Source organism: Phalaenopsis equestris, unplaced genomic scaffold (assembly GCF_001263595.1).
Source record: "Phalaenopsis equestris unplaced genomic scaffold, ASM126359v1 Scaffold000218, whole genome shotgun sequence".
Classification (NCBI taxonomy): domain Eukaryota; kingdom Viridiplantae; phylum Streptophyta; class Magnoliopsida; order Asparagales; family Orchidaceae; genus Phalaenopsis; species Phalaenopsis equestris.
Window position 1 is genome coordinate 214,290 of NW_018164660.1, and position 72,089 is coordinate 286,378.

At 33.3% G+C, this 72,089-nt stretch overlaps 2 protein-coding genes across 2 annotated transcripts; one reads left to right on the top strand and one right to left on the bottom strand.

The window, feature by feature from the left end:
• Positions 1-29,914: 29,914 nt before the first annotated feature.
• LOC110023147 (cullin-3B-like) lies at positions 29,915-59,708 on the top strand. The gene is made up of 2 exons (XM_020722413.1): positions 29,915-30,606; positions 57,482-59,708. The coding sequence occupies exons 1-2, from the start codon at positions 30,446-30,448 to the stop codon at positions 59,523-59,525; spliced, it is 2,205 nt and encodes a 734-aa protein (XP_020578072.1). The 5' UTR covers positions 29,915-30,445; the 3' UTR covers positions 59,526-59,708.
• An 11,261-nt stretch (positions 59,709-70,969) lies between these two features.
• Positions 70,970-71,266, bottom strand: LOC110023146 (small ubiquitin-related modifier 2-like). The gene has a single exon (XM_020722412.1). It carries the CDS (start codon positions 71,264-71,266, stop codon positions 70,970-70,972), a length of 297 nt encoding a protein of 98 aa, XP_020578071.1.
• Between the last annotated feature and the right edge of the window lie 823 nt (positions 71,267-72,089).

Below are 72,089 nucleotides of genomic sequence, written 5' to 3' on the forward strand. Positions count from 1 at the left end.
GGGGAACTCAAGGTCAATCTCCCATAGGATGGTTAGACCTTAGGACTAACTCTGGTTGGTCTAGTTTTGGTTGAGATGTCTTGCACACTAAACTTTCTTACATACCCCAAACCCTAAGACCCCTTGATTTGGTCTCATGATTCCTTTTGGAAAGCTCATATGAATGAACCTATACCCCTATTATTTGGCTAAGAGGGTTAGGAATAGCATATTGAACATCCAAAATGAGTCCTCAAATGACTCCTATTGGTTTGGCATGGTTTCATGGCTTACTTGCCCATTCTAGCCCAAAATCACCAAATTACTAAAATACCCATACAACCCTAATTTTTGCAAAAAATCCCAAAATTCCCAAATTTGCCCAAAAATCATCTCAAACCACTCACCACTACCTAAATTGACCAAAATTCACCAAATTCTCAAAATACCCCCAAAATTGCCAAAAATTACTAAAATGCCCTTCATGACCCAAAAATTTCAAAAATTCAAAAAATTCCCAAAAATTACAAAATCATCCCAAATATTCCCAATTTCAATTTTTAACCATCACACTGACCCAATTTGACCAATTTTATCCAATTTGGCCAAAAGCATCAAATTTTCCCTTAAGGGCTCAATTTCCCCAAATTAGCCTCAATCTTGACCCAATTGACCCCAATCTTGCCCAATTTCAATTCCAAACCAAAATTCAGTATCCTTAATCCTAATATAAACAAATTTTAAGTCTAATTTACCCAATTGCAAGCCCAAATTTACCCAAATCAAAAAGCCCCCATTTTTTACCATATGACTAAATCCACCGAATTGCCCTTCAAATTCAATTCCAATCATTTGCAATCACTTCAAAACTCTTCATGACACATTCCTATACCAAATTCAACATTCAATTCACCCAAAATTTAGCCCAAATTCAATCTCAATTTTTAAAACCCAAGCCCAATATATCTAAGTTTAAAAGCCCAAATCCAAAGCCCACATGACATTTTTTTTTCTCTTCATCATCCATTTGATTAAAATCATTCTCTATGTTTTAAATTCATGATCAAATCATTCCAAATCAATAATCATGCCAAAATTCACCAAAAATACCAAATAAATTCAAAATCCTTTCTCATGCAAAAGAGCCAAGCCAAAGGGAAGCAAGCCATGAAGCCACTCCCAATCCATATGTGAGCCATAAGAGCCTTGCCACCTCATCAAGCTATTAATGGCAAGAGGCCAAGCCACTCTCAAATATCCTTACGAACCTGTTTAACCCACATCATGAAACATCCTAACCTCATGCTTATGGAAAATTACTTGGATAGAGACCTCACCATGATGATTAAGCAGAATCATCTGATTTCCCTCAGCATCCAAACCATCCTTGGTGAGTGAACCCAGCCCCAAACCATGACTTGACCCAATTTGACCCAAAATGGCCCTTCCCCGTTCCTCTTTAATCCAAGACCTTTACACATGGCCAACCCTAATTGACTTCACCAAACCCAAGCCCTGACCTCTCCGAGTCAGAGAGTGACCTGAGCCTGACAGGCCGGCCACCCTGACCGCGAAAAAGTCCAAATCCAAAAGCCCCCCTTGGCTAAAACCCAAAATTAAACCCATCCAAGCTGCCCCATCCCAATTGAATTTTTGCACATTTCTTCCCTCCACATAAGCAACTAGAGCCACCCAATGGCTGGCCCAATTGCAACCTCCAAGCCCCTCTATTTAAACTCACCCTCCACTGCCGAGAGGAGAGAGATTGAAATTCCTTAGGGAGACTACAAAATGGATCCCAGAGCTTCTTCAAGACCCACTAGGTTCAATCCAACCATCCTCAAGCCCTCAAACCCATTGCCCGAGCTCAACTTTGGAGTTCAAAATCAATCCCAAAACTTAACTTCCCTCTAGACTCCACCAAATCCAAATTAATTGCACCCACACCATCCCCTGAGTGAGAGAGGAAGATTCACCACAAAAGCCCCATCACCAGACCACCCTAGGGTGGAATTTGATTGATCCCCTAAATTGGCCTTGGTCGAAATCATACATAGGCATTTCACCACAGCTCAAGGCTTCATTTAGGAGCTCTTTAGACTCAAGGCATGCTTTTGGAAGAACCAAATCAAGGCCGCACCTCTTGAGCAAAGGTATTGAAACTTAACCCTAAATTGAGCTTCATTTGATTCTCCATACTAATAGAATTGATTTAAGGCTTGATTAACAGTATAAATATGTTCTTCTGGTCTAGATGAGTTTATAGGAACAAACCACACTTGATTTGGTTGAGTATCGAGCGAGATATTAGGTTTAGAAGTTAGACGACTCATGGGTTTGATCTATTGGGGACGATGACGGAGCGTCGTTGGATCAAGCATCTATCATATGGATGGCCAGGATTGTATTGGACAAGAGCAGGGTTCATAAAGCTTAGGCTAACTCGGATGGCGGCGTCCAATCCCGTGGCGATGCGTGGTCTTTCAACGCATACAAGGATGAGTTGGTTAAAAAGAAAAATAGGATTTTTCTTATTTACTTAAATGACCAGATCTTAGAAAATTCATATCTTTGTGTAGAAAAATCACAAAAATAAAATAAAATACTTCTTGCTCAGTGAACAAAGGAAAACAATGTGGAAATGGTTTCATATTTTTGATGCACATGTTATTTTTAATTAATTAAAAAGTATTTTTCTTATTTGAATTCTCTATTTTCCTAAACTTTTCACAGTGGCATGGGACCATGGGGCTTTTAATGTATCTATTGTTAGGTATCTCCCGTAATTTTTCCAAGGTAGGGGGGAATCTCTAACCAAAGATATCTAATTTTCAAGTTAATGGTCCCTGTTTTGATAAAATAATTATAAAAATTAAAATACTCATCATAAAAATACAAAATTTGTTTTGGTAGGTTCACTGTAGCCATGGGACCCTAGAAAAAATATAAACTTGGTTTAACTCATTAAAAATAATCCTAATTGTTACAAACCCTAAGAAATGAAATAAAATTAATTTGGAGTAATTATAAATGTAAATGACATAAAAAATCACTCTCCAGTATAATTCAATGTCAGAGGAGCTCGTCATAAAAATTTCAAGTCAATTGAAGTTAATTTGTTCATTCAAATGGATTAATCAAGTGAAATTTCATTTTCAACATTAAAATAATTATAATAATTAAAATACTACTTTAAAAATTACCAAAATTGGTTTTGGGAGCTCCTTATGACCAGATGAACCTATGAAAAAAAAATTAGAATTAAAATAAATACTTCATTTTTGAGCTATTTTTGGGCAATTAATAATTAAAAATTAATATTAATTAAAAATCATAAAAATCACAAAATTGTAAAAACACACCAAAATGTCACCTTTAGCTTCCTGATCACTTGGAATCAATTAAAATATTTTTCCTTATTTTCTAAGTCAAGGTATTAATTTTAAAGGCTTAAAAATTAATTTTCTTTAATTTTTCACTAAAATAATTCCAATAATTAAAATATAAATCACAAAATTATGAAATTTGTTTCTTTGGGTTTTCTGCACTCAGAGAAATCTAATAAAAATATAAAACTTAATTTAATACTTAAATAATATTTTATATTTAATTAATGCTCAAAATAAATAAATAATTCTAACAATTAAATTAAACCTCTAAAATCCAAGTGGTCCTCTGACCTAGATAAACTTCCAATAATTTTCTTAAGGACAAAAGTTTTGTTTTGGTGGAATTATTAAATCTTTATTGAAAATCCTTGCTTTTGCATTAAAAATAATTATAAAATTAAGTACATTCAGAAAAATCTCATTTTCTCCTCTAATGTTCTAATTAACCCATGAGTAGGGTAACATAAAATTTTCAAGACATTTGAGTCCAATTTAATGAATTATAGGGTGTTAAGGCCTTAGAGGCAAATGGGTAATTTTGGACATTAAGACTTAATTAATATTTAGGGTTAACCAAAGGGCTAAATGGGCAACAAATAATCTTAATTGATATGTTTTGATGATTTGAATATGAAAGGGATAAATGGTAGTAACGAAGCTCACTTTAATCTTGTAAAGGATAAATTTGTAATTTTCTTAAAATTGATGAAATTTAAAAGAATATTTAAATAAAAAAAATATATATTAAAGTGAGGGGTTTGATTTTTGGAAGATCATAACTCACTGATTTCAAGCCCCAATTAATGGTTTTGAAATAATTTATGATTCATGATAAGGATTAAAGGTGTAAACATTTAATTTTTAAAAAAATTACAAATCTAGCCATTAAATTTTACAGGCTTATTAGTGAACTAGGTTTAATTAAAATTTTGTTTAATGAGATCTAGAAAATAATCTATAACTAATTTAAAACTTTTTTAAAAAAACTACAAGCCCATCTTTAAAATCAAAGTGCTAAGTATCTTAATTAGACCAAATTGCCCTTAAGGGTCTTTACCTATATAATTTATAAATAAAACGTCAAGTGATAATTACCCCATCCTTAGGTTTGGCTAGAACATCAGTTCATTGAGCATAAGGGTATGATAGGGATGAACTATTAAGCAACATAATTAGTTTGAACAAACTCGGGACTTTTCAAGAGATTGTGAGATGCCTTGGGTCTGATCCCTGGACCTTTCTCATACTCTTTTGGATACCTTGAAGTATGATTAAACTCATTATGTCTTGCTTGAGAAATCATCTATACATTTACATAAATATGCAAGTACTGAACTTTCAAGTGGAGGAACGAGAAGAGTCGACAGGTATGCTTTTATAGTTTACAACACCTTCTTTTCATGCACTTTCTTTACTATATTTTTCCTGCTTGTGAACTTGCATGTTAAACAATGATGTCACCCTGCATGTCAAAACTGAAACTTTTAGGATAGCCACAAAAATGAAACATAAACTAAAATCAAATATGATAAAATTCACCGCCACAACATTCAAAATATAAGACAAATCAAAATTTAATCACAAATAAAACAAAACAAAAAAATTGCAACTAAATTAAAAATTCTTTATCGGATGATTGGGTATCCCTCAGAGGAGGTGACCTGCGGTTGCTAACAAGATTTCCCACAATCTAAATGAAAGTATGAAACTCATTAAGTTGAGTTTAATAAATTCATTTGGACTAAGTGAATCCAAAAGAAAATAGTGGTACCGGAACGAGGGAACCGTAGGATCTGAACTGGTGTCACTCTAATCAACTTTAATATGCCCCATAACATTTAAATAGCCACGACCCTTTGAAACATTTGATTTGACGTCATGACTTGACACATTAGAAAACTTAAACTCGCCACGATGAGGAGATTGGAGCTAGTATTGTGGGCAACACAACCATCTTCAACTGAGTTATTCTCCCTTCTCACCTCTTTGATTGATCTCCTTGAAAATTCCTATTCCTTTAATTTCCTTGAAGATAATATCCCCTGATTTTTATTGAGAGTTTTCTATTGAGAGTTTTCTTATTGAGAGTTTTCTTATGTGACTTTGGTTATCTAGGATGTAATTAACTATAGGGGTTTGCCCTTATAGGAAGTTTTTTTGAACCCGACTTTATATAAACCCTATTTAATCCTTCATATTAAATAGGGGAAATTATTGGCTTATAATAAAAAATAGTTTCGCAGACTTAACAGATGTCATACAATCTTTAGTTTATTTAATCGAGCCTTCCAGGTAAGTGGTGTGTTTATCCTTCGGGATGAGTACATTACTTATGGTAATTGGCTCATTTGTTTAAACTACTAGGAATATGAAATCGGTCTCGTCTTGTATTTTCAAAAATCTAAAATACTATTTTCCAAATTTTATATTAAATTAAATTAAAACGAGTGTTGGGGTATCCATCCTGGCAACCAATAACTTCATAACTCCCCAACCTTTTAGTGCTGACAGGATAGTAAAGGAAACTTATCAGGAATACTCTATCACGATGAGGTCAATCCAATGCTGGGAATGATAAACAGAATGATAAAGCAAATGGTGTCCTGGCAGGAGTTGCCCGCCAACTGTGCACCCAATAGCTGCATATAAGAAGAAGGCGACTGCAACTTGCCTCACATAGAACACTACGACTACATGAGGCCTTTCTACATTATCATGTTCATTAGTCAGTGCAATATAATGTTTGGGACGGACCTCCAGACAATTGGCCCAGACATATTCTTAGGGCAGATAAAAATACCTCTACCGGTAGGTTCAATCTTAATGTTGAAGGGCAATGTTGAAGACGTGGCTAAGTGATACACCAAAATAATATATTATTTTATGTATACATTTATGCTTATTTTTATGATATTACACTTTAAAGAAGGGTATTTTCATATTTTTATTGCAGGTGTAACAATTTTAGGTATTTAGAGAAAAAAGTAGCAAAAGGTAGAAAATTTGGAGCGAAAATGGAGATTTTTGTGATCCTGGCGCCAGATTGGCACCAAATGCTCCATTTTCTTGAGATCTAGCGCAAGAAGCTTCAGAAAATAGAACAAGAGGTGTCTTTTTATAGAGAAGCGGCGCTAGAGGTGCCAGATTGACACCAGAATCGCCAGAATCTAAAAACAGTGCTTACTTCATTAAGTAGCACCAGAGGCACCAAACTGACACCAAAAGCGCCAGAAACCAAAGAATAGCACGAACTTCATTAGGCTGCTGCCACAGGCGCCAAACTGGCGCTAGAAGCACCAGAGATAAATTAAGATGGAGTAAGTCAGTTCGTGACTATGTTTGAGCGATTTTTGAAGGCTTCAAACATTTTAAATATCTCATAGTGTGGTTCAATGCATTTAGATACCTTGAAAGGCTCTCTAATGAAAAGATATGTCTCTTGGATGAAAGGAATTGTCTCTTGGTGCCAAAAGGTGTGACTTTTGGGGGAAAATTTTTGAGAGAATTTTGAATTTCTTTTGAGCCCTAATTAAAAAGAGAGAAGTCTAGAGAAGAGGAGAGGGAGTGTGGAGAGCATGAGGTTAGAGTGTGATGGAGGCATGAGAGAGAAGGGAGGATTTTTTTCTAGGGTTGTAAGAGGAGAGGAAAGGTGACAAGTTTCTTCTTCATTACTCTTCTAAGAGAGAATCGAGTCTAATTGTAAAGAGAGAAAGTGCTTAAATGGAACTTCTTGGGATTTGCTTAGGAAGGAGGTTGAGATAAGTTGTGTTATTTTCTTTTGCTGTTTTGTAAACTTTGTTTTATATATGAAATTTATGTTTTTTCGTATCATTCTCATGAATTCTGAGTAGTCTTCTTTATATTTCTCCCTACAATGAGATATGCTTTTGGGAAGAATTAGTTTTATTTTATATGGTTTTAAATGTCAATAAATTGTCATGATTCAAACTCTGATCTTCATTTACTTTTCAATTTGGCCAATTGAAAGGTTAAAATTTAATGAGAAACATATGATCCAAAAGTTCTATGCTTTCTATAACAATGTAAGAGTCGCATTCAATTTCATGGGTGAGAATGTTATCCATGTGGTTGTGTGCAAATAAATAGAGAAATATATTTTGATGAGGGCAGAATTGAGATTTTAAGGTGACATACTAAAATCCTCAATTTGGCCCAGTTGTTTAGAAACTAAAGTGAGATTATTAGCCCTCAGGCAAGGGAGAAGTGAGAGCTTTAGAGTGAGAGCCAGCATCCTCTCAACCTAACAACGAATTTAGAGACAAAACTCTGGATTATTCAATGTTCTTTATCAAAGGGTAAAGAATAGGATTGCAGGATTGCTCTATTTGGCACAATACAATTTTATATATGTATTTTAAAATTATTTTAATTTCTTCACATTCCATAAACTAATTGAAAAGGAGAGGAAGCTTTCTTAAATTTGAACTTTTTGTTTTGAAACTTTTTTTAGTCTTTATAAGTTTACTTTTGAAGTTTAGTAATTAGTTTAGTTAACTTAGTTCTTTCAACTGCATTTCCTTTAGCACACATTAAATTTATTTTAGATTTATCTTGCCTACTTAAGTTCTATAGTTTGAACATTATGTTTGACATTATAACCATAAGAATTTCCAACTCCCTGTGGGATCGATACTTAGGACTCCATTAGAGCCATTTATTACTTGAGCGATACGTATACTTGTATTATTATTATAGGTTTGGCAGCTTAGAAATTTTAAAAGATAAAATTATTTATACTTAATTTATTTTTATTTGGGATTGAACTGCATATTTACTATTAGTAGTAGTTGGTCTCTCGAGCATCAAGTTTTTGGGGTCATTGCCGGGGAGTAGCGGTAAATTACTTTATAATTGACAATATTTTATTTAAACTAAAAAACTATTTGTAGTTTAATTAAATATTTTTATATTTTAGTGTGTTTTGCTTATTGTGTTTGTATATACGTAGTTTAAGATCGGTAGTTTTAATAACTTATGATTCGGAGTTAGAAAGAACTATTAAAAAAATTTGAAAGAAACAAAAAGAGATTGATAATTTGAACAAAATGGCTTGCAAATTAAATAATTCTGGAAATGAAAATAAACATCATCAAAGACCTTTAAAAGATTATACTAATCCTACAACAAATGAAATTCATTTATGTATATTAAACCCTGCTGTAGTTGTCGATTCATTTGAGCTTAAACCTGTTATTACTCAAATGGTACACAATAATCAGTTTGGGGGAACACCGACTGAAGATCCTAACTTACACCTTGCTAGTTTTCTAGAATTATGTGCTACATTTAAATATGATGGAGTGTCGAATGATGCCATCAGACTTATATTTTTTTGTTTTTCACTAAGGGATAAAGCTAAAATGTGGTTACACTCATTAGCACCTAGATCTATCAGAACCTGGGAAGACTTATCACAAAAATTTTTATCTAAAAATTTCCCACCATCGAAAACAACTAAGCTTAAAAATGATATTACATCTTTTTGTCAGTTTCAAGGGGAATCAATTTATGAAGCTTGAGAAAGATTTAAAGATCTCTTTAGAAAGTGTCCACACCATGCGTTGTCAGATTGGTTAACAATTCAAACTTTTTATAATGCATTGGTTGGATCTCTTAGATCAATAATTGATGTTGTTGTTGGTGGATCATTAAAGTCAAAACCATTTGATGAAGCGTGTTTGTTAATTGAAGAGATGGTTACTAATAATTTTCAATGCCCTCTGAAAGGATAAACCCAAAAAGAGTAGCTACCAAAAAGAGTAGCTAGTATTCTACCCAAAAAGAGTAGCTAGTATTCTTGATTTTGATGCAATATCTATGTTTGCTGCTCAAATTGCTGCAATATCAAAGAAGTTAGATCAATTTGGAATGAATTATTCTTAGACACCTCTTATACTTGAGGAAAATTCACTGGGACAAATAATAGAATCTCAATCTTTGTATGAGACTTTAAATGCCATAAAAAATTGATCAAATAATCCTTATTCCACTTATTATAATCATGGTTGAAAAAATCACCGGAATTTCAATTGGAATAACAATAACTCTAATGTTGTAAATTCACAATGGGGGAACAATGCTGCAAACCCATTGGGAAACTCCAACAATCAAGGGAATTTGAACTAAAATCCTTATTACACTCCAGGTTTCAATAGCGATTTGTAGAGTAAGGAAATGAAATTATCAATGGAAGAATTAATATTGCATATGGGAAGTCAATTACAAAGTCAAGGAGTTGCAATTAGAAACATGAAAAATTAATTGGGATGTATTGCTACTGCACTTAGTAATAGACATCCAGGAACATTGTCGAGTAATGTTGAAGTTAATCCTAAAGATCTGAACAAAAAGCAAATTAAGGTTATTCAACTCAAAAATGGAAAAGAATTGGAAGCAAAAGTTTAAAAAGAAGTTGAAGTTGAATTTGAAAAAGAAGGGTTGGAAAATGAAAAATCTAATGAAGTATTTCATTTTGAGTCGAAATATCCTATCAAACCAATGAAAATTATTGTAGAATGACCACCACCCCCATTTCTTCAAAGATTAAAGCAGAAAAGCAAAGATAACCAATTTACAAAATTTTTAGAAATATTGAGGAAATTGCAATCAACATTCCATTTGTTGAAGCCCTAGAACAAACACCAAGCTATGTGAAGTTCATGAAGGATATACTTAACAAAAAAGGAAGTTTACAGATAATGAGATTGTTGAACTTAGTGAGGAGTGTAGCGCTATAATTTAGAAAAAGCTTCCAGAAAAACTTAAAGATCCTAGAAGTTTTACTATTCCTTGCGCTATTGGCAAAAGATTTTTTGGAAAACCTTTATGTGATTTGGGCGCCAGTATTAATCTTATTTCTCTATCAATTTTTAGAAGGTTGGGTTTAGGAGAAATTTCACATACTACTGTACCTCTTCGGTTAGTTGATCTTTCAATCTTAAAGGAGTTATAGAAGATGTTTTGGTAAAGGTTGATAAATTTATCTTTCCGGTGGATTTTATTGTGGTAGATATGGAGGAAGATAAATAAAATCCAATCATTTTAAGAAGACCATTTCTTGCTACTGGAAGAGCTTGGATAGATGTGTAGAAAGGACAATTAAAGACTAGAGTTAGTGATCAAGAAGTCACATTTAATATTGCAAAATAAATGAGATATCCAACAAAAGGAAGAGAAGATGAATGCTTCAAAATAGAAAATAACGACTATTTAAGCAATGAATATTCCACGAATACATTTGGAAAAAAAACTTAAGAAGAACATTTGGAGTATAAGGATAAGGATATAATTCAAGATGAATATATAGAAGTGAGTAATGAAGAATTATATTATGTTCAGGAACAATTTGAATTGTTAGATTCTACTGATAATAATAAAAAATTGATTTCATCGATTGAGAAACCTCCTAAACTAGAAATGAAAACACTTCCTACACATTTAAAATATGTCCTTTTAGGAGATTTACCTACATTACCTGGTATTGTATCCTTAGAGTTAACTAAAGCATAAGAACAAAAGTTGTTGGAAAATTTAAAAAGATATAAGAAAGTCTTTGGATAGGAATTAGCTGATATTAAGGAAACAATCTTTCAATTTGTATGCATAGAATTTTATTGGAAGATCATCACAAACTAAAAGCTGGTCCTCAAAGGAGATTAAACTTGATGATGAAAGAAGCTGTAAAGAAAGAGATTTTAAAATGGTGGGATGCGGGAATAAAATATCCTATTTCAGACAGTGCTTTGGGGAGTCTAATTCACTATGTTCCAAAGAAAGGAGGTTTGATTGTAGTGACAAACAAGAATAATGAATTGATATCAACAAGACAAGTCACTAGATGATGAACCTGCATATATTATAGAAAATTAAATTCAACCACCAAGATGGATCACTTTCTTTACCCTTTTTGGACCAGATGTTGGATAGATTAGTTGGGCACATATATTTTTATTTTTTAGATGGATATACTAGCTATAATCAAATACCAATTACTCAAGAGGATCAAGAGAAGAGAACATTACTAGTCCTTATGGCACTTTTGTTTTTCAACGAATGTCATTTGTTTTATGTAACGCGCCTACGACATTTCAAAGATGTATGATATCAATTTTCAAAGACTTAATTGAATAAGGGATAGAAGTCTCTATGGATGATTTTTCTGTGTTCGGAACTTCATTTAAAATATGTCTTAATCATTAAGAAAAAGTTCTACAATGATGTGAAAATATGAATCTAGTATTAAACTAGGAAAAATGTCAATTCATGGTTGCAGGAGGAATTGTGCCTTGGGCATAAAATTTTAGAAAATGACATGGAAGTGGATTCGACAAAAATTCAAGTAATATCTAACCTACCTCCACCTACTAATGTAAGAGGAGTTAGGAGTTTGTTAAGACATGCTGGTTTTTACAAGCGATATATCAAAGAATTTTCAAAAATTACAAAGCCATTATACCAACTTTTGGAAAAGATACAAAATTTGATTTTAATCAAGAGTGCCTTAATGCCTATAAAACATTGAAGAAAAAATTGATCACCACTCCTATAATTATTTCACCTGATTGGGAGAAACCATTTGAATTAATGTGTGATGTTAAATATTATACAATTAGAACTGTTTTAGAGCAGAGATATAAATTTTTTTTAAAATTATATACTACACTAATCAAACTCTTAATGATGCTCAAATTAATTATACAACTACTGAAAGTGAGTTGTTAGTCATTGTTTATACTTTTGATAAATTTAGGTCATATCTAATTGGAGTTAAATGTGTTGTGCATACTGATCACTCAGCTATAAAATATTTGTTGCAAAAAAGGATGCAAAACCAAAATTAATTAGAAGGGTACTTCTAATGTAAGAATTTGATTTTCTGGTAGATGATAGAAAAGGAACTAATAATCAAATTGTTGATCATTTATCTAAACTAGAATAGAAAGCAGCATTTGATCTTGAAAAATAAATTAATGAAAATTTTCCTGATGAACAACTTTATGCTATTAAAGGAAGGGAAATACCATGGTATGCTGATTTTGTAAACTACATTGTTATTGGTATTTTACTATATGGGTTGACAAAACAACAAGAGAAGAAGTTTAGAAGTTTATTCACGATGCAAACGATGCAAAATTTTACTTTTGGTATGACCCATATTTGTACAAACAATGTAAAGATTTAGTTATGAGGAGATGTGTGCCTTATGAAGAAATTGAAGAAATTATCAAAAAATGTCATGATTATGAATTTGTTGGTCAGTTTAGGATTAACAGAACTGCTCACTAAAACTTCTCACAAAATTTTAAAATTTTACAATATGGATTTTATTAGCCTACTCTATTTAGAGATGTTAATATATATAATAAAACATGTGATCGATGTCCGTGACTAGGCAATATTTTAAAAAGAAATGAAATGCCTCAAAATTTTACTTTGAAAGTTGAAATCTTTGATGTTTTTAAATTTGATTTTGGGATTGCAACTGCTTATCATCCCCAAACTAGTGGTCGTGAAAAAGTATCTAATCGTTAAATGAAAAGAATTTTGAAAAAAAACTGTGAATCCTAAAAAAACCTGTAAATCCTAATAAAAGTAAATCCTAATAAAATGGATTGGGCTGCTAGATTAGATACTGCATTATGGGCTTATAGGTTAGCTTAAAATACACCTATAAGAATTTCCCCATATATATTAATTTTTAGGAAGACTTGTCACTTACTAGTAGAATTGGAACATAAAGCTTATTGGGTGATAAAGCTTATTGGGTGAGCTTATTGGGTGATTAAGGAGTTTAATTTTAGTTTAAAAGATGCTAGTGAGAAAAAATTATTACAATTGAATGAGCTTGAAGAGATTAGAAATGAATCTTATGATAATGCTAGGATATATAAAGAGAGAATGAAAGAATGGCATGATCGTAAGATAATAAAAAAAAGAATTTGAGCATGGACATGAAGTTTTATAATACAATACAAGATTGAAATTATTTCCTGAAAAATTGAAGTCTACGTAGACAAGGTCATTCACAATTGTAAAAGTCTATCCCTATGAGTTGTTATATTAAAGATCCTAAATTGGAAAGGTATTTAAAGTGAATTGACACAAATTGAAACAATATTTTGATGGAGAAAGACCAGTTTTTAAAGAGACTATAATGTTGGGTCACCCAGAGTAAAGCTGAGAATGTTGGGCTAACAAGAATAAACCAAGCACTTCGTGGGAGGCATCCCATATTTTTGTTTGTTTCTGTTGTTTATCTGTTTTTATAAGTAGTATTTTATATATAAATTTCTGCTTTCTTTATGAATTTCGTGTATTTAAGAGACTTATATATTAAGAAAATGCATTAAAATATCTTTATTTACTGACTTATATGGAAAATTTGAGAGTCGTTTGGGTTTAAAACTAAATGGTGTAGAAATCTAAACTGGCGTCAGAGGCGCAATTTTCCAGAGAGCAGGCGCCAGAAGCGCCACGACAACGAAAAAGACTTAAGACGATTCAAAAGGTGGTTTTTGACTATTTTTTGTGAGATTTCTTCCTAGTAACTCCCTAAAATTGAATTCTAAAGATATTTAAGAGGAAAAAATGAAGGGAAAGCCACCATTTTTCAAATCCTATGGATTCCCACTCTAAAGAAACCGCTAGATATAGAATTTTCAACATAAAGAAGTTCATCAGTTTCAATGTGCAAAAGTTATATGATCGCGCTACTATGAAGAAGAGAGTAATCAAGGAGCGAGGCTTTGTCAATCGAGGATTCAACACACCAAATACTTGAGTGGAGTAGATTATTGCACATAAACACTAAGAAGTACTTTGCCATACCACTACTGTTGTAGTAGTTTCTGTGGTGAAGGAGTTTTACGCTAATCTTCATGGAATTAGTAAGGAGTCGTCTATGTTAGAGGTAGGTGGGTAAAATTTACTCCTTCGAGAATAAACCACATGTTCATGATTGAGAGCGTTCCTATTTGCACTATGCAAATTTTATCCCTACGAGAAATAATATGGATGAACTATATCAATACCTTACTGATGAAGATATAAATTGAGAGACAAGAGAGACTGGATAAGTAAGTTTTTCTTCATCATTATTGAATCCTGCATCGAAGGTGTGAAATTTCTTTATTGCATCAAAATTACTTTCTACCATGAAAATCAGTAAAGTGACAAAGGAAAGTGCAATTTTAAATTATTGTATTCAAACCGGAAGACCTATTGATGTTGGTGCTTTCATAATAATGCCTGTTTTGGGTCTAATCATCAATGGATTGACTTTTAGATTGGGACATCCATCTAACATATTCCTGCTGTGCAGCTAGCATATTACTGCTGTGCAGCTAGTCACAAGTGCCTTATGAAAGTTGGGAAAAAGTACTTCTCCCTTGGATGCCTATGGACCCATAAGTTTATTACAACTGCACAGGAATTGAGGAGGAGAACGATATGAATATATTGATGGATCAAGCATCTTAAAATTCATCGCCTATTCAGCCTTACTTTAGTTTGAATTCACTTTTGAAAAGATTAAGAAGTTGGAAAAAGAGATATAAAATCTTATGCATTCAATTGGAAATATTTCTGAAATGTTTGACCACCTGGATTTTAGGATGAAGGAACACTTCGAACACATAGGATATATTGAAGAAGGTTTGGTGCACATGTTCAAGAAAAATGCTTAGATTTAAGAAGATTTGACAGACGAATTTCCTCACTGACCATTTTACAACTTGTACGCGCACTACCAATCCATGGGAGACATTCGAGATGATGATAATGAAGAAGATGTTTGAACTCATTTAGTATGGAATTCATATTTATGTTTGTTGTTATGCGTTTGTAATGAATTTGATTTATTTTTATTGTGAGACACACACACACACACACACACACACACACACACATACATATACACATATATACACATATATCTACAGATATATGCACATATATGTGTATATATATGTACATATAAGTGTATATATATATATACATATATATATATGTGTGTGAGTTTTGTGTTTTTTGTGAAATTATGTGTTAGAAAATTATGTAATTACAAGTATATGTGTTTAATTAAGTTAATTAGAGGTTGACGTGGTGTGGCACACAATAGATTTTTGAAGAAAATCAAAATTTGAAAATTTTTGGCATTGGCACTTGAGGCACCAGAATGGCGCCCGAGGCACCATTTTACAGACAAGAGGCACCAGATTGGCGTCTGAGGTGCCAGTTTCCTAAAAACTTCTAAAATCACTTAAAACTGCAAAATACCCATGTAAAACGCCATTTTACTGCTTGAATCATCCCCTACCTATAAAGCAAGGCTGAAACTCAACTTAGGGCTTCACATTTGATGGATTTGAAGAGATTTCAAAGCCTAAAATTCTTGGATTTTATCTTCTCTTGGCAAGAGCTTCACTTTAACTTAGAAATTTTTTATTTTCACCATGGATTTACCCTACAGTTTAGAAATCCAAAAATTTGAGAGTTTTTTGAAGAGTTTTTTGAAAGAGAGTTTTTTGAAAAAGTTTAAAGAGAACCCATGATGAAAAGCTTCTTACCAAATATTCCTACTTTTGGAGTTTTATTTAAGATATTGTGAATTTATTTGGATTTTGTTTAGATTTATAAAGAAATTATTATGGCTTCAAGAGTAAAGAGGGGAAAGCTTATGGGAGATTTTGATGCAAGGAGATTTGTGAATTATAGGACCCAACATAACTATAATACCAACATGGGCTTGGGAAATTGATTCAGGAGCGAGCATTTTTCAAGCCGGGAGGAGAGATCGAAAGGCTAATTATTTCTTGGAAGTGGGAAACTTTCTGATACTTCACTGTAGTAGGCATTGTTCTGGTAATTCAAGAATTCTATGCCAATCTTCGAGTGACAACGGACGATCATATTTTTGTATGAGGTAATCAAGTTGAATTTACTCAAAAAATAATTCATGAAATTTATAGACTTAAGAATGCTTTTCATTCCGAGTATGTTGTATTTGTGATGAGTGATTCACCACTTGATGAAATAATTGCCTTTCTAACTGATAGAAGAGGAGAATGAAAAATTAAAAATAATCATAAAGTTAATTTCTCCACTTCCATGTTAAATGTTCAATTTAAGGCATTATATTACTTCATCTCTGCAAAGTTGCTTCCAACAAATCACCTAAGCAAAGTAACTAAGGAAAGAGCAGTGTTGAATTTCTGCATTGAACAAATGAAAGCAGTGGATATTGGTGCTTTTATTGTGCATAATGCTTAGAGCATTGCTAGAAGTGGGACGGTTAGTGGTTTGGGATATCCTGCCCTGATTTTCACTTTATGTGAATAATCAGGAGTAGAATTTGGTAGAAATGAAGAAACATTGCTACCATTGAAACCTACAGGAAAACCCGTTGTGCATAAATTTGAATCATTTGCTGGATCTAGGAGTGGAAGTAGTGATAGACCCTCCACATCTACTGCAGGACCATCTACTTTTGGTTTTATTTCACTTGAAAATATTATGGAGCAGTTAATGAGTTAGCATTTAGATCTTATAGCAATGCAAAATAGAATAGGCAGTATTGAATCTAGAAATGCCTACAACAATGAATATAAGTAGAAAAGAGTCCAGCACGATATTGCAAATGAAGAGGCGATGATTAGATTCTTGAGGGGTGATCATACAAAAGAGTTTCCTACATGCCTCAGCTTCTCACCTTATGTGCATGAAGAAGATGAGGAAGAAGAAGAGGAAGAAGAAGAAGAGGAAGAGGAGGATAATGAAGAGTATATTTTATTTTGGTTTCTTTGTTTTTATTGTTGTTATTTATTTTGTTTTATTGTTGATTGTAATGTGTAATATTTATGTGTTTAATTTGTGGATCTATTGAACTAGTGTATGTAATGGTAAATTATGGACTTTTAATTTTTAGCATTTTTAGTTTACAATTTATAATTATCTTCTCTTAGCAAATTTTTTGATATATTATGTCTCATTCAATGCTTTAAAGCCTATACTTTTTAAGTTAACACCTGCAAAATATCAAGAGCCAAGTTTCATATTCAGAATCCTTTACAGGTTATTTTTATTTTTATGCATTTACTATTTTCTTTCACCTGCAAGTTTTTGTACTGCATGCTTTACTTATTATTTAAAAATTTAAGTTTGGGTGAAAGAAAATTTTCTTTGAAAGAAGTGAACTAAATTTTATTTGTCCTCAATTTACTATACTTTTAAAAATTAATTTAACATGACCATGGATATTAGAGTTTAACTTTAAATAACTATATTTTTGTAAATATTATGGTAAATTTAAGCAAAAATCTTTAACAATGAAGGTCAAATCTAAGGTTAAGATGTTTAGTATGAATGAATAAAACTATGTTTTTCTATTTAAAGTTAAGTAAATTGTATCTTTGAAGTATTAAGAATCTTAGAGTTTCATGTAAGATGAAAAGAATGAGACTTTATGAAAAATCTTCAAGGCTAGAATGAATTTATAAAGTGAAGGAAGGTAAGAAGTTTGGACTTTAAGAAGAGGATAGTGAAGTTTAAAATTATTAAAGGCTATCCAGATATAGTAATCCTTACATGAAAAGAAAAAGAAAAGAAATGATTGAAAAATATCCTAATAAGAAGAAAAGAATAATATGTTAGGAGAAGCTTGAGGAGATGCCTAATCAAAAATTAGTTTCACGTGCATCAACTTGAAGAAAAAGGTTTTATTACATTTTCTAAACTTGTATCTGAGTATTAGCATCCTTACTAATAAAGGTTTAATGAAATTCTTTTTCATATGGATGTTCTAAGAATTATTAATATGAAAAATTACAATTCTTCTTGAAATGAATGGAGATTTAGAACTCTTAAACTTAATTACTAGAGGTTCTTATACTTTTACTTTTAACCTAAGTTATTAAAAGTTTTTTCTTAAATTATACTATTATATTTATTAAAATAAATTATACAGGTTTATAAGTTAATCTCTGTCATAAGTCATATTTTTATGTAGTAAAAGGGTCACTTGAGGACAAGTAACATTTAAGTTTGAGGGATTTTAATACACCAAAATAATATACTATTTTACGTATACATTTTATGCTTATTTTGGTGATATTGCATTTTAAAGAAGGGCTTTTTTATATTTTTTTGTAGGTATATCAATTTTAGGCATTTGGAGCAAAAAGAAAGAAATTTTAAGCCAAAATGAAGATACTCGTGATCCTGGTGCCAGAGGTGCCATTTTCCCAAGAGCTGGCACCAGAAGCACCAGAAACTGGTGCGAGATTGGTGCCATAAGCACCAGAATCTAGAAACATCATGAACTTCATTAAGTGGTGCTAGAGGAGCCAAGCTGGTGCCAGAAGTGCTAAAATCCAGATAACAGCACAGACTTTATTAAGCTGGTGCTAGAGGCACCAAAATGACACCAGAAGCGCCATAGACGAATTAAGATGGAGAAAGTCAGTTCGTGACTATTTTTTAGTATTTTGTGAAAGAACCAAACATTTCAAATGTCTCATGGAGTTGTTCAATGCATTTAAACACTTTGGAAAGCTCTTTAATGAAGAGATATGTCTTTTGGATGAAATGACTTATCTATTGGTGCAAAGTGGTGTGACTTTTAGGGAGAAAGTTAGAGGGAATGTTGAATTCCTTTTGGGTCCTAATTAAAAAGGGAGAAGTATAGAGAAGAGGAGAGGGCATGTGGAGAGCGTGAGGGGGGTGTGTGAGAGAGAGAGAGGTTTTTGTGGGAGAGATAAGGGAGTTTCTTCAAGAATTGTAAGAGGAGATGGAAGGTGAAAGATTTCTTCTTCATTACGCTTCTAAAAGAGAATTGAGAGTGTTGTAAAGAGAGAAAGTGCTTAAAGGGAACTTCTTAGGATTTGCTTGGGAAGCAATTTGAGATAAATTGTGTTCTTTTCTTTGGTTTTTTTTTTTTGTGAACTTATTTTTATATATGAAATTTGTGTTTTGTCGTATCATTCTCATGAATTCTAAGTAGTCTTCTTTATCTTTCTCCCTACAATGAGATATGATTTTGTGAAGAATTAGTTTTGTTTTATAAGGTTTTAAATGTCAATAAATTGTGATGATTCAAACTTTGATCTTTATTTACATTTCGATCTGGCTAATTGAAAGGTTAAAATTTGTTGAGAAACATATGATCTAAAAAGGCTATGCTTTCTACAACAAGTTAAAAGTCACATTCAATTTCATGAGTGAGAATGTAATCCATGCGGTTACGTGCAAATAAATAGGGAAAATATACTTTGATGGGTACAGAATTAGAGGTTTTAAGGTGATAAATTAAAATCTCCAATTTGGTCCAGTTGCTTGGAAACTAAAGCGAGTTTGTTAGCCCTCAAGCAAGAGAGAAGTGAGAGCTCTAGAGTGAGAGTCACTATCCTCTCAACCTAACTACAGATTCATGGATCAAACTCTAGATTAGTCAATGTTCTTTATGCACTCTCAAAGGGTAAAGAATAGGATTGCTCCTATTTGACACAATACAATTTTATATAAGTATTTTTTATATGTATTTTAAAATGATTTTAATTTCTTCACATTCTATAAACACATTGTAAAGGGTAATAAAGCTTTCTTAAATTTGACCTCTTCGTTTCAAAACTTTATTTAGTTTTTATAAGTTTACTTTTGAAGTTTAGTAATTAGTTTAGTTAACTTAGTTCTTTCAATTGCATTTCCTTTAGTGCACATTAAATTTACTTTAGATTTGTCTTGCCTACTTAAGTTTTATAGTTTGAATATTATGTTTGACGTTATAACCATAAGAATTTCCAACTCCTTGTGGGATCGATACTTATGACTCTATTAGAGTCCTTTATTACTTGAGTGATACATATTCTTATGTTATTATTATGGGTTTGGTAGCTTAGAGATTTTAAAAGATAAAATTATTTATACTAAATTTATTTTTATTTGGGATTAAACTACATATTTACTATTAGTAGAAGTCGGCCACCCGCACATCACCAAGCAATGCATTCCAGTAGTTACCTACCAGAGAATTTCGATCACTTTTTGAAGAATGAGTGAAGAAAAGAGTCTGTTCAAGTACAATTTAGATCCAAATTTAGAAATCTTGCAGCCTCTTGAGCGGTAAGCTACATAGAGATAGCACGCCTCTAATGCACACCTATACATGGTTCTACTTCTGACTGTGGTTTAGAAGGTGATGTTATTACTTGTGTAGTTTACTGGACAGACACAGACGAAAATAAATAGTGGAAATTTTGAGAAGTAACATGAAGATTCAGAGGATATCCACTTAAGTTTACAATTTTTTAGTATGATATTCAAAGAATCATGTAAGAGGTTGTTTTGGTGTATTCCTTGATATGGAATCACATGATGTACCTTTTCAGCAATTGAATGGAATTGACCATGTCGCAGTTAACCTTAAGTTTCTATGCAATTGGCTGTAAACACCACTGAATTGAGATTAACTTCATTTAAGGAATGCTTAACAAAGAACGATACAAATATAATGACCAATTGCAATAAAAGAATTTTAAAAGATAAAAAAATTAAGCGAATAAACATAAATGATATGAAAATGCGAAAACAACACTAAATATTAAAACTTAAAAGAAAATCTCTTGAATTTTAAACTCTCATGAAATCTCACAAACTTTCCACAATCTTCATGAATTCAAATCTTCCACGATTCCTTTCTCTGCGAGTCTCCATAGGTTCTCACTGGATCTCTGGGATCTTTCCTCCTTGAGTCTGAAGATAAGTCTTTGGACCTTCCCTTTCTAGCCAGATCAAATTCATGGGATAGGTACCCAAATTCTACCACCTTAAATGGAGTAAGACATCCTAATCTCATCCTTTTGAGGTTGGTACTCAAATTTTGATTCTCATCTTTCCGGGGTTGGTGCTCAAATTTCAATTCCCATCCTACAATCAGTACCCAAATTCTAATTCCCACCCTTTTGAGATAGGTATAAGATCACCTTAAATGGAGTAAGACATCCTATTCTCATCCTTTTGAGATTGGTATAAGACCACCTTAAATAAATGAATGCTTTTGATTCTTAATCTTTCAAGGATTGGTACTCAAATTCCAGTTCCCATCCTTGGATCAGTACCCAAATTCTGATTCCCTCCTTTTCAAGATAGGTATAAGCCATCTTAAATGGAGTAAGGCATCATATTCTCATCCTTTCAAGGTCGGTGTAAAAAGGCTTTCAATTCTCATCTTTGTGGGGTTGGTACTCAAATTTCAATGCCCGTCCTGGGATCAATACCCAAATTCTGATGCCCATCTCTCGAGATAGGTATAAGAACACCTTATATGGAGTAAGGCATCCTATTCTCATCCTTTTGAGATCGGTGTAAGGCTACCTTAAATGGAGTAAGGCTTTTGATTCTAAATCTTTTTGGGATTGGTACTCAAATTTTAATTCCCATAGGGATCAATACCTAATTTCTGATTCCCACCTTCTCAAGATAGGTATAAGACCACCTTAAATGGAGTAAGGCATCTTATTCTCATCCTTTCGAGGTTGGTACTCAAATTTTGATTCTTATCTTTTTGGGGTTAGTACTTAAATTCCTATTCTTATCCTGAGATCAATACACAAATTCTGATTCCCACCTTTTTGAGATAGGTATAAGATCACCTTAAATGGAATAAGACATCCTATTATCATCCTCTCAAGATCCACTTAAGACCACCTTAAATGGAGTAAGCCTTCCAATTCTCAATCTTTTCAAGATTGGTACTCAAATTCTGGTTCCCATTCTAGGATCAGTAACCAAATTCTGATTCCCACCTTTTTGAGATTGGTATAGGACTACCTTAAATGGAGTAAGGCGTCTTATTCTCATCCTTTCAACGTCGGTACTCAAATTTTGATTCTCATCTTTTAAGGGTTGGTACTCAAATTCCAATTCCCATCTTGGGACCAATACCCAAATTTTGATTACCATCTCTCGAGATAGGTATAAAACCACCTTAAATGGAGTAAGGCATCGTATTCTCATCATTTTGAGATCAGTGTGAGGTCACCATAAATGGAGTAAGGCTTCTGATTCTCACTCCTCAGGATTAGTATCCAAATTTTGATTCTCATCCCTTGAGATAGGTATAAGACCACCTTAAATGGAGTAAGGCATCCTATTCTCATCTAAGCACTGCTTGTCACCCCTTAGGTTGGATGTGAGTCCCTGTGTTTTCCTTCCTAATGTGGCATTACCTACACTTTCACTGTCTCTTGGGTTGGATGTGTGTCCCTGTGTTTTCCTTCCCAATGTAGTACACTTCTCCTTGATCAATCTTTTGAGTTGGAAGTGAGTCCCTGTGCTTTCCATCTTGATCTGGTCTCTTCACTTAGCCTCAATCCTTGAAATTTCCTTGAAATTAAATTAAAATTCCTACTAAAATCAAAATCAAATCAAAACAAACAAAACAAAATGAATTGAATCTTCGCTGTAGGCGTCAGTTTCCCTAATGGTTGCCTTCGTAAATTTATGAAGCGTTCCTTCTTAAGGGTTAACAAATTCAAAATCCAATTTTGAATTTGATGACAGCGAGAGTTCTAGAATCTTTGGTCTCGATCAAAGGTTCGCTTGATACTCTCTAGAGTAAATCTTCTTCACTATTTCTCCATTTTTTTTTTGCGTGTGTTGGCTTAGAATGTCTGTGTTGGTTTTGTTGATATCTTCGGTCAATGCTAATACACACAATGTGCTTGGTTAGCACACCACACATATTGGGGCTTCATTTGTTGACCTCAATTTTGGTGAGGTTTTTTCTTCCCCTTAGTGCTTAGGATCTAGCCATAGAACTTTCCTTTTGACTATCCTAGAAGACTAGAGATGGATTCCACCTACATAAAAAATCAAACCAGTTCTTTACTCTCTTTAAAACCCACATGGATGATCATGAACCTCCAGCACTTGGAAGGTTGAGACCAACATGTGAGAATTCAAAGGATGAGTGCTCATAGGACTACTTGGACTTAGGGCAACCTTGGGTGATTAGGGCTTGATCTTCTACACACCTAAGCACGTCATAATTCTCCACTTGCCCCCCTCAAACCTTGAAATCACATCCATTGAAATTGTTCCCTTTGCTCCTTTGGAAACTCATGTGGGGAAGGGGGAGGGTCCCTAAGCTCTTAGCCCTTGGCTAGGGTGGCTAGGATGCACACATGAAGGATCCAAAGTAAGCTTCCCCCTGGTCTCATGGCTCAAACAGGGTAACTTTGAGATTGACATCTTAAATGAATTTCAATCCTACCCAAATAACTAAAATGGCTTTTTAGCCCCAAACTTTTTCAAATTTACCAAATTGCCCCTATAACCCTAAAATTCCAGAAATTACCCAAATTATCAATTTTCTTCAAAATTCATGTCAAACCATTCTAAACCACTAAATTGACCAAAACAATACAAAATTTCCAAAATTCCCAAAATATCCTAAATTTGCTAAAATTATCAAAATGCCCCCTCATGGTCCAAAAATTCTCAAAACCTCTCAAATGATTCAAAACCTCTCCTAAACCAATCCAAACCACCCAATGAGTGCAATTTGACCAAATTGACAAATTTTGACCAAAAACCCAATTTTGACCAAAAACCCAATTTTGCCCCTAAAAGCCCAAAATCCCCAATTTGCACCCAATTGATCAAATTGGCCCCCAATTTTCACCCAATTCACTCCTAAACTACCCAATCTCAAAGTTCAAATTCAATTTTGATCAAATCCAAGCTAATTTGCTTAACACATGATCAATTCCAAAGTTTGATCAATTCCAAAGTTTAAAGTCCTTCATGCATGATTAAAAGCCCATTTGTATAAATAATTTTCAAAAGCCCATGAGATCAGTTTTAAAAGCCCAATTTGAGCCCACATGACAAAAAATCCCTTCTCCATCATCTCATGAAATTTAAGGCATCCAACCATGCCATCATACCAAACCTAGCCATGTATACATGAAATTTTATCCATTATTGACATGTTGACCTTTTGTATTTAAATGCATAAAAATCCAAAATTCCTTCTACATGAAACATTTCCATGGGCTCATTCATAGCATGGCATGCCCCATTGAGCCTTCCATGGGCATCATAAAGTCAAATTTTCCAATTTTGGCAAGTGGAGGTGACCACTCCATCTTCCCTCTCCACTTGGATTTACCCTTCTCATGCTAAGTTTAAACTTGGTTTTATGCCCCAAGTCAGCCATTTGACCTCACCCAAACCTTCTTTAGTGTCAGTCCAAGCATTCTAACCACTATAGGACTAGACTTAGCCACTTGACCAAGGGTTTGAACCCAACCTAGCTCAGTTAGCCTGAACCCTATTTTTTCCTTGGTTCTTCACTTTGGAGCCACCTTGGGACCAAATTGGCTTGATCAATCAACCTCTCTGACATCTTTGAGCTTGGAGGAGACCCTGGCTGGTTGGCCACCACAATCACCAGAAAATATAATGCCTGAAAGACCACAATTGTAGAAAACCCAAATTAAACCCACCTGAGCTGGCTCAACCCAATTGGCCACTGAAGCCTTTCTTCCCTCCATCTAAGAGGTTGCCTTGCCACCATGACATGCCATGTTGGCCACCAGAGCCTCCACTATAAATGGAGGACCTCCCACGGCCAAATGTGAAGAGTGCTCAAATCTTAACCAAGCTCTGCCAAAATTTCTCTAGACCCTCTAGCAATCCAGAGAAGCAAATACCCACCCTTTTTCTGCTCCAATTCTCACTGATTAGCCTTAATTTCAAACCTGAAATCTAGGGCTTTTCACTGTCAACATTGGAACTCAATTAATTCCACAAACTGATTTACTCTTGAGCTTCACCAGAGCAAGAGAGGAAGTTCCCCATTGATATCCCTATCAATTGAGCTCTCTACACCAGACTTCTACCTGAGTCGTGCTACATGCTGCAGAAAGTCTTACATAGCTCCAACCCCAGCACAAATTGACACTTGGAGGTTCTTTAGACCACAACGAATGTGTAGAATCATTCCAATTAAGGCTACACCTCTTGGACGAAGGTATGAACCATTTTTCCCAATTTTGAGCTCAGGTTGAGCCTTTGTGAAACAAACTTGTATTTCATATCTGATCAATCGTATAGATACGTTCGTCTTGAATAGATGATGGTGTAGGAACAAAACCTGCATGATTTGGTTGAGAATCTAGGGAGAATTTAGGTTTGAAAACGAGCGGTTTATGGGTTAGGTCACTTAGGGACGACGATGACCATGAGTTGTCCAGTAGTACGTGTATTGGACGAACGTACCAGATTGCGTCAGACGAATAGATGGAGCGGTAAAGGCGATATGTGTGGTGGCTGACTCAGAAGGCGGTGTCCAATAGTGTGGTGATGCGTGGAGCTTCAATGGGTCATAGGATTACGTGGTGTCGACATGGATAAATAGAAAAATAGGCCTTTTTTTATTTAATCAATTCAAAAAACTTAGAAAATTTATAACTTGGTGTAGATAAATTATAAAAAAAATAAAAATACTCTTGTGCTTAGTGAACATAGGAGAATCATGTGAACAAAAATAAATTATTTGACTTATATTTATTTTTAAAATAAATTAAATACTCTAAATTTTGTTTAAATCATAGGAAATTAAATATTAATCACCATGGTATGAAATTTTGAGGGTTTATTCTCTCTATTTCTAGGAGCATTCTCCGACTTTTCCAAAGTCACCATAAATTCCAAATTTAAGTCATATATTTGCTTAAAATAACTATATAAATTAAAATAAAAGTTAGAAAATTATGATATTTGTTTTGGTAGGTTCTTTGTGATCAAAGAAACATAAGAAAAATAAATTCTAAATTTAAATGTTTTTTGTAATGTAATTTCTTAATTTAAGTCATTAAAACCCATAAAATTGAAATAAATAAAATATACTTTAAAAGATTATAAAAATTGATTCCTATTGAAGGTATTGAACATATTAACCCTTTATAAAATTTTGAAACCATTTTGAATTAATATAACCACTAAAGTTTATTTTTCAAGAAAAATCAAGTTTTGGCATTAAAATAATTTAAATAATTAAAATATAACTAAAAAAATTATGAAAAGTTATTTTTAGAGTTTCTTGTGGCCCGGGCACTCAAAAAAAGTAAAATTGACATTAAAATGAATAGTTCATTTTTGGGCTATTTTTAAATTTTAAAATAATTAAAAATTCAAAAAATCACAAAAATATAAAAATGCACCTAAATGTCCTTAATTTTTATCTGACGACTTGGGATCAATTAGAATATTTTTTCTAATTTTCTAAATAAGGGTATGTACTTTTAAATTCCTAAAAATCTATTTTCTTAAATTTTCACTAAAACATGTATACAAAATAGAATAAATATCAGAAAAATATGAAATGAATTTCTCTGAGTTCCTTGAGGTCAGAGAGACCAATGAAAAATATAAAAAATAATTTCAAAATAAATTGTATTTTATATTTAATTAATCCTCAAAACAAACAAATAATTATAATAATTAAAAATTCATGAAATTTGGTGGAGTGTTCCTCAAACCTAGTTGAACCTCCAATACTTTTCCCAAATACAAAAGCTTTATTTTGATTAATTAAATGAATTAATTTTGGAAATTCCTATTTTTGGATTAAAATAATTATCTAAATTAAAATAAAGATTGGAAAAATATGATTCTTTCTCTGGTATCTCAATTAACTCATGAAAGATAAGTCAGCAAATTTTCAGTTCCATGAGATTTGATTTAAAAATTTATGAAGATAGGAGCCTTAGGAGCAAAATTGTAATTTCCATTCTTTCACCTTAATTAAGAATTTAGGATGGGTTAAAAACTTAAAGGGCAATATTTTAATTCTAAGCAACATCCTAAAGTGATTGAACATGAGGGTAAGAGGTAGAAACCAATTAACCCCACTTTTAAAAGAAAAAGGTTACAATTATAATTATCCCAATTGTTAAAATGGGGAAGATGAATTGATTTGAATGATTTAAATGTTTAGAATATAAGTTAGGAAGTCAACAACATACCAATCTAGAATCCTTAAACAAATGGATAAGTCAGAAGTTAACCTTTTAATTAAATAATATTAATTTGACCTCTTTCTTCAAAATTACACATCTACCCCCAGACTCTTTTGAGCTTTGTAGTTAGCTAAGTTCAATCTAAGGATGCTTGAGGATTAGTTGGAAATGAAACCATAATTAATCCCCCTCAAACACTGCAAGCTCAAACTTGTTTATCCTCTTTCTCATGGGTTAACTGACATGGTGAACTGAGCACATTTTAAACCTAACAAATCTTGGGATGTTCTATTCAACAACATAGTAAGTTCAAATGAACTCAAAATAGTTAAAAGGATTCTTAAGAGTTGTTTAGGGCTATGCCCCAAAAAAATATATAATCTTATAGACATTTTGAAGAACAATTGAACTCATTATGCTTTGTTCCAGAAAATTATCCTTAAAACCCTAAGGGGCTTACCAAGTTATGAATTGTGGTCTCTTTTGAATTTAAACCATTAAGGCTTCACTACCACTTAGTAGTTGGTTTTACTTTTACTTTGCAATATACACATGATTATGGATGCTAACATTTCTACGGAAACAACGAGAAGATGACCGATACACATTTACAGTTTATTTATTATCATTTTATTTTTGCAATTTATTATCACTTTAGTGTATTATGCATACTTCGTTGAAAATACTTTTCAAAAGCTAGAACAACAATTTTCAAAATTAAGACAAACCTTTTCAAAAATTAAACTTAAACAACCCTTTTCAAAAACAACAAACAAACATAATACGTCATTTTAAATTTACGGGAGTCCCTATGAGGTAACCCACAGTTGCTAACGAGATCTTCTTGATTTAAATGAGCTTAACAACTCGTTTAGACTAAGTAGTTTCAAAAGAAAATAGTGGTAGCGGAATGAGGGAACCGTGGGATCCTAACTGGTGTCGCTCTAATCAACTTTAACCGACCCTATATTACTTGGAACAATAACAAAACTTGACATGAAAATTGTACAACCTTAAACCCTAAAGATCTGAAGCTGTCACTTTAACAAGGAGCTTGGAGCTAACTCCGTGGGCAGCATGACGGGGATGAACAGAAGAACAACTTTGGGAGAACAGCTAGATCTACAACAGCATACCTTTCTTTAGAATTAAATAAGAAGTCATAGGACTTCGAGGTAGCCCATCTAGTACGACATAAATTCTCAACTCACATTTAGGCTTTTGCACAATCATATTGTGCAATCTAAGCCCTAACTTGTGTTTGGCTTCGAGGTTATCGTTCATTACGACATAAACCCTCATATCTTCCAGACTATTTGTATGACTATGTCACACAAATGTAAGCCCTAAAATAATAAAATTGGCCGGATGAAACATCAAGTGATGTCATTTCTAAATCAAAGCCAATTAATAAGATAGCTTATGAAGTCACCAGGGTTTTCCCTATATCAATGACATCTCCTACATTTAATTCATTTGGATTCCCAAAAACCTGTTCCTACTTGATCCAATCTCTTTTGCACTTCTAATGTCCATTCTTGAAAACCATAAACTTTGGAATTCTTGAGAGCAAAACCGCTAGTGTGAATCGAGAGTATTCTTAAGCGACCTCGGTCACTTAAGATGTAATTAACTATATGAGTTTGTCTCTATACGGAACTTTGGAACCCATCTTAATATAAACTCAATCTAATTTTTCATATTAGATAGGAGAACTTGTCGGCTTACATAAGCAAGGTAGATGCTTATATAAATTCTTTTGTTTATTTAATCAAGCATCACTAGTGGAGTAGTGTCGATTCCTCGAGATAGATGCATCATTTACGGTGTTATGCTCGATCATTTAAACTATTGTATATGTGAGATCGGTTCAGTCTCATATTTTCAAAATTGAAACATTATTTTCAAAATTAACATACTACTTTTCCAAAATCAAATTTATCTATATGTATTAAATTAAATCTAAAAAAATATTTTCAAAACAACAAAATCAACCTGATCGATATTCCTGACCGACAGCCACACATGGTGTAACTTCCAGAGGACGCCCTAAAATTTTTATAATGATTTAAAGGATTTATATCATAATTTTTTGATAAAATCTTATGTTGGCTGTCGACTACCTAACACAACTCTCAACTTTTAAGAGTTGATGGTACCTTTTATGATTTTATTTTGGGAAATTTATACACACAACATCCAATTCTTATGCAGAATTTACTTATCTAGCACCTAAAATTTGATATTTATATTTATAATACAGTGTTATAAATCTTTGTATAAGAAAAAATGCATTTGATTTTAAAAAAAAATATAAAAGTGGTATTTTTGATGTGATATTAAAAATATGAGTGTTATGAATGTAAATATTAAATTTTAGGTGTTACATAATTGTGTTGTTGTATGAAAATACCCCTTTTATTATATTTAAATTTATTATTAAATTTCTTTTTAAATAACTATTCTCATAAAAATACATCAATCATCAGTTTAACATAGTTCTTAAAATTCATTGCAAATCACCTTCTTTTTTTTTTGTGTTTTTTAGCCGCAGCCGAAAATCAGAACGGAGTGGGAAAACGAATCACCGGAAGGCAGATCTCAAAAGAAAAAGGTTGCCGTCGAAGAAGGACACTGGAGAAGAAGATAGCTGTTCGCAACTCCTTGCAAAGCTATGGCTGGAGAAAAGCGATTGTTGGGGAGCTTCTCATGCCAATAACTAAGAAGTTGCGTAAAGGATAGCTTGTTAAATTTGTTTGCCAATCTCTCTGCGGGACTTTCTTTACAGGCACCACCCCTCGATAACCATCGTTTTCTCTTCCCTACTCCGCTGCCTGTTCCCGAAGCTTTACCACTTCATTTCAATCGAACGTGGGAAACCCTAACCCTGACTATTTATTCTCTTTTCCTTGAGGAGTACTTGAATTTGATTCTGTTCTTTTGGAACACGCTATTTTTAATCCCTATTCGCTTCATCTTCCCCATATTCGCAACCTCGTAGGCGTTGTTTTCGGCAGCTCCATCCGAAGTGATAGTATGAGCAGTCAAAAGAAAAGAAACTTCAAGATTGAGGCTTTCAAGCACAGGGTGGAGGTTGATCCTAAATATGCTGAGAAGACATGGAAAATTCTCGAACACGCGATTCACGAGATTTACAATCACAACGCCAGCGGGCTCAGCTTCGAGGAGCTCTACAGGTATGCATGTGCTTACATGGGCATGATAATTATTTTCACCGTTATAACTCTAATATTTGAATTCTAGGTTTCATCTGCTTCATCCCTTAAAACTATCTAAGAATTGCTCAAACCTTGTCTACACTTTTTTCCTGCACCATGCTCATTGGTGTTTCACAGGATCTCTGTGGAAATGTCTGGATTTAATTTCCTGTGTCTTTTCCCTCCATCCTTCTTTGTTCCCATGGGAAACTGTGGTGCCAGCGGTGCGTGTGTGGTTGGGATCAATCAACTGCTTGTGACTCTGCTGTCTATGTATAATTAACAATTAGCTTACTGTTGCGAGGATTTTGATTTATCTCCGACTTTTTTTATGGCGCTTGTTGGGGTTTTCCAAAGTGTTTTTTATTTAGATTCTTTATCCGGATGCCCATTCCACTGTGATTGTAAATTTATATGATCAAACTTTGTATTTTTAGGGTGATGCTTGTTTTCACCATCATGGTTTCTTCGAGCAATATTTCTCTGATTGGATGTGGCAAACAAGTTCTGTTATGTTATGGTTGTCATCAACCATCAATGGTGATACTTTAGGTGGTCTATATACTCAGTCCCACTGCAGGGACTAGAAAGTAAAGCACTTCGTTGTTTTTACAATAATGGAATCGAGTTCCTTTTTCACTTTTATAGAAACTTAATGTCAATTTAATGTTGCTTGCTTATAGTGAGGAGTGAAGAATAGGCATAGAGTCTATCACACAATTTGAAGGTGATATTGCCATGTTGATGTGCCTGTTTTTTGTTAGGTTCTTATATTGAAAAAGGACAAGTGTTTACTTAAATATGTTGCTACAATATATATTAGCAAATGCATTGTTATTATATATTCTTTTACAACTCAATTTTAGCCAAGAAACAATTCCTTTTAGATAATTTATATATGCTTTCATACATTGGCCTCTTTGGCTGTTTTTATTACCTTGGAGCTTTAAAAGAGAAATCCTAAAATTCATTGGATAATGTGACTTTTTTTTACCTTGAAGCTTTATTGAATCCCCAATGTTGTATGGATAAGAGTATTGATCATTAAGCATGTGCTGATATCTAAGTTAAGCGTGTGGCATAAATGAGAACCTTTGGTTAGATGCACAACAAAACTAGGAAGATTGAATGAAGGAATAGTTATGTTAGAGGATGGTTGAAGTGATATCTACTGAATATTAGGTAATTGAAGACTAGCACAATCTGTACAATGACAACTAAGGATAGAAAATGCATCAATTAGATGAGCAAAAAAAATAGTTTAAGTGCATTAGGATGGAGAATTGTTGGAGTTAATGCAACATGGTGACAAATTTTCGAAAATAATTTGCAAAGATTAGGTTGAACACCTTAGGCAAAAATTTGTAATAATGAATGAAAATTGAGGATTCTTAAAGATGGTCTCAATTAGTTGGGATAAGACTAATGATGATTGACGTGACATCAACAAAATTTATCATTTAGCACGAGTCTCGATGCATTTCTTGAGAAATAAACATTCAAATTTCAAATTCAAGATCATCCAAAATCCCGCTTTCAATAAATGTATAGTCAAACTGTCCATCTCGATAAGACAAACCCGATGTTACCAAAATTGGTTCAATTCAAGTTCAATTAAGTCTAGATCAATCCATTAAAACACATTTGGAGGCTTCAAATTATTATATGAATGTTCAAACAAAATTGAAGTTTGAAGTACTTATAGTCAAATCCAGGATCTCGATGAAATGAATCCAATGAGCTTAAACTAGCTTAATTCTGAGGTCATTAAAGCTCTCAAATCATTGAAAAAATGATCAAGGAGAATCAATTTGGGCTGTCTGATCAGGTGGTTACAGAAGTTATTCGCCAACGGATCAAAACGCCTCTATTATAGGCTATAAATAGATGCAATTTTTTCACTCGGGGGAGAAAGAAGAATTAGTCAAATTCAAGTGATGTTTTGGACGTAAGATCAACGATAACTTCTAGCCCCGTAGCCGCCGACAATTGTCGACAACTGTCTGTCGACCATAGTCGTTCATCGCTGATTAACGCGTGTCGGCCACTGTCGGCCGTCGTTTGCCGCTCCCTGCTCACTGTCTTTCGCGAGTTCTATTGTGTAATGATAAATCCTTGAATGCGATGCAACAAAGTATTTTGAATATAGTGTTATGAATTATCCTGCATACGGAGTAACAAATGACACCGTATTAAAGATCCAAAGATAACTTTCAGCAACTAATACTTTTATTGCCGTACTTAGAGTACAACAATTTTTTTCAGACTTCTAAACTGATTTATACATTATGCATGGACAATTGTTGTACTTGGTATAGTGTTGTAACTTTTCTTTCTCAATTGCGGGACAATGACGTCTTTGTAGTTACTAGGGGTGTAAATAAGTCGAGTTGAGTCGAGCCATGCTTTTATTGAGCTTCACTGGTCTGCCAAATTCTGAGCTGGAGCTCTGCTCATTGTTGCAACAGTCGGCTCGCGAGCTAGAAATAAAAATTTAATTTTTACGGGAGCTCACTAGAGAAGGTATTGATGGCTGGAGGGGGAGGAGGATACAAGAATAGCTCATAAAAAAATGCTTCTAAATGACTAGAGGTACGCTAATCGAGCTGGCTCACGAGCCAACGAGCCAAGCCGGGACAAGCTCGAGCTTGACGAGCTCAAGTTTGAGCTCGAGCTCGAGCTCGTGGCTGATATGCTTGGCTTGTGAGCTCATTAATGAGCTAAGCTCGAGACGACTCGGTTCATTTACACTCATAGTAATTATGCATTTATAGTGGAATACTCTGTTTGGGCTAGGCTCTGTGATTTTTCTCTTTTTAGGTTTTTCCATATAAAAATTTATCGTCTTTTCTCTTGCTATTTTTTTATCATCTGTATATTTGCGAGATTTTTGTATAATACTAAAACGTTAGATTATCATTCTACTGTCGTGAATCTTCCAACACACACAAGCTTGGCACTGTCTATGGGAAATAAAATCTCGGTGATAGAAATTTACATTTCTTCGTTAACCAACAAACACAGTATGCAAGTTTTGCATTTTAACACCCATCATTCCATGACACTTTCTCGAAGTGCAGGACATCAAGCCTTCGGTCCTTTTCTATTGATTCACATCATCTTGCTTGTGAAGGAACATTCTTTGCATCACGTAAAGATCTTGTGTGAAGAATGGAGGAGTCTCAGAATGAAATCATCCAATTTTTTTATTTTTTCATATTTTGGCCAGTTTCTCTTTGAAATAGTTTGTTAGCGATACATGTTGGCTATTATTACATAATAAATGCATGATTTTTAATAATTCAATATTTTGGTAACCTTTGGATTGTGTTTTTTAAATGTTTTAATTATGCATCTTATTTGAGGTTGCATTAGTGGCCTCCATCCTACATCACGTTCCTTCTGTTTGTATTTTATGGATATAAATGTAATAGTGAGCACCATTGCTATTTAACCAGGTGAAAATGATTTTTCTATAAAAAATACTGAGATTTGCTGGCTTTTAATTTTTCTTTAATGGAGCATGCAAATTTGGTAAAGTTATTTATTATGGAACTCCACTAGTAGATCTGTTATCCAGCAATGTGATGCACAACTCAAATCCTACAATCTTCTACAAAAAGAATTTTTTTTTAGATTGCACTAATGAATACTTTGATTGTAATTAGTTCATATGGGGAACTCAATTTGGATATTCCCTAATAAGCTAGTAGCTTTTTGCAAATGATTAGAACTATATAACTTATAGAGGACATAGCCAACTTTACTTCAATTATATGCAACCACATTGACTGAGAGGAATTTTTGGTGACTGGTTGGGACACCCTCTGCTTAAATATTCCGGAATGCATACTTGCTTGTGTCGTGGATTTGTTTGCATATTCAAAATTTTCATTATTTTGCACCCGATCAATTCTAATATTCTCTATACTTTGGTGGATCGTCAAGTTACCTAGAAAAGTGGGGTGAGGTGGCTTTGATAATTGTTGAATTGAATCAGTCATGTTATGCCTTTTTTAAGGCTATTTTATTTTTTGTTGAGCTGTATAGTGATGTAGTTGAGGCATTTGTGTACTTGTAGCCAAGTGGCTCATGTACTGTGTTACTAACTTTGTCACAGTATTTGGTTTTTTTATGAATGCCTATTTGTTTGAATAAAATTAGCTATTTCATAATTGTCTTGGTCTTTTTACTAATATGTCTATTATCATGATTAAATCTTAGAAGTTTGTTGGAGAACTCAGTTTGGATATTGTGTAATAAGCTAGTAGCTTTTTGCGCTTTTTGCAAGTGATTAGAACTATTTAAATTCCAGAGGACATATGGGAGGAAGGGAGGGAGGGGTTGTTTGAGTGGAATTTTTGGTGACTGGTTGGACACCCATTGTCTAATTATTGAAGCAAGCATACTTGCTTGTGTCGTTGTTTCGTTTGCTTATTCTAAATTTTCATTATTTTGCATCCAATCAATTCTAATATTTTCTATACTTTGAAGGCATGGGGCGGAGAACTCAATTTGGATAATCTCTAATGAGCTAGTTGCTTTTTGCAAGTGATTTGAACTATTTAAATTATAGAGGACATATCTAACTTTACTTCAATAATATGCAACCACATTGATTGAGTGGAATTTTTGGTGACTAGTTGGGACACCCATTGCTTAATTATTGAAGAATTTATACTTGCTTGTGTTGTGGGTTTGTTTGCATATTGCATCCGATCAATTCTAATTTCTCTATACTTTGGAAGCTTGTTGAGCTACCTAGCAAAGTGGGGTGAGGTGGCTTTGAAAATTGCTGAATTGAATCGATCATGTTATGCCTTTTTGAAGACTTATATATTGGTTGAGCCAAATAGTGATGTAGTAGAGAAACTTGTGCGCTTGTAGCTAAGTGGCTCTTGGATGTCACAAGTAATTGATTTTATTACCAAAGTCTATTTGTTTGAATTAATTTAGCTATTTCCTAATTATCTTAGTCTCTTTACTACCATGTCTATTATCATGATTGAATCTTAGAAATTGGTTGGAGAACTCTATTTGGATATTCCCAAATAAGCTAGTAGTTTTTTGAAAGCGATTAGAATTATTTAAATTATAGAGGACATAGAGGGGGGGGGGGGGGGGGGGGGGGGGGGGGGGGGGTTGTGACTGAGTGGAATATTTAGTGATTGGTTGGACACTCGTTGCTTAATTATTGAAGAAAACATACTTGTCTGTGTCGTGGATTCTTTTGCATATTCTAAGTTTTCATTATTTTGCATCCAATCAATTGTAATATTCTCTATACTTTGGAGGCATGGGGTGAGGAACTTAATTTGGATATTCTCTAATAAGCTAGTAGCTTTTTGCAAGTGATTAGAACTATTTAAATTATTGATGACATATCAAACTTTACTTTAATAACATGCAACTGCATTGATTGAGTGGAATTTTTGGTGACTGAGAGGGACACCCATTGCTTAATTATTGAAGAATGCATGCTTGCCTGTTTCTTCGATTCGTTTGCATATTCTAGATTTTTTTTACCCGATCGGTTCTAATATTCTCTATACTTTGGAGGCTTGCCGAGCTACCTAGCGAAGTAGTTTGAGGTGGCTTTGATAATTGTTGAATTGATTCAATCATGTTATGCCTGTTTGAAGGCTATTTCATTTTTCGTTGAGCTGAATAGTGATGTGTTTGAGACATTTGTGTGCTCTTAGCCAAGTGGCTCATGGATTGTGTTACTAATTGTCACAAGTAATTGGTTTTATTATCAAAGCCTGTTTTTTTGAATTAAATTAGCAATTTCTTAATTACCTTTGTCTTTTTACTACCATGTATATTACCATGACTAAAACTTAGAAGTTAATTAGATCGATGTTTCAGATTCATTCTTACTATTTTATAGTACAATTTGTATCAGTCAATGAAATGAGTATAAATTGAAGCTATACTAAAAATTAATAGATCAAAAGAAACAAAGCATTGCATGATGATGTAGGTGAAAGTTTGTTTTCCCTATTAGAGGAATTTATCATAAATTATAGCCTCTAGCTTCAAGCCTATTGAATCTTAGAGAAGGATGATGATTTTTTTTCCTTTTCCCGCCTCAGTTGGTGGTGAAGATTTGAAATCTTTTATCAATTTGTGATTTGATATTTAGAATATCATCATAATCATAAATTGCACAATTTGGGTCATCAACTTCCTCAATAATAGTATGAAGATGAGGAGCTCATATATTTGGAGCATTCAGATCAATATTCTTTCCTTCAAATATTGAGCTGAATAGTGCACACGATAATTGAAGGCTTGATTCTATGATAAGATCAAATGTTTATTCAAAATTCACATGCAACCATGATTTGAAGTAGGACCAATTACGTTTTATGTTTGCCCTTTTAAAATTGAATATAATGACCAATATCATTTGATTTCCTAGTCTTTGTGAGCCTTGAAACATTATCAGTAGTTGTGCTGAAAAATTTTGCAAGAACAATAGGAAGATATGCTTTCAAGTTAATCTTCTGTTAATAGTCACATCAGAAGGAAACAATTCACACCTCATTATCTAGAGGAATATTAATATTCATGTCAACCAAAATCCTTGCCATAAATGAGCTAAAAACACGAGTAGTAGCATCATGTGTAAGGGTTTACTAAAGGCATATGCCAAAGAATATAAGATGGATTGACTGAAACACTGTATTGAAATCTAGGGAAAGTGACACAAACTTGAGTGCTGGATGATCCCATGAATGAGAAAGTGAGACAACTTTACCAAGAGCATTAGATGGCTATTTACTTAATAAATTTAGCATGGAAAAATTGAACGTTGTTTATTTCTAAATGTAATCTAATAATATTATGATGAGAGTTACTAAGCCCAATAGGAGATCATCAATCAAGTGCAAGTTTGATATAAATTTATATAAATTTTCAAGACCAGGGTGATGAAAGAGAAGTTGACTGCAATAGAAAAATGATATTGGGGTTTCTAGATTTAAAATGTCGGCTTCAGTGAAAATAAGAATAGTGTTATCATGAAAAGTGGAGGACTGTTTTGTTGTGGTAGTTCTAAACTTTGTTAAAAAAAATAAAGGGAAATGATCGGACCATGGGTGCTGAATTCATGAAGCCTTCACTCCCTCAACAACTTTAGTGAAGAATTAGGAGCGCAAGTAGCAGAAAAAGTGTCACGACCTGGTCTGGGAGCTTGGAATTACTAAGGTGAGAATTGTTACTCGGACAGAGGAAAACTAGTAGTTTCATATCATTATTTAAATGAAATAAAAAAATACAAAAATCATTCTATTTCTTACAGATTTTGAAAAATTTATAACTGACAAAACAAAAAAAAAACCAACATATAATACATATCAGCCGCTTCTTGGCACCTGTACACATACTCTCTAGGATCCATCTAGCTTAAAGCTGATTTTTCTGTAAAAAAGTTGGCAACTAAAGATTTGAGTTAAACTATTCAGTAGACAAATGTTTCTAAATAAGAATAATTCTTTTTTTTAATATTTTTTAAAAGTGCAGTAAATTGTAAAAAAATGGTGCACAGTAAAAAGAACAATAAGGAAAATGGTTTTCTGTTTACTTTCATTTATTTTTGTGACACTTTTCATTATTGAGAGTCATCGTTCAAACATATACTTTAATTAATATATGATTAACATTTTTCAATCCACCATAAATGTAAGCAATCATTTTCATTTATATTTTCGTTTTCATCTCTACGCACGGGTACATTGCATTCCCTTGCTAGTACCATCCAATGATGGTTATATATATGCATGTATTATATTTTATTTTTTTTCTAGCATTTAATATTTAAACTAACTTGAACTTTTACATTTTTAAAATAAATACTGAAAAGAATTAAAGTATATGTAATTGCTTTCAAACATAAAGAAAATTATTGTAAAATTAGAATATATTTACCCACCTCTATTGTCTGTAGTCTAAACTTTGCTATTCTTTTCCTCAAGTGAAACTTGTCCTTAAATGCACCCGAAATAACAAGTTAGCCTTTATTAGCCTCTATCAACTTTATTTTTATTTTAGGCAAATTCTAACACAATTACTTACACATTGTCATTTGTCTTTTATCTAATTAAATCATCAATTTAAGTGGCTTTTCTATAATGCATGTAATAACTTTGTAATCAGAGAAATCTATTAAACGTTTAAACTTATGGTCGAGGAATCTTAAAATTTTAATTTATCATTACATTAATTAATTATGCTAATAATTATATATACAAATTTAGACTTCATAACTGCAACTAATCTTTGAATTTCTATATTTGCTACAAATTTCTGAAATTGACATTAAATTTTTTAAAATTTATCTCATTTAATTTGGAAGCAAATTTCTCCAACATAATGACTAAGAACTAATTATAAATTCACATATTAAGTTTTTCGATTTCATACTTAAAGCCACAATATCCTCCCTTTTCTTCTTTTAGTCTCGCCTTAATTTATGTAGATCAAGCGGTAAGGCTTGGTTGAGCCCCCCTTCACGCATGCATGAAGATTCTGACAACCTCCCTGTTCTCCCAACCCGCTTCTTGCCCTTAACTCTTGAGTACGCTCGGGACTGAGTGTTTCTGCAACCGCGAGGTTTCTTTCCTTTTTACCAGGTTAGGGCATGACTCCCTTGATTGGAGCTTACGAGCATTTGTGGCTTTGTCTCCCTTCTCTTTTATGTTCGTACGACTGATGGATTGTCGAAGACATAAGAGGAAGGCTTGGGTGAGCCTCTTGAGCCTTCTAGGTGTCCAATTGAGCTTCTCCTTCTTCCTCCTTTCACTTTTTGCTCGCGACGGTCCACAGCGCCGCTTGAGCCTTCAGGTGCTTGATGGAATGTGTCACGCACAAAGGAATGTTTCCCGTGTACTGCTCAAGCTCTTACACACTCGATTCATGTGAAAGATGGAGGAATGAGGCGTTCCTCGAGCATGGAAAGTATCTCAGTTTTGCGGTTTTGGAATTTCTTGTACTCCTATCTTGTTCTTTACTTTTTTTCTTTGACTTATTATTCTTCTTTCTTTATTTCTTTTTCTTTGATTCTCTATTTCCTCTCTCGCTTCCTCTGTTGAGTTCGAATGGGAAAGCAATGAGGGGATAAGCCTTCGTATACTTCTCACATGCGGTGAAAGTGGTGCTCGAACTACATCTGTCTCACTGTTGTTGTAATAGGTAAATTCATTTTTTTTTTAATTTTATTTTTTATAGTTATGTTAATAAAAAAATTAAATGGGTATTATCACAATCTCCCATAAAAAAATAGTCTTCGAAATTTAATGTACAAGAATATATTTCATACCTTAATTGAAAATGTGTGGATATATTTTTTTATTTTTGATTCCTTCTCCCAAATAGCATCTTTTTCAGTTCCATGCGGCCATAGCACACTAACGAAAGGAATAACTCTATTCATGAGCTGCTTCACATCTTAGTCTAAAGTTCTTTATGTTTCATCTATAAAGGTTAGGGCAGGTTTAATGTCTATAGGGTCCGTGACAAGCTTACTAGCCTCATCAACAAAATACTTCCGCTGTAAAGAGATATGAAAAAAAAAATTATGCACTTCATACACATATCCTGGTAGTGCAAGTCTGTAAGCCATTTTTCCAATCTTCTTCACGATTTCATACGGATCAACATACCGTGGACTTGAACTTTGAAGATTTTTTTAACCGCTTAACACCATTCATTAGACAGACCTTCAGCAAAATAAATTCCCCCACATTCTACCGTTTGTGCTTAACATCATAATACTTTTTCTGCCTATCTTAGACTGTTCTCAATCTATCACAAATCAGTCAGATCTGTTGAGTTATTTCATCAACAAAATCAATACCAATTAATTTTCTTTAACTAGTTTCTACCCAACAAAGAGATGTCCTTCATTTTCTTCTATATAGAGCTTTATAAAGAGCCATACCAATACTAGTTTGAAAGCTATTATTATAGCCAAACTCTATCATAAGTATGTGCATTTCTCACTTTCCACCAAAATTAAGAACACAAAGTTGAAACAATTCTTCTAATATTTGGATCGGATTGTTCTATCTAACTAACCATTTGTTTGGGGATGAAAAGTTATATTGAATGTCAGTTGAGTACCTAACACCTCTTGAACTTTCCTCCACAGTGTGAATGTGAATCTACTCTTTCGATATGTTGCAGTTGACTTTCGAACTACGCAATTGTACAATTTCTCAATGTAAATTCTGGCCAACTTGTTTTACAAAATCTATTTGTTTGATAGACATGAATTGTGCAAGACTTACTTAGATGATCAATAATCTCCAATACAATCTGCCATTAGAATTAATACTACTAAAATTACTTATTCACTTTTAGCTCTACTAAAATGAAGGTCTTTAGACGCCAATATAGACCACCATAATTCAAATTTTCCCTGAACTCTTTTTTCACTCTTATCCACAAGGAGGATATTATTAGTGAAAAACATACACTAAGGTACATCCTCCTGTAAATGTACAGTAAGAGCATCCATAAGAAGATCCCTGATGTAATCTAATTGAAATAGGAAAATACTTGGTCAATCCTCCATCTATTCGAAGTCAAGTAACATCTCTAGTATACATATCTTTAATTACTTGATTATAAGTCATATTAACACTTTTCTTCTCTAGAACTCTCCAAAGGACTTCTCTTGGAACATTGTTGTAAGTTTTTTTCTAAATCAATAAAAATCATATGTGAATTCTCCTTATTCTCTATGTACTTCTCCATCATACCTCTCAATAAATTTATAGCTTCGATAGTAAACCTGCCCGACATAAATCCAAACTGATTGTGAGAAATATTTGTATCACGCCTTAATTTATGTTTAATTACCCTCTCCCATAATCTTAAACACATCAACTTAATTCATCTATAATTTGCATACTCTTGTGCATCCCCTTTATTCTTAAAAATGGGGACCAAAATAATCTTCCTCCACTCCTCAGACATTTTTTTATTTTTAAAGTAATATTAAAGAGTTTAATAATCCAAAGAAACTCTTAAATCTCCTAAATATTTCCACACTTAAATTAGGATATCATCAAGTTCTATTGATTTTCCACCATTGTTTCTCTTCAAAGCCTCCCCAAATTCTTTTTTACTAATGTGACGGTAAAAATAAAATATTTTATTTTTATTAATATATTAAAATCACTAGGGTCGATTGTATTTTCAAAAACTTCATTGAAAAGTGTATCAAAATAGCTCACCCATCTATGTTAAATATCTTCTTCTAAAAAATACTTTTTGATTTTCATATTTAATACACTTGAGTTAAATTTTTACTTATCTCTTTGTTTGAATAGTTTATACATATATTTTTTATTTTCCATAGTGTCTGATTTATTGTAAAGATCACTTAAAGCTGAATTTTTAACGACACAAATTGTTCTCATAGTCTCCCTACATGCCACCTTATAATTTTCTCATTTCTCTAAGTTTTTATATTTAAACTAATTTTTATAACACTTCTTATATTTTATCTTTTCTTACACATTATTCTACCACCACCTATTCTTATTTATAAATTTTTTTTCTTACGATTCTTCAAGTACATCTTTTGTCACTTGTTTAATAGTGTGTTGTTTGGCTCACATAAAATTTGCTTCTTCACGAGCATCTAAAATCTTAAAATCTTGAAGTTTACTCGAAAATAATCTTATTTGTTTTTTAGGTGTCTTCATCTAATTCTATGATAATAATTTATAGTATTCTTTTTCTTACAATTTTTCATCTCAAAATCCAAAACTAATAATCTATGTTGAGTATTTAAAATTTTCACTTGGAATGACCTTATTTTACATTTTTTACGATCTCAAATAATCAATGTGTTTTATTTGATCAATTCTTATAAGTAATAATATGCTCATATCTTTTCTTGAATAAAATATTAATAATAATAAAATCATACGCTAAAGCAAAATCTAATATGGTTCTTACATTTTTATTAATCACTCAAAAATCATACGCTAAAGCAAAATCTAATATGGTTCTCACATTTTTATTAATCACTAAAAAATCATAGCCGCCATGAATATTTTTAAAATTTTCCTCTCTACCAACAAGTCCATTTGAATCTCCTTCAATAAAAGTTTCTTTTTCAAGAAGTATCATTATATTAATTTTTCTAAAATATTTCATAATTTTTATTTAGAACCTATATCTAAACATATTTGAAGGGTATAAATACTTGTAACATTAAAAAATCTTAGTTTCAACGACAATCTTAAATGTTATAATTCTATCTTCAATTCTATTAATCTTTACAATATTATCTTTCAAACTCTTATCTATAATTATACCCATCATTTCTAGTGCAACTCATACCTAAATTCTAAATTTTAAAACCGAAGTTATCAATCTCCTTAGTTTTTTCTCCAACACATTCAGTTTGTTGAATACATAAAATAATTATCTTCATATAAACCATAATATCAACTAATTTCATTAATTTATCTGTGAGAATACTTATATTTCAAGATCCTATCCTTATATTAGTTTCACGGGCAAACTTTTTTACCCGCATCTATTCGTAATGTGAGAATTTTTGCTTATTTGACACCACACCTGGGCCTTTGCACAAGCATACATCTATGTCTTCTTAAAGACGCATTACTATAAATTTGGAAGCCTTTTGTCTTTGTGGGAATATCCAATATTGGAGCTATCATCAAACACATTTTCAACTTCTGGAAGCATCCTTACAATGACTCGTCCACTCAAATTTCACTGTCTTACGAAGCAATCTAAATAAAGACATTGCAATATAAGAGAACCTCTCAATAATTCTTCTGTAATAGCCTCCTAGATTTAGAAAACTTCGAACTTTTGTAACAGTTGTTGGTCCGATCCAATCAACTATTACTTTAACCCTATTATGATCCATTGTGATACCTTTATTGCTGATAACATGCCCCAAAAATGTTATACTCAACCAAAATTCACACTTTGATAATTTAGCATATAACTGGTTCTCTTTTAGTGTCTATAGAATGATGCAAAGATGATCTGCATGATGAGTCTCATCACTGGAATACTTTAGATTGTTATTGAAAAAAACAATCACAAATTTATCCCAAAATGGTTAGAAGATTATATTCATCAGGTCCATAAAGTCTGCGGGATCATTTGATAACCTAAAAAACATCACCACAAATTCATAATGCTCATATTTAATATGGAAAGCATTCTTTGGTGATAACATGAGCACAAATCTATATTGTAAAATAGGGAGCACAAATCTATATTGTAAAATAGTGAAGCCCCTTCCAACTATTAAAAAGTCATGAATCCTTGGTAAATGATATTTGTTGTTGACTGTGAATGCATGGCTTTAAGCTCCATCTTTCATTTTTCTAAGCTCCCATCTCTTTCTTAATAAAAATGACTGGAGCTTCCAATGGGAGGTGCTTGACCCGATAAATCCTTTTTGTAATAAGTTTTGCAGTCTTCTCTTTAATTCTAGGAACTCCTTGATTTTCATTCTATAAGATGCTTTTTCTACTGGTTCTACACCTTGTATTGAATCGACAAAGAAATCTATCTCTCTTCTTGGAGGCAAACCGGACAAATCATCTATGAATACTTCGGGGTACTTCTTTACTACTGATATATTCTCTAACTTCTTCAGTTCTCTTGCAATATCAATGACTTGAGCTAAGAAGCCTTGACACTCTTTTGCTAACAGTTTGCGTGCCTTTAAGTTGGATATCATCATAGATAAGACTCATCTATCTTCCACAAATTTGAATTCTTTTCTAAGGATATTAGATTTGACTATCTTTATTGAGCAATCATTGGTTGTGAAGTAATTAGATAGCTAATCCATTTCTTGAATCACTTCGAATTTGGTTAGTGTAACACTGCCAAATTCACCTTCAAGCTTTTATCACTTATTGTCAGATTCACACAATAACTTCTATCAGTCATTATGCGAGACCTATTGGCAAAATAACAGATAAGACATTAGATATTCTGAAGAGTTCCAATCTTTCAAATCTCACAAACTCTTTAGAGCTAAACGAATGCGATGCCATAATATTTATTAGAGTTCTGACTAATTTGGTTTTGGATAAATATAAAAGTTATAATAAGAAGAATTTCGAGTCTCGAAATACATATAGATTTGGTAGATCTACTGAAATAAGGAAATGCATGTAATGATAACAGGCGAATCATTTGCTTCCTGTTGAATAACTGCATATACTCTATGTTGTACACCCTGACATGTCTGACTAGGAGCTGATGCCGATCATGATGACTTAATTGGCCTTTGTTTGCCAAAAGTCCTCTAAGAAGTTGAAGCACTAGCTCTAGTATCTGTAGGAGGTCTCTGGCCCAAAATAGGACACGATCTCGCACCTAAATCAAGTGTTGGTGTTCGACAAGCATTCTCCTCCATGCGCCCTTCCAAACATGGCATAGGTGGTCATTCTGCTGCTGCCAATGCCACTATCACTACTGTTGAGTCAAGGTTTCTTCAAACTAAACTGCCTTGCTGAACAACGCACGGGCTGTACTCTCCGTTATCAATCCCCTATTAATGAGATCTCGCACTCGACTCTATAATTCCACCTACTATGCCGACCTTAACCTATATGCAGGTCTGTTTGACAACAATGATATTGGGATAAGATCTATAACTTTCTGGATATCCCTAAGTGATGGTACCCTCTGGTAGGCTGTCGGTCATCACCCTTTGAAACTCAACTAATAATGGTTGCACCATCTTCGGTGGATCCATCTCCCCAGTTCTCTCTAAGATGACTAACTAAGATAGCTTTTGGAACCAGGTATGGTCATTATGAATTCTCAGTTATGTCTTTTGGTTTAACCAATACTCCTGCTGTATTTATGGACCAAATGAATCGAATCTTCAAACCTTATGTGGATCAGTTTGTCATTATTTTTATCGATAATGTTTTGATATATTCAATAACTGATGATGATCATGTTAAACTTCTTCGAAGTATTAGAGTTGTTAATGCAGAAGCATCTATATGCGAATGTGTCAAAATGTGAATTTTCACTGCGAAGTATTGCATTTTGGGGCATGTTATCAGTGACCAAGGAGTCTCAATGGATTCTCAGAAGGTGAAAACAATTGTGGAGTGACTTACTCTTAAAGAATATTACAGATGTATGTGGTTTTTTTTAATTGACCGGATATTACAGGAGATTCGTTAAAGGATTTTTATAGATAAACATTTCTTTGTCTAAGCCAATTAGGAAAGATGTTCAATTTGAGTTGAATGCAAAATATGAACACAATTTTCAAGAGTTAAAGAAACATTTGAATACTATTCCTAGCCGACCTATTTAGCGATTCTCGGCTGTAGAATTCGATCGAATGACTGTGATAGGGTGAAACGTTAAATACCATACTTCTTTCATTTTCGTCTCCCTCACTTGGTTTCACACACCTGAATTATTGCATGAGGGAAAGAACTGGGAGTGGGGTATTGGATGCAGCATTTAACGTAATTCCACATGGATCTCAGCCATTCGAAGCATCTCACAGCTGAGAATCACATAAAATGGTGGTGGCTATAATGATTATGCGTGAATAGGGAGAAGATTATAATTAATTAAGGTAAATTAAGTTTAGGTAAACTTTTAAAATTTTATATCTTCTCATACGTTCAAAATTCATGTATAGTATTATTTATTGAATTGATCGATTTGATAGTTAGAATTTTATAAAATTGCTTCGGTTGAATTTCGAGGGATGTGAAATTTGGGGACTTTTATCTGGTTTCTCAAATTGTGGGTGTTAGGTGATTCAAGTAGAGATATCACCAGTAGTTCAGACACTCATTATGTGCGTCTATGTTCCATATTATTAATTAAGTCCTTATTGATTGGTCTTATAACTAAATGCTTGTATTACTGTATCTTGTTGATTTTGGCCTAGTGGTTTTGATCCTTCTGCTGCTGTGTATTTTTGTGATTAAATCTTTAATGGCGGGCAAATGGACAAATTATAAAGTTGATTTCAATATGCCTGTGTATGTCTTTTTGTTTGAAGGTTTTGTAACCAATTTTATTTAACTAGAGATTATTATGCTACTAAGTTTTGTTTCTTTAAAAATCTCATGCTAGAATTTGAGTTATAATTCTTAAAAAATATTAAAAAAGACTATTACAAAACTTGTTGAGTTTGAAAAGGCTTATAGTTATTCCCTTATTAGAACTATTGCAGCTTTGCTTAATATCTCACGTAAAGCCTACACACCATCTTTATAACCATTTATGGCCAAATTATATCATATTAAAGCTTTATATCTCATGTGTATTCGTCAAACAAATAGTTCGACATAAAAGATGTATAATCACAAGGTCATTCTATATCTGTTTTCATTAAATATGAATCTATACACTAAGTACGCACTAGTCCACCCCATAATATGTTGGTGAATCTGAAAAATTGAATCTATAGTGGAGCTTGATTGAAATTTTGACTCCCAATCTAAATTAAATCAGAATATGAATGTATCTCTGATTTTAACATTAAATAACCAGGTTATCCTTGTTGAAGATATTGAATTTGTTAAGCAATTTAATGATGCAAACCTTGAGGAAATTTCTGCTAATTTTCCCTCGTGACAGCCACACCAATTTCAATTACATTTTTGGTTTCCTGATTTATAGATTTATACAAAACGTTTATTGTTAAAGCCTGCTTCTATCATCATATTCATGAATTTATTAATAATACTTGCTTTTAAAGAATTTGAAATTTAAAACTTCATCTACATTTGATGAAATCAAAATGTACAAAATTTATCATACCGAATCTTTAAATCTTTGATTTATTTCTCTTTAAAGAGTTTGTCAATTCATATGAAACACATATCATTAGTTGGTCAATATCAAAATTTTATTTAATTTAATAAAAATAAAGTTTTAAGTTGTCATCATCTCCCTGTAAGAATTATTAATAGTCTTCATTAAAAAAATATTAAAGTATTTTTTGGCTACCCTTGCATGCATTCATATATTGGGGAGTCAAGGTCAAGCCTATTACGTTCCCTGAGCTTGAACTCAAGTTCGCTAGCGAAGCTCATGCTCGTAATGTAATCGAGCTCGATGACACAATCGGGAGGTTCATTTGTAGTCTTGGGAGGGTAATAATCTTACTGATATGGTGACAAAAATATGGAAGGAGTGTGAGGGATAAAGAATGGTTCAAAGTGCTGTATGTCAAACTCATGAAGTAAACACACTTTGGGCCATTACATAATGGAATAGGCTACGATTGTGTGAGAGATTCATGTGGGATGTAAGAAATGGATAGAGCTAATAAAATAACATCTCCTTTTTTTTAATATCCCCTTAACATTTTTATATTTTCAAATATATCATATTTAAAATTTTATATTAATGAGATGGCTTGCTGAGTCATATGCCACACAAAATTGAGCTTGAGCTATGGTTTGGCAATCTTGGCTCACGACTTCATAACGAGTCAAGTCACCTACAAGCTTGCTTCACCTATACTTCTATTTACAGGCATGATTTGCTTGAAGAGATTCATTGGAAGCTTGTTCTTAACTAATATAATTATAATTCTATTGAAGATGCTAAAAAAAGTGTGGAATCTAAGATGATAAGATTATGATTGGTCTAAATTTATTAAATTTTCCTCCACCAACTTTAGAAATTAATTTTGTGAGAAATAGGATCATGTAAAGTTATGTAACAAATTGGCATGAATGCTTACAATTTAGAAATGTTAAAAAATTAGCTTTGTTATGACATATATAACAAATAATCTTAATTTATTAGAATTAAATGAAAATGACACTGAATAGGACACAATGGACAATGGAGAACACAATGGAGAAAAAGGATTCATGTAGCCGACCCCAGTTAGTGGGATAAAGGGTTTTGTTATTTTTGTTTGTTGTATATATATATATATATTGTATATATATGTATAAAATACTTTTTTTTTTAAATGACGATTTCTGTCGTCTATGCTAGGGTTTAGCATGGCGATTTCCGTCGTCTATGATTCAGTCGCGTTCGAACCTCATCGCCTCTGTTTCGACCTTCGCCTACTGCGTTCCGTCGTCTCTCCGCTTCCGTCGTTTCGTGTCTTCAGCTTTGTCTGTTTCGACGCCGAGCTTCTGTCGGCTTGCGTCTTCGCATCTTCTTGCTTTCTATATTCACGTCTTTTGCTATGTCCACGTTCGCCTACTACGCTTACAGAGCATCGTAACAAGTGGACTCTCTCCCTGCTTTGATTGGTGCGCTCCCTCCTTTGGTTGAAACCGACAAAGCCTTCTTCACCCACGTGGTGGGTAAGCACCTGGTATAGTCGGTTGCTCTCTTCCCCTCAAGCTATAAGGAATGTCGTGATGGCACAAGCGACTGCCCTTTTGTTAAGATGATAAGTAGGAAAGGTGGGAAAGTATCACCCTTTTTCTCTAATTTAGAAATTTCAACCTTGACTGAGAAATGCAAGTTCGCTTTTATTGGAAAATTTCAGTGAGGGCACCCATCTGTAGAAGTTATCAGAAAGAGTTCTGATGATCTCAAACTAGTAGGCAAGTGAAAAGTGAGACTCTTTGATGAAAGACACTCTTTGATGAAAGACTGAGACTCTTTGATGAAAGACATGTGTTGATTCAGTTAACCATGGCTGAAGACTACGCTCAAATTTTCTCTAAAAAATAACTTAACATTGCAGGAAAGTCAATGTAGTTACTCAAGTGGTCTTCTGATTTTGACCTAAACCATGAATCTCCACTGTACTAGTATGATTTAGTTCATCTAGTCTCAAGCTGTATTTTTTTCATCATTAGGTTATCTACTCTATTTGGGTCATACTTGGAAATCCTATGAAGCTAGATCTACCCACCTTCAATCTTACCGAACCTTCTGTTGTTAGAATACTTGTAGAAAGGATTATCACTTTACCTGATATTATAGAAGTTACTTATAATGCATATTGACAGCAAATTGTCATGGAGCATAAAACTTTTTATTGTACCCACTGTAAGATGTTTGGGCATACCCTTCACAAATGTCACAGACTCCATCCTAACTTGAAATCTAAAGCTCAAGTGCACAAGGATGGGTCTAATCCCACTGCTTTAGACACATTTGCTTCACCTGTGGAAGAAATTACCACAAGAGAAAAATTGGTGCCTGGGACCCCCCTGACAATACTGTTTTTGTATTTGCGATTGATGTGTTGCCGGATGGCTCTGCTGGGCAACCTACACCTTCAAATCTTATTGAAATCAATACTGAAGGATCCTTACCTACAAAGGATAATGTTCAGACTGATAGTCAGGAGAGCCTTGCAACTCCTCATCTTTAGGAAGTATCTGGTGCGGAGGCGACAATTTATACTTCACATACACTAGAATCTTTTGTCGTTACAATGGTTGACAATCTTTGTATTGCGGTTCTACCACCTCATCCGAATGAGCAAGTTGTTGCCGTTAGTCAGGCGCAAGGGACTCATCAGCTTATACATGCCCGATAATTTGTTGACCAATGCACTGATCAGATGAGCCAGTGTTCGGATGAGGAATGACAGGTTTACACATCTAGGAGAAAGAAGAAGAATTTAGACCTACTTGAGCTCAGGAATCTAATGGATGATACATTGGTTCATGTAATGACACGCAACTCATCAATTTGTTAGCTAACTCCCTTTCTAGAACTAGAGGCAGAGATAGGACTAAATTGAGTCGTCCCTAACTTTTTGCCTGTTTTGGTGGTTTTGGTTTTTGATCTTACATGTATCTTTTCTTTATTTTGGGATTTTCGTATGTGTTGTACCATGTGGGTAGGGTGTTTTTTTTGGGCCCACTCATACAACCTATCTGTATCTTTTCCATTTTAATATATTAACCCTTGGGTTTTTTTAAATATATATATGTGTGTGTGTGTGTGTGTGTGTGTGTGTGTGTGTGTGTGTGTGTGTGTGTGTGTGTGTGTGTGTGTGTGTGTGTGTGTGTGTGTGTGTGTGTGTGTGTGTGTGTGTGTGTGTGTGAAAGCGCAATGACTAATATATTAAAAAGAAAGTAGGATACAAATAGATTGTGTGGGAGGGCCCAAACTTGGCACTCTGTCCACTCGATACCACCATATGCAAATGGTACTAAAAAGAGAAAATACTAAAAAATACATGAGAAACCTAAAGAAAATAAAACAAAAAAAGTGTCAAAATTCAGATTATCAGGTAACTAAAGAGCCACCCAATTTTGTCTTGCCTCTGCCTCTAGTTCTAGGAAAGGAACTAGCTAATAAATTTGTGAGATGAGTGTGATTGCCAGTAGTAACCAACGTATCATCTAATAAATTTCCGAGCTCGAGTCTGCCTCCATTCTTCTTCTTCCTCCTGGAATAGACTTGTCAATCATCATCCGAAGATTGACTCGCTTGGTCAGTGGATTGGTCAGTGGATTGGTCTAAAGTGTGTTGGATTGGTCTAAAGTGTGTCAAATATGTGTAGGTTGTTGAACATTAGAAGCAACTACTTGTTGTACAAGCTGATCTTTTATCGTATCAGGGGAGCGGGAGCATTCTCGTGTGTCATGACATATAAGTGGGTCTTCTTCAATAATAGTGAGTAATATAAACACATTTGGATCTGTACCTGTAGTATGTTGTTTTTCATCAGGAACTGCGGTGTTGGCAAGGGGAGATCCATAGGCAAATCCTGTCTTGTGGGAACGTCCTCTATAGATTGAGCAGATGTGTCCATAGCAATGGGTTTAGACCCATCTTTGTTTGCTTGAGCTTTAGATTTCAAGTTTGGATGAAGCCTTGACATTTATCAAGTGTATGCCCAAACATCTTACAGTGGGTAAAATAAAAAAGGTTTATGTTCCATGAAAATTAATTGCCAATATCCATTGTGAGTTGTGCCCAGCCAAACTTCAGTAATATCAGGTAAGGTAATATCTATTTTCACAAGTATTCTGGCCACAGAAGGTCTGGTTAGATTAAAGGTTGGCATATCTAGCTTCATAGGATCTCCAAGAATGGCTCCAATAGAATAAAGAACTTGCTGATTAAAGAAATGCAACTTGAGACCAGATAAACTAATTCATACCGGAACAGTAGGAGTCATAATTTGTGTTAAAATCAGGAGACCACTTAAGTAACTTCATTGACTTGTCTGCAATGTTGAGATATTTTTTAGAAAAAATCCGAGCATAGTCTTCAATTGGGGTTAACTGAATCAACATATGTCTCCCATCCAAAAGTCTCACTTTCCACTTGCCTACAAGCTTGAGATCATCAACACTTTTTTTGATAACTTCCATAGGTGGGTGCCTCCATTGAAATTTCCCAATAAGAGCGAACTTGAATTTCGCAGTTAGGGTTGAAGTTTTTAAATCAGAGAAAAATAGTGTTGCTTTCCCACTCTTCCTGCTTATCTTCTTAAGAAAAGGGCAATCACTCATACAATCACGACATTCCTTTTAGCTTGAGGGAAAGACAATAGTTTATTCCGCAAGATGATTACCCACCACGTGGGCGAAAGAAGCTTTGTTAGGATCAACCAAAGAAGAAGGAAGCGCTATAACGACCATACTTCTGCCCGCAGATGCAAAAGTCAAAGAAACCAGGCGATCTGATCCGATGCAGCACAACGACGCGTGTCAGGTCGTTGAACCTGTTGAAACAGGCGGAGGGAAAAAACAGGCGTGTACTGGTCGAAACAACAGAAACAAGAGTAGCACAGACGTAGCTCGATCTGCCCTGTAGCGACCACGATCGACCCTACAGCAAGCAGGCACAACACGATTGGCCCTACAACACAGGCGCAACTCGACGAAACAGAGGAGCGTACTCCCCTTCTTCTACGAGTGTGGAATACAGGTAGCAGAGGCTAGGGTTTCGCCTCATGGCAAAACCCTAGCAGAGCCTTGACGAAGCAGACGACTCCGACCATATATATATATATATATATATATATATTATAGAATAAGAAAAGGGAGGACAACACAATGGGTTTGGAAAAATCCAGAAAGTAGGATCTTTCCCTTGATATACAATGCACCCAATAGTTCCAAAAGATAGTTACATGTATACCCAAAAAACAGATTAAAGAAAGAAACTATAGCGAAATAGGAAGAAAAGTAAATAAAATGAGAGAAATACGATATAGCAAAAGTTAAAGTAATCATCTAAAAGAGGCTATTCCTCGGCAGGAGTAGCAGAACTACAAAGAGATGAGGATTAATGGAGCATAAGATCCTCCCCCAAATCAAGAAACTGAAGACCTTTAGGGATGAAAGGAAACCGTAAGCCATATCATGGTGAATATCTGACATAAGGTAGATTCAAAGAGTCTCCACTTAAAAGTATATTAAGCTCTTTGGGAGGCACTAAACCAGTAAAGACACCCGAAAAACCACGTTTAGCTAACAAATCCGCTGGTGCATTTCCATCTCTGTATATAAAATTCTATATGACCTGAAGGTCATGAGAAGCTATAAATTTCCAAATCTTATTAAGACAAATAATTAAATTCCAAGATGCTCTTGTTTTCTAGTGATGAAATCCAGAAGAACAGAAGAATCCGATTCAATAAAAATTGTAGGCCAATTAAAAGTTACAACAACATTTAGAGCCAGTAATACTGCCCAACCCTCCGCTTCAGTAGGAGTTAAATCCCAGACAACAGAAGAAAAATAGAAGAGACACTTGCCCAAATGATTTCTGAAAAAGGCCCCAACACCGGCCGTGCAAATTTTCCAACTTCCATTAACATTTATATTGATCCAGCCGGGGTGAGGGGGCTGCCAATATATTAAATATGGCCTCCAACCCTCCTTAGGCTGTCGTATATGTTTAGTAGCCTTTGCATGGTAGGCAAGATTGTAAGAAATAGTGGAGAGAGGGGAAGAGGAAGAGAGCTCATGTTTCACATTGCTTTAACACACCAAATAAACCACAAAGTTATATAAGGAATGGAGATGCATTGTTGTGACCGATGAACCACAAGATTGCCAAGCAAGTAAGCAACCTTCAATATTATGCCGAGTAAAAATTTTCAAACTAGAAATCCTTCCGAAACTATGTATATATATATATATATATATATCAAGGCGTTGGATTCTTCTCTATTTTTATCTCCTTCCAATTTTACTTCCAATACATCATCTACAAAATTTTCAAATTGTCCTACTTATATTTGAAGCTATAGTTGGTCATGGCATCTTGTCGATTATTGATGGTGTGTAGAGGAGATAGATCTATATGTGTGATAAGTCATGGACATTTCCATAGTAACTTTGTTAATTATGCCTAAATTTATTTAATGAATGCTAAATAATTTGCTGAAACTGAAATTGTTCAAGCTTACCAAGAACTGATGAAAGGATCAGATCTCACAATTATCATGGAAAATTTGAAATGTAGTGCAATGTATTTTTTTTGCATTTAGATTTTTTTTATTTTCTTTGTTATGTTATATTAGGATTTTAATTAGGTGTCTGTCAGGAACTTATTTTATATTCGAGTGATTGTTTAGATAGATTTTTAAGTATGCTTATAACGCACAAAAATACTATGAGAGGTTTCAATTGATCTTTCATTTTAGGCTGATAATCTCTTACGTTGGCCAATTCATGGTTCATGTAACCTTTTGGTGGATGTATAGAGCTACTTGTGCTTGACCTAGACACAAGTTGAGGTTTAATTTTGTGTGACTTATTTTTCTTTTTTTTTGTTCCTCTTCTTTTTATTTTTATTATTAATTGAACGAGAGATTGTATGTTATCAAATTTGCAGCATTCTAGTTTTCTTTCATCTGTGTTCCTGATAAGTTTTATTGTTTAATTACTTACAGGTCTTAAATATTTTGTGGTTTAATTTTTGTGTGACTTATTTTTCTTTTTCTTATTATTAATTGAATGAGAGATTGTATGTTATCAAATTTGCTGCATTCTATTTTTCTTTCGTCTATGTTCTTTCATAAGTTCTATTGTTTAATTACTTACGTGTCTTAAATATTTCAGTGGAATTGGATTTTAACTTTTTTTGTCCTTGTAAGTTTTGAATGTTTGTTTAATATAAATTGCTCGTGTCTTTTGGAATTTTATGTTTGTTGTATTGTGGGCTACGTTGCAGGTTGGATCTACTTTAGGAACTCTATAGCAACACATCCTACCACACAATGACAATTTAAATGAAGCAGAATATAAAGTATAAACTCTTAGATATCTAAATACGAAATTGCTATATTTAATTTTAGTGATTTAAATCTATAAAAAAGGCACTGGACATTTATTTTTCTTAGTTTTAACAGAGTCTGAATATATTGGAAACAACTTAAAAAAAGTGAATTGACATTGATAGAAATTTCTTCTAAATTACCTTCTCAATCTATAATACGCTTCTTAAATCACACACTGAATCTTTTTGCCCCCTTTCAAAACTAGCCTCCTTTATTATTGTCCATGTAACGGAAATATCATTTTTTGAGCTTTAGGGGGATGAGTTTCTCAAAACATTAGGAGGTTCTTGTGCTATTGTGAGGTTAGAATTGGATGAAGCATAAAATCTCTGGCAATTTAATTTTAATCAAGGTGATCATTTTTTTGTTCTTGGATAAGGCTTCCCTTCTTTTCGTACCGTCTCCTGCAGAATCGATTTCAATGCATAAAAGGTAAGTTTTTAAGAGTCATTTGCCCTTTTTCTTGTTTTTTTTTTCTTTATTTATTTGTGATTGCCATGTTCTATTTGGAAAGACCAAATAATTGATGGAATTGTATAAGAAACAAGATGTAATAGTTCTCCTGTTTGGTTGTGTTTCGATTCTGTAGTGATTGCAATCCCTGCTATTAACAATTAGTGAGCTTTTGCTCTTTTTCTTTTTCATTGTATTTTCTAGAAGTATGAAGATTTTTTTTTTTAAATTATTCATCTTTTCTCATTTTCTTGACTACTGGCATCCTCATTTTTTTATCTTACTATTTGATGACTAGTAAAATGATCTTAATTCATACAGTTAATAATTATTTGTTACTGAAATATGTTATGTATAACTTTGCATTGGAGTAGGTTTCACATATTTTTGGAGGACCGGATAAGTAGGAGAAAATGCACTGAGTATATCATTTTATGTACCATCTTTTCTTTGGTTGAGTTAATCTATACCTTTTTGTGTGATAATTTCTGGAGCTAATATTTATTTTTAATGAACTTGAGCACTCAAGTTTACCGTGGTTAGCAATAAAAATATAGATGGTATGATTCTTCTTTCTTTTTCTTTTTCTTTCTTAGGTGATCCACTATACCTAATTGTGAATGGGATCTCATTCTCATTCTCAACTCAATAAGTATTATTGAATCTGGATGAAATTTATTGTTATCTATCATATGATATGATATATTTACTCGTGATTATGAATTTCCATCCAATCTCGATTAACTTTAATCCATTCCCAAGACAAGTTCAATTGCATTCATGGTCAACTCAATCCTTCTTTAGTTTGAGCCAACTTGTTGAATTAGATTCCAGCAGAAAATGTTCTAAAATAAAAGTTTGTTTGATTTTTAAGTTAAACCTTTGGTCTTATTTAAATCCAGGCTTTATTTTATAAAAGTATTATTGATATTACATATAATCTATATTAATTGTCAATATTGATTTGCTTTATACTATAAAATGGCTTAGCAACTGTGAATACATTTTTGGCGTTGACATTGAAATAGGGTAAATTGACATCTTTTGACTCATTGCAAAGTTGTGATCTTCGAACTTTTTAGCAGTGAGATTACAAGTTAGTTTTGGTTTTGTTACTTTAGCACTTATTATAGAACTAATTCTTTTTTAAAATTTTTTTAATTGAATGATCAAGCAATTTTTGGTTAAAAATAGAACCGAAAATAGAATACTTGGCCTGCTCTTATTAAAATTCTTTAAGAGTTCAAACCAATCTAGATTGTCTGAAATTGGTCTCATCTATTGCTTTCTTATTAAAAATAAAAATTGCTCGTTGAAGGGAGGTGAATTATCATGTATTGTTTTTAATTGATAAAATAAAAAAAAATGGACTTAGTGAAAGTGCTGAGTTGCAGTTAATACTGTTTAGATGTGAAGTCCCAATTGAACAACCAACAAATTGGTAGACACGAAGAGGGCCAATGCCTAAACAGAAGGAAGAAAAATGTTTGTGATAGGATCATGGCTATTTATTATTTTGTTTGTGTCCTGGTTTCTATGGGTCTAGAAATGAATTGATATTTGGGTGTTATGATTAAGCCTAACATTGCCTTTTATAGTATTGGTTTTCCTTTTTGATACACGGCTTCCATAAGCACATTGTTCCTGTCCCAAGCTTCAGTAAGAATAACCCATGCATCAAATAATGCTCATTTCCTATCATAAAGTATGAGCTCAATTCTTCTGGTAGGTTCCCCTTGCAGTGATCATTGGTAAGCTTAACAAAGAGTGCTAAAACATACTGTCTAGTTTCAAAAAGTTTAATGGTCTGGCCCGCCTTATGATTCTGTTGTAGAGAGAATAAAGAAAAATGACATGTAGTCATCAGTAGTTTGAATGATTAGAACTCATCGGATTTGATCTTGCCTAAAAGATCTGAATCCAATCATTACATACGGTAATCTAAGTTATATGGTATGTTGTGGTATGATTCTCGCTTCTCACACAGTTAGATCTCAATTCTCAAATCATGGTTCCAAGTCAAATTGTATGGCTAAAAGTTATGTGGTACTTGTACTAATGAACTACAAAAGGGTTTGTTTATAATGTATTGGTATGTATATTGTCAGATATGTTTCTATCATTACACATTTCTATGCTGACCCTACCTGATTTCAGGAATGCTTACAATATGGTGCTGCACAAGTATGGCGAAAAACTGTACGCAGGCCTTGTGACTACAATGACATGGCACCTAAAGGAAATGTCAAAATCTATTGAGGCTGCTCAGGGCGGTCTCTTTCTTGAAGAGCTTAACAGAAAATGGGCCGATCACAACAAGGCGTTGCAGATGATCCGAGACATTTTGATGTACATGGATAGGACCTTTGTTCCTAGCTCTCATAAAACACCTGTTCATGAGCTCGGATTGAATCTATGGAGAGAGAATATCATTCGTTCCAGCAAGATCCAAAGTAGGTTGGTCAGCACACTTCTTGAACTCATTCAGAAAGAGCGAACTGGCGAGGTAATAAACCGTGGGTTGATGAGAAATATAACAAAAATGTTAATGGATCTTGGTTCTTCTGTTTATCAAGAAGATTTCGAGAAGCCTTTTCTAGAAGTTTCTGCTAGTTTTTACAGCGGCGAATCTCAACAGTTCATTGAATGTTGTGATTGTGGTGAATATCTGAACAAAGCTGAGCGACGGCTTAATGAAGAGATGGAGAGAGTTTCTCAATATCTCGATGCAAAAACTGAAACAAAAATAACTCATGTGGTTGAGACTGAGATGATTGCAAATCACATGCAGAGATTAGTCCACATGGACAACTCTGGTCTTGTAAACATGCTTGTGGATGACAAGTATGACGATCTTAGTAGAATGTACAACTTGTTCCGTCGAGTCCCCGAAGGTCTCTCAACAATTAGAGAAGTGATGACCTTGCATCTCCGAGAAACTGGAAAGCAATTAGTCACTGATCCAGATAAACTGAGGGATCCTGTCGACTTTGTTCAGCGGCTTCTCAATGAGAAAGACAAGCATGACAAGATCATAAGTGATGCATTTAACAATGACAAAACTTTCCAAAATGCTCTCAACTCCTCCTTTGAGTATTTCATCAATTTGAATAACAGATCTCCTGAGTTCATTTCACTGTATGTTGATGACAAGCTCCGGAAAGGCCTGAAAGGGGTCAGCGAAGAGGATGTGGAGATTGTCCTCGATAAAGTCATGATGCTATTCCGTTATCTTCAAGAGAAAGATGTCTTTGAAAAATATTACAAGCAACACTTGGCCAAGCGGCTCCTTTCTGGGAAAACTGTTTCTGATGATGCTGAGAGAAGTCTGATTGTTAAGCTTAAAACAGAGTGTGGTTATCAGTTTACTTCCAAATTAGAAGGAATGTTTACAGATATGAAGACCTCCCAGGACACAATGCAGGGTTTTTATGCAACTCAGTCAGCTTCTGATTCTCAAGATGGGCCAAGCCTAGCCGTCCAAGTTCTCACAACCGGATCTTGGCCAACCCAACCTATCGCTCCGTGCAACCTTCCACCTGAGATTCTGGGTGTTTGCGAGAGGTTCCGAACTTTTTATTTGGGCACTCACACAGGAAGGAGGTTAACATGGCAAACTAACATGGGCACTGCTGATCTGAAAGCAACCTTTGGCAAGAATCAGAAGCATGAGCTTAACGTCTCTACCTATCAGATGTGCATTTTGATGTTATTCAATTGTTCAGATCGATTGACTTATAAAGAAATCGAGCAGGCCACTGAGATCCCAGCTTCTGATCTGAAACGCTGTCTTCAATCTTTAGCGTGTGTGAAGGGTAAGAATGTACTCAGTAAGGATCCCATGAGCAAAGACATTGCTGAGGATGATACTTTCATGGTGAATGATAAGTTTTCCAGCAAGTTCTTCAAGGTGAAGATTGGCACGGTGGTGGCACAGAAGGAGTCGGAGCCCGAGAAACAGGAGACTCGCCAGAGGGTGGAGGAGGACAGGAAGCCGCAGATCGAGGCCGCCATTGTGAGGATAATGAAGTCCAGACGAGTTCTGGATCACAACAATATTGTGGCGGAGGTGACAAAGCAGCTGCAGTCGAGGTTCCTTCCCAATCCCGTCGTGATCAAGAAACGGATCGAATCACTCATCGAGAGGGAGTTTTTGGAGAGGGATAAGACAGACCGGAAGTTGTACCGATATCTTGCCTAAGTTCTCCATTTTACGGGAACATGGTTTCACAGAGGTGGAGCTAATTTGTTTGTGCATTGGTTTCTCGTGTATTATCTAAAGCATATTTTCCTAGCGCTTGCTCTCTGGAGCTTCTCTGTCCTTTGCTTTTTTTGACTTATTTGCTTAAGATGGAAAAAGAAAGAACTGCCAATTCTCTTTCAAGTTTGATTTCCACAGGCTTTCATCGTTCTTAGCTTATGCTCTTATCATCATCTCTGTTATTCAGGGCCAATGATATGAATCTTCCTTCCTTCTTCACTTGTTTTTTTAATGCTCCCATAAATAAAATCAATTTACATTAATTTTCTTCCGGATGCATGGTTTGTGGAGTTGACCTGAAATATATTTAGTCTTTTTTATGCTGTGCAAATATGGTGAAGTGATTCTGGTTGCTTAAGTGTTGGATTTTATTTGTTTGGTCAACTGTTTCTTATGAGTGTCAGATACCTCCAATAAGGCTAACTGCTAAATAAACAGTTAGCCTAATTGGAGGTATTAGAGGGTGTTAGCAAGTTTAGTTTGAGCAAGATCTACTGTGTTTTTGGCTTAACTCAGTAATATTGACGCACATATTTGTATTTATCCATATAAATATATGTATGTTTGATCGTGCACAATATTTGAGTTTCTTAGGGGCTGTTTTTGATCATTTTTGTTTTTATTTCTTATTTTTTATTATTTGATTTATATTGATTTGAAATAATTTATTTGGCATAAAATATATTTAATAATTTTAAAAATATTTAAAATAGTTTAAAAATAATTTGAATGTTTTTTAAATAAGTTGATTTAAGTTTAAAAATTAGAAATACTCTAAATAAAAATATTTCTAAACTAAAAAAGTAAAAAATATTAGTTCCAAATAAATCTTTAGTAGATAAGCTCGTTAAGTTATGAGCTCACTTTTAGGAGCGATTATTGTGTGCGTAATATTAGTTCCAAATAAATCTTTAGTAGATAAGCTTGTCAAGTTATGAGCTCACTTTTAGGAGCGATTATCGCGTGCGGCATGTAGCTCTGCGTGCGCCCTCTGCACCTAATAATTAGACCACTTTTAGGCCATTTAACATAGATTCAGTACTTATTGTTTGTGAGCCGTTTTCTTCTCGTCAACGTTCTACGCAATGTACTCGCAGAAGTCTTTACACTCACAAGATTGCCGTATATCTGTCGTTTAAGTTTCAACTAGGCTCTATTGGTTAATTCAATTTAATTCAATGCCAAAAGTTAGACATATGTTAAATAACATAAATGGATTCTAATCAACATTTAAAATTTGTAAGAAAATATAAATAAATAAAATATAGAGTTTTGGTGTTAGATATGTAAATACATAAGAATTGGGCGGTAATGCATTGATAAATGAATGTTAAGTATTTATTACCCCCGTTACATTAAGGGTGCAGATTAGTGTTATTATTATGCGTACCACCATGGTGTAATGATTAAGAGTTTTGTCTTTCAATTAAGAGGAGTTGAGCTAAAAGGTTTACATATATGGTGTGTGTGTTTGGGTGTGTCAAAATGAAAAACCATTTTTACTCGTTTTGAAAAGGGGGATTTACAAGTAGAGCATCTAAAATCTCTTTATTTACATTTCTAATACTCAAAATTTATTATTTACTTTTGTAATGATCAAAACTAACATCTCAAAATTAGTAGTCAATTACATCCATTTCACCTTTAAATTTAAATTTGTCATTTTTTTCTTCATGAATTTGTCTCTGCAATTCCTTATTCGTGAATGCTGAATGCAGCTATCGTGTGGTATCCTTCCCCACAAGCCCTACACAACGTGGTAGAGAGAGCATTTGCTTTTATTACATATCTAAGACCATGTTGACCCACCCTTATTTGTCCTTGAATCAGGCCCAATGGATAGTACGTCAAGAAGTAGAGAGAACAAAGGGTAGAGAGAGAGAAAGAGAGAGAGAGATGAATAATTAAGTTTACACAATAATGAGCAGGATAAGGGAGATCAGAAGGGGGATTTCCTTAGCTCAAATGAAAGGTAAGCTAGAAGCAAAATCAAGATCCTATTGCAATGTTGGTTTCATGTTGGATTAGCCCTTCTGAGAAATAATCTAAGAAGTCAGCAACCACCTGGACTTTGTTCATTGTTATTGGAATATAAGAAATATTGAACACACTCAGTTCTACTGACCATTTTAGTAATCTTCCAACATGGTTGGAAGTTTTCAGGTTAAATTGCTTGTTGGCTGGTCTGCCAAAGATGGTGTTGTACGTGGTTGTCCAACCTTATGAAATTAATATCCTCTATTTATAGAGATTTGTCTTCATCAAATGAAATATTTAGCCTCGGATCATTTCTAGACCTTTAAACATGTATGGTTCTCTTATTAGTAATATCCCATCTAAAATCGAGGTTTTGGAAAGAACTTTTGGTTGAATCTTTGGTGAACAAGGAGGTTATTACCTTCGATGATTCTCATACTAGGTCTTTCATGGTTGGGAGATTATCCTTTAACCCATGGGTTTCTTAGTTTTCTTATGTATGAAGTTTTGATATTTTAAGTCGGCCTCTTCATTGTACGACTTTGAATTTGCCTCACTTATCTGGCTGGCTTATACTTAAGGATGGGCCGAGTACTACCAAACCCTTCCTCGGTCCTAGTAATCACTTATGGTTATATTTATTCTAAATTTTTCTTACATCTTAGGAAGCTATGTTGCGATAAGAACAGAAGAATTAAAATGGTAATCTATCATCACTTTTAGTTAATGTTGATATTGAGAGTACTTCCTTGGATCTTGGACCTTCAGCTCTTATAAATATAACTATGAGACGTTAAATAGAATGATGAGGCATCTCTTGAGCTTGTTGGCTTCAAAATCTTCTAATTTCTTCCTAGATATCGTTGCTCCCTGTGCGTGCACCTAGCTGTGGCGGGCCTTACTCAGCCACACATAGAAATATCAAACAAAGAGTTTCTACATAGCATATTTAGTAAGAGGAAGTGCAGAGGGGGTGAAAAGGAGATGTCAGCAAAGAAAACTCCAAAAGGCACTCCCGAGATGGCAGTGGCTCCATGGGTAAAACCTCAAATGGTTGATTTGACTGAGGCCCCACTCTGAGAGAAGACCGTCTTAGCTACATGGGGCCAATTTTATTATGAGTAGAGGGTAATTGGAGCGTTGTCCTGATAGTTTTAAAAATTTTTGCTCAGTGTAATTCAACATGTATATTAAAATATTATTAATTTTTTTCTATCTTAGTAGATCATATGCTGGTTTTTCCCTATCTTGATTGTAAATTATTGTATTGTTCGTGAACTTTGCGATACTGACTTGTACATAGAGAGCTCAATCCAACAGAATCTGAAGGAGATTTTGAATGCTTACTTGGAGGGAGACAAGAATAAGATACATGATTCGACCAACTAGTTTGTGACGAGGACTTCTAGTGAGTGGCAGGTAAAGATGTTGATGTAGTCGACCAAATGGGTCATAATGAAGGCTCCCTATCTATGGAGTAGGATATCATAGTCGAGGAGAGAAATGTTGCAGGGGATCATGGGGAAACACCTCATTATCATTTTGAGAGGGTCAGGGGTGGCTTGGTTTTTGTTGCCACTGTCACTTCTACCATAAAAGTGGCCAACCAAGTAGTCTGACAAGACAATCTAAAGGAAGAAATTGGTGATCAAAATGAGATTATGGTGGATCTGCATAATGAGTCGATAGATGTGAATGAGAGATCCCTGAGGTCTCAGGAATAGGTCAAGTTTGCTCACCTAAATCAATTCAAGATCGGAGGTGAATTCCTATTTCAAAGGGTCATTCAGTTAGTCCATCTTTTAGAGGGGATTATTTTGAACCCTATGTGGGTTCTTTTTTTATGGACCTCAAGTAATAAATTCTTGTCTTTTTTTTTAAAATCTTTTTTCATTTTAGTTCCTAGGTTGGTATGCCTATCTTTTATTAAATGTACATTTTTTTATGTTCAATAAATTTATTGCCCTGCCTTTGCCAGTTGTGATTCCTTTGCCTTCAATATAAGGTTTTTGTACTGTGTTGATTTCATTATCTTTGTCATTTTATCTTAAATCATCTCCTTAATCCCTTAAAATGTCTCCTCCAGCTCGTCCCAACTCCATTGCCTTCATCACAATTGATTTGTTGTGTTCATAAGAAACGACTTCTAAGCAAGTGGAATAGTATGGGCACGTGTGCATTTTTTATTCTTTCATTCAAGTGGCTAAGAGGCACAATGGGTGAACATCTTCTACTTAAATGAGATACTGTTCTATCAAGATCAATTCAAACTTAATTTGTGATTGCCCCTTTGCATGAGTTAATGTCCATTTTCCAATTCTATGGTGTCATCTTGGCCCAGGTGATGCAAAGCTCGATCACCGTCGTCATGAATCCAGTGATGTATTTGAGAAAAATGAAAATGACTTGATTGATTGAGCTTTTTAAGTTCCTTTTCAAAATTGTTCATCTAGTTCCCATAGAGCAGGGCCAGTTTTTAGGTGTTCGCTCAAATTTTTATTTTGGAGAGACCTCTCTTCATAATTGGCCCTTTTAGAACTCTTTTTTAAAACAACCTATAGCCATAAGAGAAAGAGTGACAAAAAATAAAAAATGAAAATGGGCAAATATAAAGAAGAAAATAAAGACATATAATGAAAATATGGACATAAGCAATGATATCCTATAAGATAGTCCTTATAATATGAACTAGGAAAGAGTGGTCTAAAATGAATATGATCGTACTCAACCAAAGAAAATATATGAGAAAAACCTTATATAGAAGTCTTTTCCAAGCTAGAGGAAAAAATATAATTTATTTTATTTTGGGCTCAAAGAGATCTCCAATAATGACATATTCTCGTTGTCAATTACATCCTAGGTGATACTTAAGAAGACTCTTGATAAAAGATTTTATGCTTACTTAATATGGCCTATTGAAAATAAAAGCCATGGCTATTTTTGCCATCATCATAGAGGGAAACCTCTTGCTATTAGGATCGAGCTAAGCTATTGGGCAGAGGGTGGACCACTTTAATAAAATAGGTAGTTGATCCTTCACTAAAAGGAGGCCTACAAGATGACTACAAGGACTTAAAAAAGCCATATAAAAAGCTTAAAAAGATTAGCCAACTGTGGGTGAGAAAATTTCTAAAGAGATGGAGATTGCCCAGTTAAGATTCCATGGATCCTTCATCTTGGGCTATTAATACTCCAATTCTACTTGGTCATGAAACTAGTCGACCCAACTCGACTAGGAATCCTTTATCAGCAACACATGTGTTGCATCATCCAAGGTGGCTCGGTAGCCCTAAGGTTAGAGGAAGAAAATTCTAAGCATCTAAATCTCTATATAGATTGAAAAGGAAGAATAGGACTTACATCCACCAAGGGTATAATGTGGATACCTACAGAGAGGAAGGAAAGTGGATGACTTGGTTAACAATACCAAAACCACCCTACAAAGAACTTACAATCCCCTCTGAGCCATGATAGCTTATAACACCTTAACCCATGTTGGATTACCACCTATGTGTATAAAACATATTCTAGGCTATTTGAATTGATATAATGGAGACACTTTATTTAGTACATGCATTATGGTGTGCAATATTATCTAGAGCAGTCTTAAGCATGAAGCCCTGTTAATACGCTACGTTGATATATCTATACAATTGTGATCATTTTAAAATTGGTCCAAAGGCCATGCAAGAATGTAAAAGCAACAAATAAAATGCTCATTTCAAAATATTATAAATTTTAGTCTTGAAATTTATTAGAGTAAATCTCTTAAGTAAAAACTTTTAAAGGAAAGATTTTACCCTAAGATCTTAATCACACATGAATCCAGATAAAACACAATAAAAAAAGATTGAAAATGAATCATATATGCATAAAAATAAACAAAAGAAATATAAATAAAGAAAAGTTAGGTGCCACCAGGTCAGCAATATATCCCAGAAACGAAAAATAGAGTTTGAGCTCCACAAAAATTATAAATCTATACAAAAAATAGATTTTGGAATTAAGACATGAGACACAAACATTTGCTCCAAGTCCTCGCCACATTGCCTCCACGCATCAAGCTCCTAAGGACTCATGTTAATATCATATTATAATACAATCTCTCCTAAGGAATCTAATTTCAAAGTTTAAAATGAAGACTCAAACAATAAGGAAATTTTAGTGCAAGCACTGCATAACGATCTATGTCTAGCTAGAGAAAAGCTAAGCAGAGCCTTCAAAAAACATGTTAGTTTAATTTAATGGTTTTGCTCTTCCCTTTTGAACCTTGCTCCCGAAATGAAGATCACCATAATTGCTAGTGCATACGTCCAAACTCATTGAAAACACAAAAGCAACATGAAAGCACACAAACCATAACAATAATCCTGTGTATGAAAAACCTAACTACAACCTATCATTAATTCTAAACAAGCATCTATAGGGTGTTTCCTAATCATTCATTTAACTTACATTTGTGCAGTGCAAGGGGTAAGAGCTTTCCCATAGGATCTTGATGGGGTCACCAAGTTTGACCTCAACCCTAGAATCTGAATGTGCTAATACTTGCAATACCAAGTGATGAATGTTAACTCAGACCAATGTTAGGAATAATCATACAAGATTTGATATTAATAGAATAATATTATTACCTGCTTGGAAAAGTCAGTAAGCAATACTCTTTTTCCTATTAGCACCATAAGCCAATACTCTTTTTCCTATTAGCACCATAAGTCATTATAACGGTAAAATGAAATCATGCCACTAACGTACTAACTCATGCAACCTAGACCTTTTTGAGAATAAAACAATCATGCCACTTGGACAAAGTAAACTTCCCAATCAAAAAAAATTTCAATAAATCTGCTAGCTTTAAAGTTTCATCATTTGAGAAAAAAAGGACAGACTTGCCATTTTTACTGTTAGCTTTCTTAAGGAACCCCACATCACTACAATCCTCATACTCAACATGAAGGAACTGAGGAAACATAAAAAAACACACATCCACAAGTGTAATACCATGAATAACATCAGCAAACGATGGGTTTCTATAGCCACAACGCCACAAAAACTCACAAAACGACACACAAGAAAGCAAAAACAAGAACAAAACATAACCAAAATAGAAACGGTAACACAACACTACCAACACAAAAACAACGAGCAATACTAGCAAGTTGAAATAAGACCACCTGCGAAACGAGGGAGAAACGTGAAAATAGGCGAAGTAAACATAAAAAAACCAAACTGATTGTAACAAAACTAGCACCCCAGCAACCTTAAAGCCAAACTAACAAAAACCACAAAACCAAAAAATGATTCACGATATAAAACAACAAGCAAAGGTTAAAAGCCATCAACCCCAAGAGAAAAATACCAAAGATCATCTAATCTTTTAAAAGGTTGGTATTTTAGAAAAATGAAAGTTCAAAAACAATTTTGGTGAGAGAACTGCATATTATAAGGTGTATTTTAGATTGATGATGATGAAAGTCTTAATACTTTTTTTAGAGAGGTCAATGTATATAAAAAAAAAAACTAACTAGTTCAAACTAATATGATAAGATACCAGTACTGAGGGGTTTATGAAATATAGGCCTTATTGGATGATATAAGGTTTTGGAAGAAAACTATGCACAAGTATGCATAAAAGAGTAAGTTATGGATAATTAATGTATATTTTTAATTAACATTATAAATACATGCACTATCTGAAATTGCTTTATTATTTTTGGAATCCATATAATCTATACTGAATAATAGATTATATGAGCTGGAGTGAAATAGAGGGAGAGATATAATAGCCAATTATAATATATTTTAAATATTTATATTATTACTTGTACAAAAAATTAGATATATTCCTCTAGAACAGAGGATCTTCAATTGGTCATACATAGCTATACTAGATCCACAAAATTATTAAAATAAATAAAAAATTCTTTGACCTACAGAATCCACAAAAATATAAAATCAAAAAGTAACATCATCTCACGTATATGATTACATCATTATTGTCTCAAAACTAACACTTGTTCTATACTATTCATGATATTCCTTGATCTAGTATATTTATTTCATTATCTTTTTTTCCTTACTTGAAATAAATAATAAAGATTGATATAGTGATTTTAAGCATAAAGCATACTAGGATATGAGCTACTAAATAGAATATGAAAGAAACATAATATGCAGGGACAACTTTCATTTATTTCTCAATTTGAATGATGAATGATATAATTTTTTTACAAAGTTTTCTCATTCCATTGATTCATTAATATTTCATCTTAAAGTGACACACACACACATACACACTTATGAAATCAATCATACTCTTTATTATTATAACCATATTAGTACAGTGGAACTTCTTTGTTATGGATAAGAACATTATCTTAGTGCTTATAAGAATCAACTTATATCATGTATAAAAATTATCCAATCTAATGTATCCATTCATTCCCTTTTCACCATTTAAAGAACCATTTGTATATTCTTTTCAATCATTTAGACAAACCTTTTAGTTGTCCTCCAGCGAGAAATTTTATAGATTTGTCTGACTATGAATCATTCTTGTTTCCATTTTTTCTTTATACATGCACTTCAATTATTTACATAATTTTCATTTTTTACATAACCATATGTTGTAATATAAATCATATCATTGTTTACATGAGATAAAAATTCATAATTTAAGCATGTTTTGCATCATCCTGTTATTTACTATTTATAATGATGTTTAACTAAATTAATAAGCACACCATGAATATTCCATATTAATGTCCAAGTCATGTTGGATGCCTTACATATTAACTTAAGTGTAATAATGTATATAAAAGTTTTAACATATAAGGGGTTTTTGCTTAACATGAGCTACTAAATGATATTGTGGATTTAATTATGTTTTTGAATCATAATTTAAATATTAGCTCATAATTATGAAAGAAAATTTATTAGAATAATGAAACATATGATAAACCAAAATTATGTTTTCATTAAATATTGGATATATAATAGTAGACATATCATATTATTTTCTAAATAGTTTAATGTTATATATGATACCCATATGACATTCTAAATATTTGTATATGTTTATATTATATTTTATTACATTTATGTTTATTATGTATGATACATAATCTCAGTAAATAAATTTGGCACGAATCAAATCTAATTTAAAGAAAATATTGACATGCCATAAACATTTAATTCGAGATATCATTTAGAGATTCTAACTAGTTTAATATGAAGAGGTTGTTTCCATCATGAAGAATAATTTTTATTAAACCAAAATAAAGTTTCATAAGAGCTCAATATTTATCACAAGTCATCTCTTAAACATCATGAAATAAGATTATTTAATACATTCTAACATAAGATACTATGGCATAATATCTTTGGAGAGCAAATTTTGTAAGAGAATTTCTCTTACAAGCTTTATAGAATGGAACCATAGCCTTGTTATTCTCTTCCTATCTTCCTAAGCATTCACAAATTTTATTATTATTTTTTTTTGAGTGAAGAAGCAAACCAAGTAAATTTCCCCGTTTCATTAACTTGTTGCCTAAGCTAGCTAATTATAATCATCCTTTAGCTTTCTACATACTTAATACCACACACTGTTTTATATTAAGTAACTTTTTACAATTAATTTATATAATTAATATTGTTTATCATTAATTCTCATTTTTAATTTTTTAATCATAATCAAATTTATATAATCATACATAAAAACTAAACCAAGCTTGCAAATTTAGAGGTGTCTTTCTATCAATATTTTGATCATTACTATCTCATTTTTGTAATCTAATTTCTATAGTATTTATATCTTGTAGAAAGATGAATTTTTCATAAAATTTATGTTGATAGTTAGCTTTATCTAATTAAATATGTAACAATATCTAAAATCTATAAACATTGAGATAAAATTTTATGGTTAAGCACCTAGATGCTCAATATGAAGTAATTCTACCACATTATGATTCCTACAAGAAATAATAAATCACTTAGGATATTTTATTACCATATTTACTTTGTAGCATATATACACATAAAATAAGTTTTATCTATAATTATTATTATTATTATTATTATTATTATTATTATTATTATTATTATTATTATTATTATTATTATTATTATTATTATTATTATAGCTATTAAGCTCAAGGCAAGTTAGCTAATGAAATAACAAGTTACAAACCTTATTGAACACAAGATCACAATGAGCTTATACTGGGTTGCACAAAAGGCTAACTTATTGAATAAGGACATGTACGTTGATTTTATAATAAGTTATAATTACATATTTCTACATTAAAATTTTTTTAAGATAATAATCCATTTAGTTGATTCTTATAAAATTTAGATGCTTTTTAACAAAAATAAGCCAATCATAGAAGCAACAAACAAGTATTAAGATTAAATCAAAATTAAATAGCAATGAAATATCCAATAAATGGTGGATATATTATGAGAATGATAGCTTAAAAACTGATTTGTTACTTCATTAGAAATTAATTTTAAGCTCTCTTAAAATAAAATATATTAATTAGTTTGTTATTAAAACATCTCAAATAATAGTGATCCCTATCAAGAAAATAGTTGAGCAAAAATTATTTCAAGCATTTGACTAAAAATATTAATAAGCTTAACTTTCATAATTTGAGTGAATAAAAGTAGTTAAAACTAGTGACATTATGCCCTCAAGTTATTTAAGCTAACAATAGTAAAATACATTCAAAGAAATGATTTGAAAATGATAATTACTAAGAAAAAGTAAATGAAGTTAGGAGAGAGAAGATATAATTTTAGAATAGGGGGTTTATATAAAAATGAAATGAGATGGAGATGAGCCTTTGTAGTCCATTGGCTCTTGGCTCATTGCATAACATTCTCTTAGAAATAAACAAATTTAAATGAGAAATTCATTGCATGGCTTAATCACTTGCCTTGCCATTGTGGCAAGAGTTGCCTCATTGAAATCCATGTTGCCTTTTAATGGTGAGACTTGATCTATTTTAATTTTTCTTAATAAGTTGCGTCCTTCATAAATTTTTTTTAACTTAAAACTCTTTTTAAAATATAGTCATTTCCATAAGATAACATGACTTCTATACCGTGATCTAAATGACCTCACTAAAAATTAAGCTTATTAGATATAATATTTAATTATATAATAATACTTTTAAGTATTATTCTTGTCAGTAATCTATATCAAAAGAATTTACTTGATTCATAATGTTAATCTAATCTATGATATTTTTTTCTTCAATATTTGAACATAGCTTCCCAAAATTGATGGGATGGAATTTTACTCTTCTTAAATACAAATTATACTCAACATAAAGATTAATATAAATCAAATCTTTTAAAACATACATGACATAATTTTGATCACTATAAATAGCAACTATGATTCCCTAAACGTAGATGATCATACATCCCCCATCTTGGGAAACCACAACATCAATTTGATCGTCATCTTCCATATGCAACTCCTCTGGTGTTCTCTCACCGTGAAGCCTACTACCTTCAAAGAGAAAGCGAACATAACTGAAATCTACAGACATGCGATCACAGTAGGCAGTCATCAGCTTCATTAGTGGTGTGCCGCGGTTGATCTTGAAAAATACTTCATTCCCATCCTGGCTCTGGGTCTTCAGAATAATGTACTCAGACTGCTCCGGCTTCTTGTCCTCCTGTCTGCCTCCCGACATTCTTCACCAAACGTAAATTGCAGTGTTTTTCTATTCGCAGATTCATGAATTTTTTGGGGTTTTCTCCGCTTAAATATAGAATGGGCGAAGACAGCGAGGAGTCATCATAAAGTTCAGAAACATTTCTCGAGAAATTTCAGAACCGTAATTATGTGATATATGGAGTCCAATTGCATCGATTGTGTTCTTCATATATATATATAATATATATATATATAGAGAGAGATAGATAGATAGATTGCCATATAATTATCTTTACTCTTTCTGATTCATACAAAATTTTATTCTTTTATTTTCTGTCTTTATAGGTTTTTATAAACTGTTTAATTCAACTTATTTTTTCTATTCATATATTATTTTATAGTCCTCATAATGTAAGGAAATTATGCATTCTTATGTGTGCATAATCCATGCCATAATTGTGAAGAAGTAATTCATGAATTGGACAATGAGCAATCGAAGGATGGCAATGACATGAATATTGTATTATGTTTCCCATGATCGTTGGAGAACAAGGAAGGTGAAAAAGCACGGGGCTTCACTCAATAACCCAACCAACATCACCAGCATCATTTTGGATTCTCTCCGATCAACATATGCCTATTCTATTCAAAAGCATTAGAACACTAATCATTCCTTCATGTTATCTCCTTCTCTTTTTTGTGTCTCCTAAATTCTAAATGGACTAAGGCTAATATTGATGGGGACCTCCAATTTTCCTACCTTGGTAGCATTGGAATTATTGTTTTTACAAGCCTAGGTTAAGCTGAGAGCAGTGTGACAGAGTAAGCATGTTATCGACCCCAAGATGTTTGATACCAAG

Excerpts from the sequence above, each read along its gene's own strand:
- LOC110023146 (XM_020722412.1), bottom strand. The coding sequence starts at position 71,266 with ATGTCGGGAGGCAGACAGGAGGACAAGAAGCCGGAGCAGTCTGAGTAC.
- LOC110023147 (XM_020722413.1), top strand. The coding sequence starts at position 30,446 with ATGAGCAGTCAAAAGAAAAGAAACTTCAAGATTGAGGCTTTCAAGCAC. Across the intron at positions 30,607-57,481 it reads AGCTTCGAGGAGCTCTACAG|GAATGCTTACAATATGGTGC; the intron begins GTATGCATGTGC and ends ACCTGATTTCAG.